Source organism: Dryas octopetala, chromosome 4, assembly GCF_963921425.1.
Source record: "Dryas octopetala chromosome 4, drDryOcto1.1, whole genome shotgun sequence".
Lineage (NCBI taxonomy): Eukaryota > Viridiplantae > Streptophyta > Magnoliopsida > Rosales > Rosaceae > Dryas > Dryas octopetala.
In genome coordinates, this window is record NC_141369.1 from 14,154,786 (window position 1) to 14,224,142 (window position 69,357).

The 69,357-nt window shown below is 37.5% G+C and overlaps 9 protein-coding genes and 1 pseudogene across 15 annotated transcripts in view; 4 read left to right on the plus strand and 6 right to left on the minus strand.

Moving 5' to 3' along the window:
* Positions 1–2,119: 2,119 nt before the first annotated feature.
* Positions 2,120–5,709, plus strand: LOC147287110 (IRK-interacting protein-like; annotated as a pseudogene). Its single transcript, XR_015121714.1, has 3 exons — positions 2,120–2,583; positions 2,944–4,544; positions 5,282–5,709. The product of XR_015121714.1 is annotated as an IRK-interacting protein-like (transcript).
* Positions 5,710–5,787: 78 nt separating this feature from the next.
* Positions 5,788–9,702, minus strand: LOC147287111 (carbamoyl phosphate synthase small chain, chloroplastic-like). The gene is made up of 10 exons (XM_086239835.1): positions 9,336–9,702; positions 8,464–8,596; positions 7,940–8,028; positions 7,795–7,855; positions 7,619–7,686; positions 7,364–7,492; positions 7,180–7,289; positions 6,682–7,029; positions 6,338–6,503; positions 5,788–6,044 (listed from the first exon to the last, which is right to left on the minus strand). Exons 1-10 carry the CDS (start codon positions 9,463–9,465, stop codon positions 5,995–5,997), a joined length of 1,284 nt encoding a protein of 427 aa, XP_086095961.1. The 5' UTR covers positions 9,466–9,702; the 3' UTR covers positions 5,788–5,994.
* Positions 9,703–15,231: 5,529 nt separating this feature from the next.
* Positions 15,232–18,434, plus strand: LOC147287112 (uncharacterized). 3 transcript variants are annotated; one of them, XM_086242713.1, is made up of 3 exons: positions 15,232–15,287; positions 16,761–18,053; positions 18,142–18,434. In XM_086242713.1, exon 2 carries the CDS (start codon positions 16,797–16,799, stop codon positions 17,991–17,993), a length of 1,197 nt encoding a protein of 398 aa, XP_086098839.1. In that variant the 5' UTR covers positions 15,232–15,287; positions 16,761–16,796; the 3' UTR covers positions 17,994–18,053; positions 18,142–18,434. The 3 variants fall into 3 exon arrangements, with proteins under 3 accessions (XP_086098839.1, XP_086098841.1, XP_086098840.1); XM_086242715.1 differs by having other exon boundaries at positions 16,761–17,989; XM_086242714.1 differs by lacking the exon at positions 15,232–15,287 and adding an exon at positions 15,300–16,410.
* A 638-nt stretch (positions 18,435–19,072) lies between these two features.
* LOC147287113 (monothiol glutaredoxin-S15, mitochondrial-like) lies at positions 19,073–21,821 on the plus strand. 2 transcript variants are annotated; one of them, XM_086241616.1, is made up of 7 exons: positions 19,073–19,271; positions 19,429–19,510; positions 19,862–19,999; positions 20,115–20,214; positions 20,949–21,015; positions 21,436–21,514; positions 21,604–21,821. In XM_086241616.1, exons 2-7 carry the CDS (start codon positions 19,430–19,432, stop codon positions 21,661–21,663), a joined length of 525 nt encoding a protein of 174 aa, XP_086097742.1. In that variant the 5' UTR covers positions 19,073–19,271; position 19,429; the 3' UTR covers positions 21,664–21,821. The 2 variants fall into 2 exon arrangements, with proteins under 2 accessions (XP_086097742.1, XP_086097743.1); XM_086241617.1 differs by having other exon boundaries at positions 19,865–19,999.
* Positions 21,822–25,054: 3,233 nt separating this feature from the next.
* On the minus strand, positions 25,055–31,326 carry PWP2 (periodic tryptophan protein 2). Its single transcript, XM_086241131.1, has 7 exons — positions 30,013–31,326; positions 29,056–29,307; positions 28,872–28,964; positions 28,092–28,463; positions 26,462–26,806; positions 25,553–25,780; positions 25,055–25,440 (listed from the first exon to the last, which is right to left on the minus strand). Exons 1-7 carry the CDS (start codon positions 31,234–31,236, stop codon positions 25,270–25,272), a joined length of 2,685 nt encoding a protein of 894 aa, XP_086097257.1. The 5' UTR covers positions 31,237–31,326; the 3' UTR covers positions 25,055–25,269.
* A 1,903-nt stretch (positions 31,327–33,229) lies between these two features.
* Positions 33,230–39,443, plus strand: LOC147287115 (uncharacterized). The gene is made up of 10 exons (XM_086242539.1): positions 33,230–33,363; positions 34,478–34,638; positions 34,812–35,292; positions 35,413–35,514; positions 36,057–36,736; positions 36,828–36,893; positions 37,250–37,433; positions 37,513–37,611; positions 37,860–37,926; positions 38,673–39,443. The coding sequence occupies exons 1-10, from the start codon at positions 33,298–33,300 to the stop codon at positions 39,332–39,334; spliced, it is 2,568 nt and encodes an 855-aa protein (XP_086098665.1). The 5' UTR covers positions 33,230–33,297; the 3' UTR covers positions 39,335–39,443.
* A 720-nt stretch (positions 39,444–40,163) lies between these two features.
* On the minus strand, positions 40,164–44,733 carry LOC147287116 (alpha/beta-Hydrolases superfamily protein). 2 transcript variants are annotated; one of them, XM_086239934.1, is made up of 10 exons: positions 44,661–44,733; positions 43,778–43,877; positions 43,405–43,519; positions 42,219–42,255; positions 42,033–42,102; positions 41,762–41,866; positions 41,212–41,362; positions 40,842–40,924; positions 40,652–40,745; positions 40,164–40,524 (listed from the first exon to the last, which is right to left on the minus strand). In XM_086239934.1, the coding sequence occupies exons 2-10, from the start codon at positions 43,806–43,808 to the stop codon at positions 40,437–40,439; spliced, it is 774 nt and encodes a 257-aa protein (XP_086096060.1). In that variant the 5' UTR covers positions 43,809–43,877; positions 44,661–44,733; the 3' UTR covers positions 40,164–40,436. The 2 variants fall into 2 exon arrangements, with proteins under 2 accessions (XP_086096060.1, XP_086096061.1); XM_086239935.1 differs by lacking the exons at positions 43,405–43,519; positions 43,778–43,877; positions 44,661–44,733 and adding an exon at positions 42,436–42,545.
* A 7,214-nt stretch (positions 44,734–51,947) lies between these two features.
* On the minus strand, positions 51,948–52,716 carry LOC147287117 (uncharacterized). Its single transcript, XM_086240884.1, has 2 exons — positions 52,219–52,716; positions 51,948–52,130 (listed from the first exon to the last, which is right to left on the minus strand). Exons 1-2 carry the CDS (start codon positions 52,714–52,716, stop codon positions 51,948–51,950), a joined length of 681 nt encoding a protein of 226 aa, XP_086097010.1.
* An 8,978-nt stretch (positions 52,717–61,694) lies between these two features.
* On the minus strand, positions 61,695–63,809 carry LOC147287118 (uncharacterized). Its single transcript, XM_086242599.1, has 2 exons — positions 63,650–63,809; positions 61,695–63,025 (listed from the first exon to the last, which is right to left on the minus strand). Exon 2 carries the CDS (start codon positions 63,018–63,020, stop codon positions 61,923–61,925), a length of 1,098 nt encoding a protein of 365 aa, XP_086098725.1. The 5' UTR covers positions 63,021–63,025; positions 63,650–63,809; the 3' UTR covers positions 61,695–61,922.
* Positions 63,810–68,611: 4,802 nt separating this feature from the next.
* LOC147287119 (uncharacterized) overlaps positions 68,612–69,357 on the minus strand; it is a 16,076-nt gene continuing 15,330 nt past the window's right edge. The window contains exon 3 of one of the 2 annotated variants that reach the window (XM_086242119.1): positions 68,612–69,357. This exon is cut by the window's right edge and continues 96 nt beyond it. The gene's annotated coding sequence lies outside the window, so the exon portion shown is untranslated. The other variant, XM_086242120.1, reaches the window with a different exon arrangement.

The following is a 69,357-nucleotide window of genomic DNA, read 5'->3' on the forward strand; positions in this document are numbered from 1 at the left end:
TCTGAAATTTATGGGCATTTTGGTATCTACCGGGGTACCAAGGGGGAGGACCTCATTTGGTCCCCACTGTGGCACTGTACAGTGCTTTACAATATTCACTAATAGTGCGTTTGGATGAAGTAATTTGAAACTACTAAGGAATTCACAAATGACGGAATTAAAAATGACGTGATTTAAAATTCTAGAATTTGTAAATTCTCTTGTTTGGATAAATGTAATCATAATAGAATTTAAATACGAAATAGTTTTATAAAAGAGTGATGGTGATGGTGGCAACAATAAAAATGATGTTTGTGGTAAGTTGATGATGGTAGTAGGGGTGATGGCCCACGGGCAAGGGGAGAAATGGTGGTGGCAAAAATTGGGGTATTGGAGGTGGTGGCAACGGCGACATTGGCGGTGATGGTGATGGTGGTGGCGACAGCAACGGCGATGGTGGTGGTGATGGCACTGGTGATGGAGGCGGCGGCGGCAGTGTCAATGTCGGTGATGGCGGTGTCAGTGGTGGTGACGGTGGCGGCGATGGTAGTTGTAATAGTGGCGGCTGTGGTGGTGTTGGTGGTGGTGGCAGCGGGTAGTGGTAGTGATGGTGGCAGTGTCGGTGGTGGTGGTGGTAACAGTGGCGGCGGTGGTAGTCGTAGTGGTGGTGGCAAAGGTGGCGGCGGTGGTGGTCGTAGTGGTGGCAAAGGTGGTGGTGGCGGTGGAGGTGGTGTCGGTGGTTGCGGTGGTGATGGTGGCGGCAGAGGTGGCCGTGGCGGCGGCAGTGGTGGTGACGATGGTGGTGGTGGTAGCGGCGTCATGGTGGTAGTGGTGGTGGTATTGTAATTAATTGGCAAGGTGATGGGTGGACACAAATTTTTTTTTTTTTTTTTTTTTATAAAAATTGGAATTTTGCAAATGACACCAATTTAGGTAGAATTTAAACTTGGAATTTACAGCCTTCAAATCCCAAGTTTTTTTCCACATAGAATTTACGAAATTCTATATTTATGGACCCAACAAGGAAATTGGAGCATGTAATTTCTTAAATGCTGAGTTTTGTTTAAATTCCAAGTTTTTTTTCTCCATCCAAACACACCATAAAATTACAGAAAAGCAAGACAATGAGTGTTTGGAAGGTTTAGGATATTTCTGTCCCCCGGTCCACTCCTTTCGGCAATTGGACCGCTCAGAAATTTTTTGTCATGGACCAAACTACCCTCATTCTCATACTCTTTAACTTCATACTTTTCCATTTTATGCATTTTAATTGATTTCTCATTCAGTTTCAATGTTTCATGCATAAAATAAGTCCTCAACCACTTATTTTCTTTGTAGTCACTGGTCAAAAGTCATATTTACTCATACGCAATAATGTCAATATGCATGGCTTGCGAGTATTAATGCTAATTCAATATTTGTATTCGATATAAAAGTGAGTTTTGAATGGTTTTCTAGTTAGAAAATTAAAAAATTGTTGGAGATAAAATAAAATAATATATTAGCAAATGATTTCCAGACTTAGCTTTCGAGGTTAGAGGGTAGTACTACTTTGCGTTAAAGCTTGAACTATGCCATATTTCGTATATATAAAATATCTTTTGCTTATGTGTCTGCACTTATTGAGAAATTTTGTAAAAACTCATAGTCTTTTAGAGCCGAGTAGAATACATATCATCATAATCCATAGACAACCTCTGTGAAAAGATCATACTCCAATATTATATTCATCATAACTTCAACATGAACACAATATTTTCTCTTTTATATGACAGGTTGAAAGGGGAAAAAAAAAAAAAAAGCATGTGCAATCAGAATGCAGCTGCAGCTTAACTTCAAGGGCCAACTCACTTAGATTATCAATTGCTATGATTACATATACTATTTCACAAATAAAGTGGGCATTGCCATCACTTGAGAGTTGAGACCATTGACATAGTAGTGGAATATAGCAAAACATCTTCTAATTAGTAGTACAAGCAATCATGTTTACAGTGGTACCACCACCTCATGTTGGTTTTATGGTTGATATAGGAAACTATGGGCATTTTGGTAAATTGGTTTATACTGAACACCATGCTGCATAGAGTAAGAATTACTCTCCCTCTCTCTCAGCTTCACATGCTCTCATTCTATCAAATCCATTAAGAACAAGGACAAAAGCTCTCTCTCTCTCCCTCTCTGAGTTTTCTGGTTTTCCAAGATTCTACAGTGGATATGATCTTCCTCCCTGCAAATCAAAGCCAAGCGTTGGATACCCACTTGTTAATCCTCGTTGTTCCTTTCTCTCTGTGAAGAATTTCCCACTTCTCCTTTGTTCTACTCTCTGGTTGTACGTGCTCTACTACTCTGTCCATTTCTTTGTTTCATGGCTGCTTTTACCACTGACAGTAAAATTTTCAAGACCCAGACAATAACAATAAGAACAATGAGGTTAACAGGCAAGAGATTCAAGCTGCCATTGCCAAAGCAGTGGAGCTGAGAGCTCTCCATGCTGCTTTGGTGCAAGGAAGCAGCCCTGCAAATCTCAGGTTTCCTTCTTCTTCCCCTGCCTCACGCTCTGCTTCTCAGTTCTCTGCTCAAGACTACCCTGTTTTCACACCTGTGAGTATAAATTTTAGCCATCTTTCATTTTTCGCTTTAGAGTTTGGAATTTGCTCTGTGTTCTTCATTGTTGTGAGACAGTTTCTTCATTGTTACTCCAATGTGCATCTTCACTTTATGATGTGGTTTCAGTTCCCAATTATATAATTTAAATTTCATTGTTTTTTATGACTATAATCTTTCTGTGGTTCAAGTATATTTTCCATTCTGTAATAACTAATGCATTTCTGCCCTTATCAAGTTGGTATGTTTGACTAGTCTATTGGATATTGGATAAACCATCTTTTCTTTGGTTGTCAAATACATAAAGATTGAATTTATGGTTGGAAAAAGTTCACTAAATTTGGAGACATTTTACAGAGTTATGAAGATGAACCAGTGCTCGGGTATCAACAAATTCCAATGAAGAATCGAACATTATCCGAAAGTTGGGATGAGTATGGGCTAGAAGGAAATGGGTATGAAACAGTTCTATCAAATTACAAGGAAAACTCGGCTTCAAGAAAAGGATTCCCTTCTGATTTAGACAACTCAGAGTCCCACATTTGTCCAGCTGAGGATCATAAATCTGTCACTGGCTCATGTGCAAACCACATCACTGTGCTTCAAACATCACCTGGTAATGAGTACTTCAGGTCAAGTAGGAGAAATAGTTTGGGGGATTTCAACTCAGTGTCATCTTGTATAGATGTAAGCCTGCTATCATAACCACTGAATCCGAAAATGCAATCAGGAACTGCAGGAATTCTAATATTGTTGTGCCATTAACAGATTCTCATTCATCTATTCAGTCACAACCAAAAAGTCGGGGAGTGATGTCATGGTTGTTCCCGCGGTTAAAGAAGAAGCACAACTGCACAAGAATGAAACTTCTCCAAACCGAACAGAATCCGAGCAAGTTTCTCAAGTTTATAATGGAAGAATTACCAAACCCCCGAAAAGCTTGGGAATTTTCCAAAGAAAGGAAAATCCAATGATGGGAATGCAGAAAACTTAATGCCCGTCAGCGAGGAAGTAATGGTGGAAGGTTTCTTGCAGATAGTATCAGAAGCAAGACTGTCAGTAAAACAATTCTGCAAAATCCTTGTAGCCCAAATTGAAATATCAGATACTACCCTGGTGGACAATTTGAATATGCTTCTCCAACCATTTAAACTGTCATTAAATTCCAAGTATTCAAAGGCAGTGCTATACCATTTGGAAGCTATCATAAACCAGTCACTGTACCAAGACTTTGAGAACTGTGTGTTTCAGAAGAATGGCTCACCAAAGCTTCTAGACCCTCAACAAGCGCGCCAAGCGCAGTTTTCATCCTTTGTCGCGCTTAGAAATTTAAGCTGGAATGAAGTATTAAGGAAGGGAACAAAATATTACTGCGAGGAATTCAGTAAGTTTTGTGATCAGAAGATGAGTTGCATCATTACAACACTAAATTGGACAAGGCCATGGCCAGAACAGGTTCTTCAAGCATTCTTGTTGCTACCAAATGCATTTGGTTGCTTCATTTGCTTGCATTTTCATTCAATCCACCACTGGGAATTTTGAGGGTGGAAGAGAATAGGAGCTTTGATCCACATTACATGGAAGACATGTTAATGGATAGGCAGAGATCACATGGTCCAAGCAGGGTTAAGATTATGGTAATGCCAGGGTTTTATGTTCAGGACAGGGTTTTAAGGTGTAAGGTTCTTTGCAGGTACAAGTCTGCAGGTTAAGTAAATTTTCACCTTTTTTTTTTCTTTTCACTTTTTTTTATCGATGGGATCCTATGGGTTATCTTCTCAACAAGAGAAGTATGTAACTGGATGTTTCTATTAATTGTTCAACGGTTTCTTTCATTGGAAGAAGTACAGGGTGGGATATGGATTCATATCTGATTACTTTGCTATCTTATTTGAGTAGCAGATAAAAAATGCATTTCAGAAATTTCCTATTTTGTTTTTCATTATGCTTCCCTAATGGTGCGTTTGGATGAAGTATTTTGAAATTATTAAGGAATTCATAAATGACGGAATTTAAAACGATGTGATTTAAAATTCTAGAATATGTAAATTCTCTTGTTTGGATAACATGTAAACATAATGGAGTTTAAACACGAAATTTATGGTAGTTTTAATTTTTGATACATTAATTCAAAAAGTGAGTGATGGTGATGGTGATGGTGGCAACAACAAAAATGATGTTTATGGTGAGTTGACCAAATTGATAGGGGTAATGGCCCACAAGCGGTAGGAGAAATGGTGGTGGCTAAAATTGGGGTGTTGGCGGTGGCGGTGGCGGTGGTGGTGTTGGAAATGGCGGTGATGGTGGTGGCGGCGGTGACGGTGATGGTGGTGGTGGTGACGGTGATGGCGGTGGTGGCGATCTTGGTGTTGGTGTTGGTGGTGGTGGAAGCAGCGGCAGCGGGGGTGGTGGCGGGGGTGGTGGTGTTAATGGTGGTGACGTTGGCAGCAGTGTCAACATGGTCGACACGATTTATTTTTCTTTTGTAAAAATTAGAATTTTGAAAATGACACCAATTTAGGTGGAATTTAAAGTTGGAATTTACGGTCTTCAAATTCCAAGTTTTTTTCCACCTAGAATTTACAAAATTCTGTATTTATTAACCCAAACAAGGAAATTAGAGCATGTAATTTCTTAAATACTGAGTTTTGTTTAAATTCTGAGTTTTTTTCCTCCATCCAAACACACCATAAAGGTATTTTATCAAGTTTTTGGGGTGAAGGAGGATGGAAAAATGAGTTAGAATCAAGACAAGTAAGGTTCAATTCCCTTAGAATAAGTAATTTATTAAAAATTGCAATTTAGAGGAGACCGGGATAAAGGAGGAAATGGGGTAGTGCACCCACAAGATTTATTACCTTTGTGCATGTCATGAGCGACATGTTACGCATTAAGTTTGATTGGTTGATTTTTTTTTTTTTTTTTCCCTTCCAATTGGTTGAATCTGAGCATCATTTTTTTCGAATTAAAAGGCCAAACACGACATATCACATATGTTATCTTTCTGCAATAGGTTTTTTCTCATGCATTTGTAACAAATAGCAATAGCTTTCCACTTTCAAACATAGAGGATAAGAGGCCTTCTTTTGTTATGTTCTCTGATTTTCTTTCTGAAATTTTTTTTTTTTTTTTGGGGTGGGGGAAGAGTGGGAACAGGTTAGTAAATTAGACAGATAATTCACTGAAAAGAATGAAAAGTCATGTAGGACAAATTAAATATGACAAGTACTCAGATAAACTATTTTACAATCAACATTACAACGGTAGAAAAAAGGCGAAGAAGAAAGGGGGGGGTGGGTGTGGAAGAACACTCCTAAATAGGATGTTAATCCCATAGACACGGCTGTATTTGAACCGTCCCCATCTTAGGCATGCCATCCATCAAATAAAGCCCAGTGCAGATATTGTTCATGCATTTACTTTGATTTTCTTCATCAGCTTTATGAATTCCCTAAAAGCTGCAGTAAAAATTTTCTTTACATCAGTATCATTAGTATGTAAAATATTTAAAAAAAAAATGGTATAGGGTGTGTGGGCTAAGAAACTAGAGAGGAAGAAGTAACAGGGTTAAAATCCTCATCCTATGAGCTCTACCTTCACCTTTCAGTTGGTGATGAAATTCCTAGATTTCCTACGAAGAGTGCATACCTCTAGGATTGTTCTGATGCAATTGGTTCAAGCACCCACCATAAATGATGGTCATAAAATTTGATATTTATTTATCAGTCTGTAGAAACATAATTCACATTACCATAATCTGAATCATGAGGTCCTGGGGATGCTTCAGGGTGGTACTGAATAGACATGATGTTTCGTGCAGGATAGGCAAGACCAGCACAGCTCCCATCGTTAAGATTGACATGAGTTACTTCTACACCCTCTGGAAGTGATTTAGAGTCAACCGCATAGTTGTGATTCTGCCACAAATATGAAAAAGAAATAAATAATAAAAAACAGCATAATGTATCTCAAGACCCAATTTACAGTTTTACCTGTCCCTTCACGATGCCAGTTCAATTCTTTCAAATTTATAATATATAATGGAATCTTAAAAAAGACCATTCTATGTAAGAGAAATTTATAAGAATTACACACCTGAGCGCTTATCTCAACATGTCCACTACGAAGATTGCGGACTGGATGATTTCCTCCGTGGTGACCAAACTTCATTTTAAAAGTTTTTCCACCTAATGCCAGGCCAAGCAACTGGTGACCCATGCAAATTCCAAAAACAGGAACCTTTCCAAGTATCTCCTTGACTGTTTCAACAGCATAAGGCACTGCAGATGGGTCTCCGGGGCCATTGCTGAAAAGGATCCCATCTGGTTTCATCTTAAGAGTCTCTGATGCTGGCCATGTTGAAGGCACAACAGTGATTTTACAACCATAGGAAGCCAAGCGCCTAAGTATGTTATGCTTGATTCCAAAATCATATGCAACAACCTTCAATTGAGAACCACAGAAAAAAGAAAAAGAAAAAAAAAAGTCAATTAAGACTGAACTACCAACAAGAGCAATACCAGTCCATTTGCTATCGCATCTGCTACCAAATAGGCCCGATAGTAATGTAAATAGAACTCAATGCTGACTTACATGAAAAGCCTCTCCATCTCTTCTATTGGAGTTAAAATCCCACTCAGAATTTGTTTTATCAACCCAATTATAAGGGGTCTTGCATGAAACACCACTTATTAAATCAACCCCTGCAAAATTAAAAACAAGAAACCATGGACTTCTAATCCTTTGCCTTCTTCAACTAACTCCATGAAATCCTTACCAACAATGTCCCACGAACGAGACATTTCCAATAGTTCTTCATCTGTTTTTGTCTCTTCTGTGCTCAAAACACCAATAAGGCTTCCATCTTGCCTTAATCTGCGGGTGATAGCACGTGTGTCAACATCATCTGTTGCATAATCAGTCAGCATCAAAAGTAAAAGTCAGAAGCTATACACATACAGCATAGCACACCAATTAGCATGATTCTGCAAAATATTAGTGCCTTAAAGATTAACAACATGGTTTAACTTACAAATTCCCATGATATTCCTTGCTTCTAAATAATCACCAAGTGGTTCTGCACATCTCCAATTTGAAGTACTGCAAAACAATAGACAGAAACGGTTTATTGGAAAACTGAGTACAGCCCATTCAGTGAAGTAGCTGATATTAATGTTCCTACAGAAGTATTAGGAGAAGGAAGCATACCTGATACTTAAACTTCTGATCACTAGACCAGCAAGGAAGCATTGCCTTGATTCTTCATCATCTGATAAGCAAGGCATCAAATGTCAGAATTCAACATATCCAAGATGATACAATTTTTAAAAATTAGAAAGAAAACTCCACCTACCAAAATTTACACCAGTATTTCCAATTTGTGGGTTTGTCATCAGGACAAATTGGCCAGCATAACTAGGGTCTGTAATAATTTCTTGATACCTGCATAAAAATGTAGAATGCCTATACATCAGACTCCAAGTACATGCTGAACTTATCAACTCTTGAACATTGATACCCAACCTGACTACTTCCACTAATGCAAGCACTAGATCTCCTTTAACCAAAGAGTGATTATCATCACTCTCAACTGGAAGAAAGGCAGGAGCTGTTTGAAACTAATTGTAATAGATGTTCCGAGAAGGGTAACTAATACTTGTTTAAGTTAATATACTGCCTCAAGTTCAAAAGAGAGGGTCCACAGTCAAAGGTTGAGAAACCCTTATACTGGAAATTGAAAGGATTATTCTTACCAAAAAAAAAAATGAAAAAGTTTATATAGCAGGCAGCTAAACCCCACGAAAACAAAGAACCCAGAATGACAGTCGGCATGTAAGATAAATTTTCGGGAGCTACAAAATTTATAAGTCATCTCACCCAGTCAAGGATGTATTGAATACAACTTCACCAACTTGGGTTCCTGAAGCACCAAATGACTTTGCCCTCCAGATTGAACCATCTTCAAGCACAAGTCTAGCATCTGAAGTCTTCCAAGGTCTTTCTGCCAAATCTAAAGCACAAGAAAGATCAAAATTTAATTGACTAATATGCAACAATTCTCTTATTGTATGTTTAGAAGAGGAAGTGAGGTGGGATTTGGGGTTAGAAAGGGATTAAAAATCTCATATTAAATGAGTTGTGAATTCTCTGAGAGACTTTAAAATGAGATTTAAGGCCCACAATCTCATCTTAATAACACCTAAATGGGTGTTATTTCTAAATTCTAAAACAGTTAATTCTAAGAACTAAGATACCACTACCCCCCCCAATATCGTCTAGGGATTGCTAAGGAAATAAAAATGGGGGAAACAGAGGAAAACATTGCCAAAATAAATCTATAATACCAAGGAATTAACAACATCTAACATTATAAATGTCTTGAACCTTCTAATAGAATGAGAAAAAAAAATTGTAATTATCGCATGCAAGATACAGGGCATAAAAACCAAAGGGTTGAGACTTGAGATATTAGCTTGCAATACATATTATTACCTCAATTTTCAGTTAGCTTACTTGATTGCTTATTCATATAAAACATGAATGCTGAGAACAGACCCTAAACCCTAAGAACAGAATGAATGACTTGTGGGTTGTTTAATCTGCAAACCCATCATTTTGTTATTTTCAAATTCTCGGACATAAAACTGCATTCCCATTGCACCCAATCAACTTGTTCTTCAATCTAATTACTGTGAAATCAAACTCAGTGAATAAAAAAAGAAGGGTGACAAAAGAAATAGCAGCAGTACCTGGGACTGCGGTTGAGGCAGCGGAGGAGCATCTGAGAGTGAAAACCCTAAGCTTTGAAGGGTTTGCAGACTTTGGAAGACTGAAAGTCGACGGGTTTGTTAGAGCCAAGTTCATTGCTGTGGTCGCCATTCTCCTCTCTCTCTCGCTTTCTGCTGCGGCAGTGGCTTTTGGTAGTGAGGGAGCTGCAGCGGCGCGCCGTCGTCGGAGGGAGAGAAGAGATCCGGGGAGGGAGAGGAGGAAGAGAAGGAGATCGGGGGAGGGAGAGGGAAGAGAGAGATTAGGAAGGGAGGAGGAAAACTGGAAGTGAAGGGAGATTGGAGAAGAAAAGAAAAACTGGAGAAAAAAAAAAAGAGGAAGACCACTTGCTTGAAGAAGACGAAGACCACCGGAAGACACGGGGGAAAAGAGGTAAAGGAAAGGAAAAAAGAGAAGAGAAAAGAAAGGAAAAGAAAAAAAAAAAAAAAGGAAAGGAAAGAAAAAAAAAAAAAAAAATTTAGGGTTAATTAAGATTTGGAGTCTTTAAGCAATTAGAAAGAAAAAAAAAAGGTTTGGAATTTTATTTGGGATTTGATTTGGTCATTTTCGTGTTTCGTTTAATTGTAAATAAAAAAAAAATTTATCCCCTCATCATGAAGTTTCATTCCCTTAATGTTTGATTATCCATTTTCGAGATCGAGAATTTGTGAAATTGAAATTTTAGGTAAACCGCTGTTGCTGTTGCTGTTACTGTCATCGGGTTGGTTCTATTTTAACCCAATTCGGCTCAATTTAACTATCGAAGACCATTTCCAAGTCCCTTTGAGTAAGATTGTTACTTTCTGTTGCCACATTGGTGATTTATTCATGTAATTTCATTATATAATTATTAATTAGTGAAGTATTTTTTTAACAGTATTGTCTACAACGCGCATTATATTTATTACATATCACATGAAACATACTATATAATTTGGTTTTTTCAATGTTTTTTATCATTATAGTAGATAATATGTTAAATAAACATATGATAAAGTTTCATTCAAAATTTCCGTATTTTAATAACAATTTCCGTCAAATCCATTTAATTTTTGTCGAAATTTAAAAATTTTTGAAATTTCCGTCGAAATTTCCATTGACATTTCCTCGAAACCCAAAATTTTATTCCTTGGTAGTGGCTTCCTTGTCTTTTTATGTTTATGAGTTTCAGAGAACACTAATACTAATACTCAGGCATGTTAAACGGGCAGACAGGCCCTAGCCTAAGCAGAAAATTTCGGTAAGACCAAGTCCAAGTCGGACCAAAGAAATGTTCGGTCCAACCTTATTGATCTTGGACTCGACTGTGGAACTTGAGCAATATGATATAACGTATCAAATGGGCGACACTTTTTTTGAATAATGTTATACTTACCATATTTTTATACCACATTTATATATAATCCCACGTGTCATTATTTTATTGGATATAGTTTTTCTTTTTCTTTTTGTATTTTTATTTTTATTTTTTAATGTCCAATGTATGAATGTCATGTAAGTTGTCACATAAGATAGTATGAAATTATGATATAAAAATATGGGATATTCAGCACTACTTATATAAAAAGTGCAGTAATGCTAATATGCCACAATTTTATACCATAATTTCATATCATCTTATAATGGGTGAGAAACGTACATGTACAAGTAGGTAGCATACAGAATGGGGCATGGAGGATATGGTATAGCTCAATTAACTTTCAAATTCCCTTATGTGTCTGTCTTCCCTAAAAATAAAGTTTTGGGTGTGTTATTTATATTCCACTTGTAAGAAGTAGAGAGTAATGGTTTAGTTTCGGATGTATTTGGTTTTGGACCTTTGGTATTCATTAATATGATATTCTATTATTAATTAGTGGAGTTACTCTCTCTCTCTCCCTCTCCCCCTCTTCCTCTTCCTCTTCCTCTCTCTCCCTCTCCCCCTCCCCCTCTTGTCTTGTTTTATTTTGGGGTTTTCTGTTTACTTATTCTGTTATATTACATTATTACATGGGTTGGTTTGTCTGCTTAGTGCTTTAATTGATCTTTTCTGATGCATAATATTGTGTTTGGCAGGGTGAAATCAGCTCGGAAGGGGGGGATAGTAGTGTAAATACAGCATACAGCATCAAAGGCACTAATCTTATGATAAGATTCTTTGTCCATTTACTAGTATTGGTTTCATCCACTTCTTTTTAACTTTCTGTTCAAAGAAAAAAAATTGTATAAACTAGATGTTGAAATGCTGAAAATAAAGAGATCAAACACTTGCAACTATAGTTCTCGATGAGTTCACTTGCAGATCATGAAATGCTTTTTCCAACTATAATTAACCACATATAGATTTCATTAGAATCAAGCGTTTGTTGTATATTCAGTGGGATTCTCTAATACTTCTCACCAAGTGTTTGGTGTATATATATTCACTTGGATTTCTGTCCTGCAGAAACGTTAGGTGTTTAACTTAGTGAACACTAATCATGTTTTACTAATCCTAGAAAGTATCTCATCAAGTAGTTTATCGAACACTAACAAAAAAAATTGAGTAGAATTTTCGTCGGCAATAGATAGGGAGAGATTCAAAACTTTATATATTTTGATGATAAGGCTTTTTTAAAAGCCTGATGTGATTTTTGTTTTCACGTGTGGCCACAAATTGGCCTGCATGATTTACTTGTAAAGATCGCAAGTTAAAGTTAAAGCATTTAATTTAAAATAATTGACAATTTATGGAGAAGTCTGCAATCTAATTATATGTTGATGTAAGCTTTTAAATGCAAATGTCATATTTCGACACTCTCAACACACATGATTTAATTTCAATCTTATAGCTTCTTGGTGGTATGTTATTTATAGTTAACGAACCTAAAATTTATCTTACCATTTCACCAAGTTTTTGAGACTAAAAAACTTCATTTAAGAACTTTGTTAAAGAATAATAATATAAAATACCTCCCACCAGAGACGGATCCAGGATTCCCAACTTGGGGGGTCATGTCAGGTGGAGCTTAGTGCTGCGAAGCGGCGGCAAAATTTTTTAGGGACCGAGCAGGTGACCGGCTTCGGTGGTGGAGGTTGGGTTAATGGGTTGGATCTGTGTGGTGTGGGTTTTGGGAAATTTAATTAAGGAAGAGAATAAAAGTGACTGAGTGAGGAGTACATTGCACACACACACAAGTTAATAAATTCTGGAGATTTTTTTGTCTGGGAAAAATTCTTAAAAATATTGAGCAGGTGAGATGTTGAAACCATTTGGCCATTTTGTTTTTTTCTTAAATTGATATTTATATGTCATATATTAAATACTCTTAACAATGTCAATCAGTGTAAAAAACAAAACAAAAATTTGCCTAGAGCCGAACTTAAGGGTTTAGTAATATTAACAATCACTTAAAAAAAAATTTTTAGTTAAAAGGGCTGCTCCACCAACTGGTATTAGCCCATTCCAATTGGTTTCCTTTTCAACTAGGCCCAGCCCACGTAGCCTTAAGTCAGCAGTATTCGCCTCTCACTCTTGATCTCTGTTCTCTCACTCTCTCAACTCTCAGCTCTCATTCTCTCTCACTACTCACCAGGCATCCAAATCATCACCACCCCCAGGTTGAGAGAAGTGAGGCCGTAAGGGTCACCGTCCAGAGAAGGGGGGTCGCTGTCCAGAGAGATGGGGTGTTGTGGGCTTCTCGGCTGGCCGCCGGGGGGTCGCCCGACCCCCCACCTTTGTACGTGGATCCGTCCCTGCCTCCCACCTCTTTTTAACTTTTTTTATTAATAAACAAGTGTCGTCCATGAGATTCAAACACATAATTTCTTTCTATAAAGGAAAAATTGGTTGTCGATCACTCGACCAAATGATTATTAGTCCTTTTAAAAACATTTATAATTGCTTTTTTATCCTTTGTTAAATAGTGTGATGCATCTCATTTATTGCATGATCTAACTACTGATAAATATGTCCATGCTTATAAAACCTTACTAGAAAATAGTTACAAATAGTTAGTACACACTCTTCTTATGACTTAAAATACTAACCATAGGTCTGTAAAAATGACCCAGGCCCAATGGGCCGGTCTTAACCTAGCCCTCTTTATTGACCGATCCAAACGACTTACTCAGCAAGCCTAGCCTAGTTTGTTTAAGCGATGAGTAGGGCTTGGACCTTACACTTTGGTCATGGCCCGACCCTAACGAAGAGCTATAATTGATAAATAATGTAACATTTTCATATTTTAGAATTTGGTTATTCTTTTTGGCAAGTAAAGCCTTGAGTTTAAGTGGCATAATGATGGAATGAGAATCAAATAACTTGTAGGTTCAAACCCCATTTTAACCAAGTTAATTTTTTTTAATTAAACTAACAGTGGTCCAATCATTTGGTAGGGTCAAATTGGCCCCGCTCAGTGATCCACCCATAGGCTTGAAGGTTTCTAGGCCCTTAGATAAGGCCTAGCCTATTTGGTATAAGGTCGGCCTGGCTTGACCCCACCCATCCAACCATTAGGGCCAAAAAAGCCCAAGGCCAAGTAGGGCTTGAGCACTTCTTTCTTAGAGTCAGGCCAGCCTAACCCATTTTACAAACCTACTCAACTATACCTTCTTTTAAACACTTTAGTTAGGAGTCATTATTGAAGTGGTTCGGCTCAGCTTGTCCTGACACTACAAGAAAAACTAGATTTTGCGACAAACATTTTTCTCGACAAAACTTAATTTGTCCCTAGAAAAGGTCTCTTGCAACAAACTTAAACTTTTGTCGCGTAATGTAACACACCAGCACCCACATACCGCGCATATTGGCGGGTAATCTGAGGTGACAAAGCGATTTTTCTTGTGACAAAACGATTTTTCTTGTGATCCATGGGCTTCTTGCGCGACAATCAAAATATTTTTCGTCACATTCTCTTGAGACAATTTATTGGTTTTTCGAGACATACGCCAATCTTAGATGACAAAATGATTTTTCTTGTGACAAGTCAGTTTGTGATGTATGGACTTCTTGCGCGACAACCTAAATATTTATCTCCACATTCTCTTGCGACAATTTAGTAGTTTGTCGAGACATACGCTAATAGGCTTGGTTTAGGTCGAGCCTAGGCCACAACATGGAATCCCATGCCTGTCCACACGATCAATCATGACTCTCTTTTTTTTGTTCAAAGTCGATCATGACTATTAGCAATCACAATTAAAATTAGGGGTAAGAAAAGTATTAGATAAACCGTATCCAACCGAAAACAAACCGAAAAAACTGAGGTGGTGGATCATCCAGCCAACGAGCGGCGGTTCTCTATCGAACCGACCCTTGTTGGCTACGGTGGCAGTTTGGATTTTTCCAAACGAAGTTGCAGGCGAGGGAGCTGGAGAAGAAGAAGATAATAGAGCTGGCACTTGGCAGTGTTGCCGGAGAAGAAGATTGAAGAGAGAGAGAAGGTGACCGACCACCACCACCTAGAAGTTGACCGACCACAACCTAGAAGTCGACCGACAACCACTGAAACCGAAGTTGTCCGTAATCGAATTTTTCGGTGGCAGTTGCGAGTTTAGCCTTACTACCAGTGTCGATACGATAGTCAGTTGAGACAGATCGGTTCAGTTACCGAACCAATTCCACCCCTAATTAAAATCAGAAGTGTTACCTAATTAATAATATTTTTCATAAAGATGAAAACAAAATAAGGGTTTTTGAATTTTGAATTCTAATTATTTAATGAGATCTAAATCATGTAACCGAAGGCCTCCATCAATTTACCAAAAGGTACAACCACCAAGAAATTTACCAAAAGGTACAGGGTTTGCAGGTAACAAGAGGACAGTTTCGTATTTTCGCGCCTTTTATCATGTGGAAGGCGCTGTCTCTCTGTGCCTATATAGTATATATACAGCTTCCACGCCCCATCCCTTTCGTTTTGCTCAGAAACGCTCCTCGTTGAAGTTTCCCAAGTCGCCAAACAAGAAAACCTCCGGTAAATTCTGAACCCTAAAGATCTTAAACTTTGCCACGGTTTTTTCTTCGACGATGATTATGAGATCGTAAGTTGATGTGGGTCTTAATCGATTTCGTTGTTTGTCTTCAAAAACAGTGAATTTATTGAATTTTTAGCTTCAGGCTTATGAATGCTTTTTTGTTATAATTTTTTTCTTAATTTTATGTTGTTGGGTATGTTGGATTTGGATTACTGGCCTTTCAGAACATGCTAGGGTTTACTTCTTCCTTCTCCGAAGTTCATGTTTTAATATCAAATGGTCAACGCTATACAAGAAATTTGGGCAAAGGGGGTTCGATAAGGTTCTGGGTTATGATATTTTCGCAGTTCTCTAGCGTGGTCGCTTTGTGGGTTTGTGTGTATTGATCATTTATGGGGGATGATGGCAATGATATTGTGTATTACATATTCATTTCGAAGATATAAAGGAAAATTAGTAATTCAATTTTAAGTCTAGGATTTGAACTAGAAGCTATGTTTAGTTTTTATTTGGTATAAAGTTTATATATATTGTTTTATAAACTATGTATATAGTTTATAATTCAGTAGTGGCAAAGTGGTTAGCGTTGGATGGTGGTTGATGGCCATCAAAAATTGAAATGTTTGTATAGATATGTATATGGTTTGTAGTTAAGTCTAGATAAATTTTACAAATTTAAGATTGATGGTTTATGTAATTTTTAGTGCTAGTTTGTATTGAATAGAATGATTTTTTGTTATGTAGAGTTGATTCCGTGTGTTTCTTATTGAGATGTAGGGCCTGTTTAAGAGTGTTTCTGTAGGAGGTTCTTTTGCTACATAATTTTTTTTGATAAAAATCAAAGTGCTTCCTCTGAATTTACTTAAAAATCGAAGTGTTTAAGAGTGTTTCTGTAAGGTTGCTCCATCACGACCTGGAAGTCATGGGCTCGAAACGGGAAACAGTCTCTCCACAAGACTGGGTAAGGCTGCTTATATTTGACCCTCCTCCACAGACCCTGCAATGGCAGTAGCTTTGTGCACAGGGCTGCCCAGTTTTGCTAGTTATGATTGGTGTTCATGACTTAAGTTGTGCTTTCTGTTGTGCTGTTTCTTCCCCTCAAAATTGTGCTGTTGAAGTTAGGTATACAATAAAGGGATGGATATATTTTGTAAGGGTTTTCTTTTTTTATGGTTCAGTTGTTTGGTTTTGTTCAAATATATTCTATCAGTACACTTGTGACGAATTGATGGTTTTGATCCCACTGTGATAAGAGAATTATATAATCACGTCCATGCACACAAGCACACACAGATGATCAAACAAAAGTACTTTGGTTTTCCTAAATCTGGAATCCCATTTTATTTTTGACTCTTTTATTTCATAATTTCATGATTCAGAAACATTTTATTTTATATATGAGAAAGCTATTTCCAACATTTTATTAAGTTATACTTATAACACTTACTGATGTTATGTGTTGAAAAACGTAGATTTTAGTATTCTGTGGTGGCATCGTAACTTCAAAAATGCCCAAGGTTAGAAGAGCTAGTTCCTTGTCTCTTGATCGATCTAGGGCATCTCCTTATCCTTGCACTTCTGATGATGCCGAGTCATACAAACTGAAAAATCCATTGGAATCCAAAGAGAATGTAAAAGAATGGGAAGAAGCTAGGTGTCCCATCTGCATAGAGCACCCCCACAATTCTGTTCTTATAAAATGTTCCTCTCATGAGAAGGGCTGCAGGCCTTACATGTGCAATACAAGCTACCGGCACTCAAATTGCCTTGACCAGTTTTGTAAGTCATCTGTGCCTTGCTCCTCAGCAGTGATGTTGCAAGAACTTCCTCTAACACACACAGGATCTGACAGTGCTAGGGAAGAACAGTCGCTGCCTGGGCAAACAAGCCCTTGTGGGAGTCTGTTGCAACCAAATCTAGTGTGCCCTCTTTGTCGGGGAGAGATCTATGGGTATGTTGTTGTAGAGGATGCACGCCACTACATGAATTCCAAAGTGAGGAGCTGCTCTTCTGAGACATGTGACTTTAGTGGGACTTATTCAGAACTGAGGAAGCATGCGAGGTCTCAGCACCCTTCTGTCCGACCATCAGAGGTGGATCCGACCCGACATCGAGATTGGATAAGGTTGGAGCGTGAAAGGGACTTGGAAGATGTCCTTAGCTTAGTCCAACCAGGGTCTGCAGATGATATTATTGGAGACACGTCAGGGGATTTTGGTTCTTGGATGTCTTCCCTTTTTTCTGCTATGTTTCGCTCACTTGAGGTTATGCTTGTAACTCGTTTGTTGGATGCTTCGAGTGACAGAGAGGAGACTCACAACAACAGAAGACCAGGTAGAATGTCCAGGGTGCATTATGACAATGATACTATTCCTGCCCCTAGACGGAGCAACACTGTATCAGATAGTCCCTCCCGTCCCAGAGGCTTGCGTTGGCGAGGACCCAATAATGATGTGCAGACTGGTCGTGCCCCTAGATGGAACCACAATTCCTTGTCGGGGGAGACTGATCATGCCCCTAGATGGAGTAATAATTTCTCATCAGATGTTAATAGCCGTGCCCCTAGATGGGGCAATAGCTCCGTATCAGAGGAGACTAGTCGTGCCCCTAGATGGAACAATACTTCTCTGCGGGATAGTGCACCCCGTCACCGGGGCCTGCGTTGGCGAAATCAAAGATGGCCAACATACAATAACCGGAGGTGATTGCTGCACATTGTTTCTATGGTTAATTTGCTTGCACAAAAGACTAGTCACAATTCTGCTGTAAGTTTTTTTTAAAATAGCTATTGTAATTTTGCGTTGTTTGCATGTTTTTCTCTCCTGCTGACGTTTTTTCTTTTGCCTTTTGTAGTTGAAACAGTAGCAGCTGAACTTTCAAATTATGTCTCCTCAGTTTGCGGGTCATGTCCAAGTGTTGAAGAAGAGTATTGCATGAAGTTTCATTTGTCATGAAGAGTTGTAGGAAATTTTATTTTTTTTTCTTTCTTGGCGAATGTTGCATAGTACAGTACTATATAAAACTTAATTGTTTTAATTTTTAGGACTTGATACAGTTTATCGTTTTGATTATGAAGGCGAATTTATTTTCCTGTATATATTACTTTTTGTTTATTACCATATGGTAAATGAGATCTGTTGAGGACTGAGAGTAGATTGCACCGGCTTGATTGGAAGAACTTGAAAGTCTAGTAGTATGGTAGTTTTGGCATCGCAGTAGTTTTCCACCTTGGTCTGCATTCTGCAGGCACTCAACATCACCACAAGTATCAGCTTCAACAGCTTCAAATCTTCCACGAACCTATGGCCTTAGGGCACCATGAAGAGTAGGACTAGCAATACCATACTGTCATAGGATACAGACACTTAAATTGTGGCCAAAAAGAGAGAAATATTATTAAACTAATAGATTGAATTAAATATATTGAACTAGGTGCTTGGTGTCGCCATGCATTATTTTACTAATCGAATAAAATTAATCATTTACCTCCATTAATACATCACTCTACATCCGACTAGACAAATTAACCCATTTGAAAAGATACCGGTAATACTCAATTACTCATACAATGAGAAATTATCTTAAAATTATCTTCTTAGTTCTTACATGACAGTATGACACTAGGCACCATGTCATTTTTTTGATAAAATTTGCAACTTTGGAAATCACAATTAATTTATTTTATATAATTTTTTATTCATTCTTCAGAAAATACAAAATTTAAAAAAACGTACATATAAATTGGAACAGTTGCCCGATGAGATCATTAAACAACCGACTTCTTTTCCAGCTGCCCTGCAGAGCCTTCCGCTTCAACCGACAGAAGCTAGTTCACGGCGGCCGTGAGGCCCGTGACATCATCTTTGCAGATCAACGGTGCAAAAATCGTCACTGTCCCTCCTAAACAACGCACCGTTTCACTGGAACTCCCTCTCCCTTCTCTCCCCAGCTTCCTCCTCGGTTCCACCTCTCCTCTTCTTCAGGTAAATCGATACAGCTCCCGATTTTCCTCCGGTTTCCTTTACTTTCTGGCCAACCAAACAAGCCCATATTGAGTTTTGTTGAAGAAAATGAATGGTATTGTAGAAAGCTTTGAACTTTACTTTATGCAACTGATGATGGCATGTTTATGATTCACAGCATGGCAATAAGGTCATTTTCAAATTTGGTCTTCAAGGGCATTTCATTTTCAGGCCTCCCAGCTGCTCGTTCTACCACAATTGTAAGTCTCAAAGTCTTTTCATTTGATATTTCTCACTATCAATTTTCAGGTTTCCCACATTTGGGTAGCGGTAATCTTACTCCTACTAGAAGTAATAAAATGCAAAACCCAAGAGAGTTTTAGCTCAAATGAAGCTAAACCCAAAATATGGGTTGGTAGGGCTTAAATGGGGGACATGTTTCAGTACAGAATTGATTGGATTATATGTGTTTCAAACATATATGTTTGCATTACTGGCTGTGTGTGTTAATATCACATTAACCCATTTCATGTCTTTGAATTTGCAGTTCATGTATATATGTACTTCATACTTACTAATGATAACAGTTAATTGTTTCTTTAAATTGGTAGCAGGTTTCTGGGTCCTCGTATCTCCATGGAATGAGACACTTGAACACCCTGCCTAATGATACCGACACGCATGATGATTTTAAACCTACTAAGAAGCTTGAGAATTCTGGCCTTACCTTGAAGGACCTTGTTGAGCAGGTTGGTATATGCCAAATGAATCTTTTTAATATGAGCTCTTTGTGTCCCCTTTGTCATCGAGACCAAAGGTTCATTGTTCTTTAAGTTAAATGATTATGGCCTGTTTCTGGTGTAGGATATCAAGGACAACCCTGTAATGCTTTATATGAAAGGAGTGCCTGATCTTCCTCAATGTGGATTCAGCTCACTTGCAGTAAGAGTGTTAAGATACTACAGTAAGTATTGTGACAATTATAATACTTTAACTGTCATTTATTGCTTTGTTAAGTTCTCTTAGCAATCAAATTTACGTGGACGAACGAAAGTAACTGAAATAAAACCAAAGTGATATTCACCATCTTCATGATTGTTCTATTTGCCATCACAGTGTGAGGCTTTTAGCTAAAGATAGACATCTAAATGGCTTGATAATTTCGAACAATAAACACAAGCTCATATGATGCTTCCTGCATAAAAAAGTGTAAGTTTTGTCTAAATCAATTAAAAATATCAATAATGGCTAAAACATAGCAAGGCATATTTCGGTTCATATAGTAATTCAGCATGAAGTAGACTGTTTGGGTACAGTGACTTGCATAATGAATTTGTTTTCTTTTCTTTTAAATTTACTTACAGGGTGAAGTATGTTTATGTCAAGCTCTTCTTATTTGTTTTACTTCTCAAGTCTTGTTGGAAATTTAATTCAATGGGTAGTTCAAGTAGAAATTCTGATGAACTTTGAAAAAACTGGTCATATGTTCTGGGAACAGTTTCTCACTTTCTTGGAAGGATCCTGGGTACAACTTAAGGATACACACAAACATTATCATCAAAATTTTAAGTTACGAAATTCTGCTCGACAGTGTCTCCTGGCCTGTTTATAAACATTATATACTGCAATTTGTTAACTTCTGATAGTGAATATAGATTGCTGCTAGCTATTTTCTTATGATAATTTTGGACATTGCAGATGTTCCTTTGAGTGCTAGAAATATCTTGGAAGACCCTGAGCTGAAAACTGCTGTAAAAGCCTTTAGGTAAGTTAACTCTTTCTGGTGTGTTTGCAAAGTTAACTGTTTCTGGTGTATTTGCAAAGGTTTCCCACGACAAAAGGTGAATAAACCTTTTATTTAGTAAAGTACAAACAGTATTTTAAGTAATCATGGTGATGATTTGGGATCTCACTATAAATACTCATCATATTCATTGGAGTTCCTTGCCTTTGGTTCAGTCATGGACTGTGCAAATTGTATTAAAAATAAGAGGTGTCCATTTTTTTCACCCTGAGATTTTATTCGAGTAACATATAAAAATTTGAGGCCGAAATTATTTCAAATTTTGTTTGTTGTCCATAGACAAGACTATTGGTTATGATAAACTTAGCAGTCATTTTGGCGTCTCAAATTTTAATTATTGACTTGGAGTCGTTTTCTTAATCTTACTTTTTTCCTATGAAGCAACTGGCCAACGTTTCCACAGATATTCATCAAGGGGGAGTTCATTGGTGGGTCAGATATTATTCTCAACATGCATCAGGTTAGTCTTTATAAAATTAAGTTATTTTTTATTATTGTTATAAATTTCAGGAAATGCATTGGTTTTGATATTGTGGTCTGTCTGTGTAGACTGGTGAGTTGAAGGAAAAGCTTCAGGATGTTGCAGGCAATCAAGATAATTCTGAATAAGTTGTTGAATTTTGAAGAGTGTAGATTAAATATCATCCTCTTGATCTTTTATTGTTGCTAAACGATGATAACATTTGTGATTATGTATCCTTTGAGTTAATAAACCTAATTTGATATTTATAGAGCAATAAATTATGTCACTTATTATTCTCCTTTCACCTGCATGCAATATATCAAGTGTAGTGCAAAATTTTATTTCTCTATACATTGGTGGGTAGGATTAAGATCTCATTCCACTATGGAGATTTCATTTGGACAAGGATAATTGAAATTAAACTATTGAGCAGAAGATGAATCAACAGTCGGAGTCAGTAAAGTGTTGAGTCGTTTTGACTCAGGTGTGTACATCACCTTCTTGGCTTCTTCCACTCAGGGGTGGGCACAAATTGGTTTGGTTCGGTTTTAGAGCAAAACTATCACTAAACTGCGATGTTTGGTATGGCGGATGGTGAACGCAGTTGAACCATGGCCTAGAGGTGTCAAACGGGCTTGCCTGGCCCGGCTTGGCCCGTTTAAGTTGAGCTCATTGTGCTTTCGTGCTGTGCTCAGGCCGGCCCATATAGTTAAGACCTAAACTCGGCACGGCCCTCAGGCCATTCGTGCTCGTGCCGTGCCTTAAACGGGTTGGCCCATGGACCTTTTTTTATTTTATTTTTTTATGGTGATAAAACTAATCTTATGATATTTTTTTCTTATTTATAATTAAATATTAACATCATTTTTCATGAAAATTGAATATTTTTGTTGAAAAATTCTCTAAAAATAGAAAAACAATGTTAAAATAGTCGTGTCTAATTCGAACCCATTTCGTGCCCATGCTTGTACTCGTGCTCGTGCCGTACTTGGCCCATGTCGTGCTCATTCCATGTCGTGCCCGATGGGCTAAAAACTTCGGCCCGGCTCGACCTATTTAATCATGACGTGCCGTGCCGTGCCTATTTTAATCGTGTCGTGCTGTGCCGTGTTCAGGCTGGCCCGACCCGTTTGACACCTCTACTATAGGCGATAGAAACCGCAGGTGCAGTATACTGATAAAGTCAGTTTGGACTGGATTGGTTTTGGTTTTATTAGGGTCCAACTAGTTTCTTCAAAGCCTTAGGCTCAAACCCAACTTCAATACTTCAAATATGTTGAAATGAAGTGTTTGGGCTTAATTTTGTATGAAGTTTGATTAAAATTATAAGCTGAGCCTATCATGAAAATGATGCTGGAAGCAGCTAAACTATTCATCCTCATAATGCCTCTAAGTCAAAAAAATGCAGAGTTCTATGCCTAGCATCTTAACTCTCTCTCTCTCTCTCTCTCTCATCCATTTCAGACTAATTATTATTATATAAACACATATGGGAATTAGGGGTGGGCACGAGACATGATGGATCGGGATTGACCTCATCCCGTTCCCAAGACCGAAATGTTTGATTGGGACGAAATGACTATTTTCAGAAATGGTATCGTGTCAAATCCATACCATATGGTTCGGTATGGGTCAGGATCGGCTTCGGTACCATTTGCAAATCGGCGGTGGGCTGAGCTTTCTGGCCTCAATTTTTTGCAGTTGGTGGTCGGCCGACAAAGGAGAGAGACGATAAGTGATGGCGGGCGGGAAGGAGTCACTCCGGTGGCCTTGGGTTGTTGGGAAAGTGGCTGAACAACGAGGTGGGTGGTTGGGCTGGGTCGTGCGCGGGCTAGAGGTGGTTGGGTGGCCTGCAAATAGTAAGTGAGAAGGAAGAAAGAATGAAAGAAAAAAAAAAAAAAAAGTGAGGGCCTGGGGGGTGTCAGAGGTTGGAGAGAGAGAAATAAAGTTTTAAAATTCAAAATAATAAATAAAATATATTCTGGGACAGTATGAGACAAGATGATTTTCAATCATCAGAATCGTTCCCATCCGATTTACAAACGGGATGGAATGTGGGAAAATGTTTTTGGGATGAGACTGACCGGAATAGAACGGCACATAATGAGACGGTTTCATTATTTTCGATCTTAATAGCCACCCTTAATGGGAATGTTATTTGCTTTCTCCATAAACTTTCTTACACTTTTGTTTTTTGGCCAAAACTTTCTTACACTTTTGAAATACAAAAACAAGCACGACTATGGCAATACATTTGCACTTATTCATTAGGAACATTTATATCGTGAGTAATGCTATTTGGATCAAATTAAATGATCAAATGAGAGGGATTAAGTGATGTGTCACTTGGAGAGATGTGGAGATGAGGAACCACATGGAGATAATGACTACCTCTCCAAGTGACACCTTATTTGTTCCCTCTCATTTTTAGGTGTGTAAAAAGAAAGCTTGACCCAGTCGGTTTGGGATATAAAAACCAGTAACGAAACCAGATTGGACAGTTTAGTTCCTTAATCCGTTTTAGGTTCTCCTCGGTTTGTTTTGTTGTGGGTCTACTTTGAAATGGGTTGGTAACCCAGGTGGGTCAGGTCCCAGTATTTGTAGTCAGATAGTATAAAACAAGAGATGGTGGATCAATAGCAGATTACAAAGAAGGCCATGTGGCAGGCCCAAATCCAAATGGTGGAAATCTATTTGGTTATATTGGTATAAAAAAGTTTGCAACGCAAAGGCAAACACTGGCCTTCTTTCAGCTTTGTGGTTAAGTGCATGCACCAAAACCTTCGGATCCTGACTTCGAAGGCTGGTATGTCCTCTGCTATCTGCACACCCTTATATCATCTACTTGATGAGGTATTCTAAAATACCTCCGTTTTACACGGATTTACTTTTTACCTATTTTCTTTTTTACTTTTTGATAAGAAACACCAACAATATAATTGCAATCTCATCAAACAATTAAACTTTTGTTATCTGCATTCTTAGTAATAAAAATAATGAAAATATGGATTAAAGATCAAATCACTACATTTTTTAACAAATAGTGCATGGTTATTTTTTTAGTTGGGATATTAATATGAAACAAAGCCTTCAAGATTATGCCACAAATGTTGTACAAAACGGAAATTTTTTTGTTGCAACTCATCGATTTGCTGGGATTTTACTAGAGTAACATCTAAAAATTTGAGGCCGGAATTTTTTCAAATTTTGTTTGTTGTCCATAGACAGGATTGTTGGTTATTATAAACCCAACAGTCATTTTGGCCTCTTGGGGTTTAATCATTCATTTGGAGTCGTTTTCTTAATCTTACTTTTTTTTTGTCCATGAAGCAACTGGCCAACGTTTAATCAAGGAGTTCATTGGAGGGTCATATATTTTTCACAACATGCATCAAGTTAGTCCTTATGAAATTGAATATGCCAACACCTGCCGCTCTTGTAGTAAAATCAAACCTCATTCCAAACTATGAAATACTTTTCCAATTTAAGTATCAAGAAAGAGTGGAAGAAAAAAGAAGCAATTCATCCTAAGAAATGCATCAAAAATAAGGAAATAGAAATTGGATTAACATAATGTTTTTACAGGGGACACATGCTCAAACACATTGCTGATCTATCAGGTAAATTGATTTTTTTTTTTTTTCCAAAAGTATGCAAGGGCCATGACCCCTCTTAATCCCTTTTATGTTCCGCCCTGACGCAAATGTTAAATCTTTCCTCTGACAGTTTTGAGAAGATGCGCCAGCAGCATTTCATTTCTTAGAGCTTCCTGAACATAAATATCGAAGCATATATTCGTTGGAAGAACATGTATCTGCCAAATCCTGATGTGTTCTGGTCATTGCCTTCTGCAAGGATTTTAAAGCAGGAAGTAGATTTCGAGAATTTTGTTGAATAGAGTTACCATGAGCTTTGCAGACCTCCTGCAAGACAAACCAATCACAAACCACTTGTGAGATCACAATGTAAAACAATGCCGCTGTAAAAGGTTTACAGCACCTAAACTGAACAAAAATGGAAGTCGAAAGGAAATACCTGACACCACCGAAGTATGAACTCCAAATGTGGGCAGCTTTCTAAAAGATCTGCAAATGCTTCAATTAATCTTTGCAGATATCTTTGAGGGATTGATGAGGCAACAGCAGGGATGTCTATTGGATTAACAGCAAAAATACATTTTTTAATCAGAGCATCTTCATTTAATCGAAGACTAAGGATTAAAGCTCTGCTTAATTGATCTTCATTGAGTGCTGCATCAACTGCCTGTGGGATAATGTAAGCAGAAAACAAAATGATAAAAACAAAATTGAGTAGTAGAGATTCTACCAGTACTAAGAATATTGACATTTAGACCCTTAAATTTACAGTAAGTTCCCCCTTTAGAGAAAATTTTAATACCCATTTTAACCTTGGGCAAAATGATATTCAAGGACAAACTAATTTAAATTTTCTCTCTCTTCCCTCCCCCTCTCTCTCTCTCGTCACCACCATTACCCTAATCCCCCTCCCCCGACTTGGAGCAGAGGCGCCATGGAAACCTCTATTCCAGGCATCCATGGCATGTCCTCTATGTTCAGAGGCAGCCAGCTCTGGCCAGTTTTGTTCCATTTTTTATCAGAAAAAAATTGAAGCTTACAAAAATTGGAATTTAATAGGAGCAGGCATGCCATTAGGGTGGATATACTGAGAGGAGAGAATTTAGAGATGTTTTAAATTGAGTAGAAGGGACTTACTGAGCAAATTTGGGTGTCTAAATTCAATACCCTTTTACTAAACCAAGACAAAATCTGATTGATTAGTTGTCTTAATGTCATTTCAGTCACCCAAAATGCTGCATTTGTAAAAGTAAATATGCAAAGACCTAATTTCTTTCACGACTGTATTTTTATTAGAAGCAATGGTATTTGTAAGAAGTTTGAAATATTTCAAAGTTTCAACAAGTACCTCCGGTGTGACATCTATGTCAAGATCAGTTGGGTCAAAGATAAAGGAATCATCAATTGAATAAACTAGAACCCCCTCCGTTGTAGCTGCTGAGAAGCTTCGACCAGTGGGTGCAATTCTCAGGCATTTTGTTCTAACAATGGGCCTTCCACGATTAGGCATGGATCCTGGTAAGTCATAACCTAACTTTCCCCGGGTTTGTTTGTCAACACCTTCTTCTGTATCACTGTTATCATCATCAATTAAATCCAGTGGGCCAGCATCTGTCATATTCTTTGAGTTTAAGAAGTCAAGAACTCCATCCAAAGATAGATTGTGAGTTATTTGAAACCTTCGCAGCAATACCTGTGAAAATAAATCCAATGCATCAATACACCTAAATAGTTTAAAAGTTTGAACATAACGAAGCGCAGGAGAACCATTTACAAGCTAGATACAGATTAAAGACCATAAAACCCAGTGAGGAACTGAGGCAGACAAGAGATGCAAACAATCATCCAAACATAAACAATGAAGACAATAAAGTATAGATAATTGTTGTAGAAACAAGCTTACTTATAACAACTTTGGGGGGAGAAAAATTCTACCCAAGGAACATATTCTTACAAGATTTAGCATTCAAAAGTAAAAGACAAGCAAGCTATTATTTCAAAACTGATATATACAGAGCTGCCTAAAAGTCATTCAAAACTCAAAAGCAGTGGAGTATTCTGGTAACCATTTCCTGTCCATTGGGACACTGGACAAGGGGAGGAAGTTGTACAGCTCTTATCAAAGCTCTTGTCAAATGTTTGACCCTATCTTCTGAACATGTGACTTGTACTTACGAGAAATCTATACAAATCTGTGAGAAGTTTGGAACATGCTTCATACCCACCTGTGTATTTTTCCCCCTTTTTCACACCTTCTCTCTATATCAAGTATGAAGTTCAAAGCCTTAAAAATCCGCATAGAAACACTATGAAGAACTGTTCCTTCTAAATTTTCTGAAGTTCAAAACATCAGTGTTTGTGACAGACATAATAAACTCTACAGTGTATTTTTTATTGGGCCACTTTCAATGTCCATTTTTGTGATAGGAAACACTTTAGATACCTATTAAAGTCAATCTACTTTGTTTTTAAATCTGTTCACCAATAGCCAACAGAACAAGAAGATGTGATGAACGAAGATAAAGAAGGAAGTGTAGATCAAAAGTAAGTTCATAAGAAATGGATACATTTGAAACCCTGCTAGAAATCATGGCAAGCCTTACATCTAAGTGGCTGAAAAAGTACAAGTTCCATATAGAGAGGGCAGAAAGACTAGATAATAAAGAATAGCATAAAAGCTACTAAATATTATTTCTGTTGGCTAAAGTTTATTGTGCTTTGATGTAAATAACAATTGTTTATGTAAATATGGGCGAAAGCTAGTAAATTCAACTATCAACAAAAATATTTTCATGCAGTTTCTTCAAAGCTTTGAAAAGAACTGAAAGATATATGTGCGTATGACATAATGTTAAGGTCTTGATGTTCCAGCAACAATTTGCAAACAAACAATGATAAAAAATGTGAAAAATAAAAGTTCGGTACACTATAGAGTGCGGAGCATTTTCTTCAAAGCTGTACCATTTAAGCAAACTAACCTGATCAGCAACATCATACATACAGATGTATTTGCTACTTCCCCCAGCTAAAATGTAACTACCATCGGCAGAATAGCACAAGGTTGTGAAGCATTTTCCTGAACTTGAGTTGGCAGCTGATCTACGATCTGTCATAAGACGACCTCCAGAAATATCCCTACGACCCTCAATGGTATACATTAATATGCCATCAATTGGGTCCCAGAAATGAATTTGACCATCTAATGTGCTACAAGCCAACTGCTTTCCATCTGGACGGTAAACCACTGAAAGAACATCATGTGTGTGAGAAAATGTTTCAACAGCCCCTTTTCCTTCAAAAACATCCCACAACCGAACTGTTCTGTCCCATGATGATGAAGCTAAAATTGCCTACATGTGGAAGAACATCTCATTAAGTTCCCACAACTATCAAATCCTCAAACACTGTAAATAAACTTTTTGTTGAAGCATGAAAAGATAAAAACAAAGTCGCTCAGCTCATCTGAGCGACTTAGTGAGAGCGCCTGAGCGCTTAAAATATCAGTGGTTAGATTGCCTAGGTGCTCACTGCCGCTCAAAAAGAGATTCACATGAGCATCTCTAATAAAAATATTATAAGACCAAGGGAATGGGGATGAATTACACCAACATATACATAAGGAAAACACTTTAACTCATAAATAGAAATCAACTTAAGCATTAATTATAGAAGCATAGGCATCTACAATAACCAGACAGAGCATTACATAATCTATAATTAACCGGCACAGAAATCAAAGGTATTATGAGTAAACTCACATTTGTAGGAGAAAACACCAATCCATGAACGGGACCTTCATGACCACTAAGAATGTCCAACAAACGGCCTGTCTTCATTGACCACACAAAAATCTAGAATACATAACATTAAAAAAATGTCAGGATAGACAAATTAAAATGTTGAAAGTAAAGTTCACAAAACAATAAGCTCGGGGTTAAATACCTCAAAAGAATCCAGAGTTCCAGCACAAATCACTTCACCACTCTGATCTGCTGCCAAAGAAACAAATTGCCTAGATGAAGGGGTGGTAAATGTTCTAAAATTTCGATAACGGAACAAATCCCATGCACGAACAGTCCCATCCAGAGATGCACTCAGGAGACTATGGTTGTTAGCCATAAAGTGGAGTGCAGTGATTGCATTAGTGTGCTCAGAGAATGTTATAAAACAGAAGCCTGATGAGACAGTCCACACCTGCATAAACCAAACAGTAAACTCTCTGGATATGATAGAAACTGACATCACTCATCAGTAACTTATAAGATTATGTCTGTAATATTATCTAATGATCTGCACATTGCCAAGATGAAAATGATTCTAAACCCACAACATGCATGAAGAATGCCAATAATCAATTATTTTTTGCAAACTGTGTATACTAATGGGCATGATACGTAATGGGTGAGGTAATGCAGCAACAATACATCAGATACCCTGCCAAATGGTCATGCATAATTGAACTCACTAGGCAATTCTAAAATTCATAAATGGCTATCAAATCACTCAATACAGGGATTATAGACGAAAATGATATGGACCTACTGTACAGAAGTAACAATTAGAACAAACAGAAAAAGTGAGTTGCATCTTCCGTGGTCAGTTTGAAATTCAATTATCATTTTATTAAAGACAGCACATGCTACAACAGAAAGAAATGGATTAAATAAAAAATCTAGTCATTATATTGAAGAAAACCCCACAAACCAATGCATGCATCGACAAACCTTTCTATTGTAGAGACTCTATATGACTCTGCAGAAGCAGCTAACAAATTATTCCCACCGTTCTTAAATCATAAAAACTTAAAATATACAGCAGATATACTTGAACTAAAAGTTGCATTCAACTAGACAAGCATTATCTCCTAACAAAAAGCTTTACGCTTGAAAACCCATATACCTTGACTTTATTATCATCTGCTCCAGTGGCTAAGAGTTGTGAATCCGGTGAATAAGCCACACAATTGACGTCAAAGTAATGCCCCTGCTGCTTCAATATATAACTCTCTGACCGCCACTCCCACACAAGCAACTGTCCAAGTTTTGCACACCCAAATGTCAGCCAATTACCAAGCTCATTAAAAACTGCTGTTGTAATTTTCTCTCTGGATATTGTCAATAAGTGAATGCACACAAAATCAGGCATTTGATACAATCCAAACACACCATTTGAGAACCCCACAACCAGCATATCAAGCCCCCTATGATAATCACATGCTGTCACCTTCGCCGGGGCCTGCATAAAATTGTCCTTCCTCAACAACTCCCATTTCCTATTAAGCAAATACCCACCTTCTTCATCCAAATCACAATCATTGCTCTCATATTTCTTCCTTTTCTTCACATCACCATTACCATCACCTTCCACATTCCCTTCACCATCCCTATTGGGTGTACCTGGAGAGGGCGGGTCCTCCGAAACATCCATTCCATCAACTTCACCTTCATTGCCACTCAAACCCCAGCTAAACATATAACAATCTCGTGCAACCGTATAAATATTGCATACCCTATTGGTTTTCTTATCAATACCAAAAAACACACCCACAACTGTATCTCTGTGACCCAAAAACATAAATGGCTTATTCCTAACCCCACCCAATTTCAATTTTTTCATACAAAACAATCTGGCTGTCAAATCTTTGGACCCGGCGAGCAAATAACTCGAGTCGGGACTCCACTCCAATGCCGAAACTTTATCATCACAATCAGAAAAAGTCCTAACCAATTCAAACGGAAAAAAATCTTTCCTGAAACCAGGAGACCTCCAAATTTGGACCAACTTACCGGTGGCGACTGCAATATGCTTACCGTCGGGACTGAATTTGACCGCGCCGACGGGTTTCTTGAAAGAAATGCGGTGGAGCACCACGCGCTGGCGGAGGTTGATGAAGAGGCAGCGGAGGTTTTCGTCGACGGTGAAGAGGAACAGGCCGTCCGGCGAGGCGGCGATTCGGGATATGTTGGAGGACGATTGGACGGGTAAGGTTAGGGTTTGGGACTTGATGAGGTCGGTGACGGAGACTCTGTTACCCACCGGTGAGATTAGCTCGGTGTTGTTGGTGATTATGGCATTGCCTCCTCTGTATGGAGCGCCGAGGAGGTTCTGGAACCTGAAGTTCATTGCTTTTTCTCAGTTTGATTGCGGAGACAAACAAAAGTAAAGGGATCTAGTTGAAGAAATTTCCTCAGCAACCAAACAAGGTATGGAAGAACGTTGAGAGTTTTGTAGGGTTTTAGTTTCAAAGGTTAGGGTTTATCAAATTTCCAAAAAAAAAAAAGAAATGTTAGGGTTTAACTGATAGAGACATTCTTAATGAACCCCTCAATTGTAAGTTGATCCCACAACTTTTTTTTCCAAATTCCCCACGTGATAACAAAAATAAACGAAATTATGAGCAATCTCAAATTCCCGACCCGATTCCACTCTAACTATCAATTTCACTTTTTAAATCAAAATTGCGCGACCTTCGATGTGAAAGTCTCATCACCCTTTTTATTTAACTAAGAAAGGCCTCGAGAGAGAGGCGTAGAGTGAGACCGTGAGACTATCAGTGACAAGAAGTTGGTGACAAGGGGTGGGGGTCGGATTGAGGACTTCGGGTAAAATCAAAGAATAAAATTTCGGGTTTCGAGGAAATTTCGATGGAAATTTCGACGGAAATTTCGAAGATTTTTAAATTTCGACAAAAATTAGATGGAAACGATGGAAATTACTATCAAAATACGGAAATTTTGAATGAAACTTTACCATATGTTTATTTAACATATTATCTACTAAATTGATAAAAAACATTGAAGAAACTAATTATATATATAGTAGGCTTCATGTGATATAAGATGAATATAATGTGCGCTGGAGACAAATACTGTTAAATAAAATTAGTATAATGAATAAATGAAATTAGTATATTATTTATACTCTATAATCTATACATTAAACCCTATATATTTTATAATCTATATTCTATATTGTTTAGGATATGGTATATGATATTATGATTTAGACCCTTTATGGTATTTTTAATTATTTTTTATATAAAAATATATTAAAGTTTATTGATTTAGGGTTTAAAAATAACTAAACGAAACTTCAAAATGGTCAAAAAAAATTCAAAACCATTTTTTTTCTTTACAATTGCCCAAATGCCTCAAACCCCAATCAACCCTAAACCTTTTAATTTTTTTCTCTTTTTTATTATTTCTTTCCCTTTTTTTTCTTTTTTTTTTTTCTCCTTTTTTCTTTTCCTTTTTTTTTTCCTTCTCTTTTTTCCCCTTTTTTCTTTTCCTTTTTTTTTCCTTCTCTTTTTTCCTTCCTTTTCCTTTCCCCCGTGACATCTCCAGTTTTTTTTCTCATCTCTTCCAGACTCTTCGTCATCCTCTCTCTCTCTCTCTCTCTCTCTCTCTCCCCAATCCATCACCAAGCCACCTCACCCTCACCACTTTCTCCCCCCTGCCGCGCGCCCTGCCGCGTTCCCCCCTGCCGCGCGCCCTCGATCTCCCTCGATCTCTCTCCTGCCGCGCCCCCCAGCCACCCCCTGCCGCCGCCCCTCCACTTTCTCCCCTGATCTCCCCCTGCCGCGCCCCCCTGCCGCTGCCCAGCGAAAACTTCGGCGAAATTTCGAAAATTTCGAAAATTTCGCCGAAATTATCCCGAAAATTTAACAAAACTCCGTTTCGATTTCGATCCCTCCTTAAATCGAAAATTTCGGTGAAATTTCGCCGAAATTTTCAAAATTTAAACCCTTGGGTAAAATTGAAAAAAAAGAAAAAAAACAAAAAGAAGAAGAGTTGTGAGGGTCAACTTAGCAATTGAGAGGGTTGATTTAGATTTCTCTAACTAATAACATAACTTGGGCTCCAAGGCCCAAGAACTTTATGACCCAAATTCCTGACTAGCCCAATGGCCCAATAATAACTCAGAGTCCTTGAATGGAAAACACGTGTGCGAGACACAGCGAGTGAAGGGGTCGGAACAGCGTACGGCGCTTGTTCCCAGTTCCCGCTTTGGTTTATAGTTCAAAAAGCGTGGTTCCAAGTACGATGATGACTGCTTGACTGCTGTGGTCGTGTCGTCACTTTGACGAGAAAATCCCAACCAAAAATTTTCTCTCACTTTCTCGGTGATGCAGAGAGAGCGAGAGAGAGAGAGAGACCCATCAAGTTCAATTAACTTCTTCTCAACATGGATCGTTCTCCTGAAACCAATCGGATCGCCGCCACGTCATCTTCCTCGTCGCCACCTGTGCAAGTAACTATTTTGTTCTAACTCTAATTTGGCTCTCTACGGCTTCATTTTCTTTTTGATTTTAATATGTTTTCAAAACTTCTTGGTAATCGCTTTGATCGAGTGTGGTTCAGATCAAGATATTTCTTTTTGTAAGTGATTGAGTTTGGCTGCCAACAAAATTGAGCGATCAACAAACAAAATACTTTTCACCTAATTAATGGCGTAATTTGTATGTTTATTTTTTTTATCTCAGTTTACCATTCTCTTGCAGCAATTAAAATGAGCATTAGTATTTTTTTTTTTTTATGGGAACTTTTGGTGGTAGCCTTAGATTGTGGGATTTCAATGGTTCTAAGCAACTGGGTTTGGTTAGCTCTGGTGGCAAGTGGGATTTAAAGCCTGATTTTTGGAGAATTTTCGGGTAGGGCTCAATGTTTTGCTTCTTTAGGGTCGTTTGGTAACATAGCATTCTTTATTTATTATTATTATTATTTTTTTTCAGTTTTCAGTTAAAGAGATAGTGGGAAAAGGTTATAGGAGGAAGGGGGAGGGAGATGAGAGTTGAGGTAGGTAAGGAAGAAATGAGAGTTAAGATGGTTTTTCTATTATAAATTCTCCTCCCTTCCCCAATGTATCATCTTTGTTACTCACTTTTTATTTCTCCTTTTATTTTTTCTTCTTTGTCTTCAATTAAAAAAAAAACCGAAAAATAAGAACTTTAATCTTTTGGGACTTAAAAATTGTGTGATTCAGCATTGCCATTTTTTTGTACTTTTCAGAGACTTCCTTTTAAAGTTGCTGTAGATGTAGAATTTAATGTTTGGCTTTCGAAGAAATGGATATTTTTGTGATTGGAGCTTGTTGTCAATACTTCACTCATGCAAGTTTATAGGATTTCAAAAGCTTTGAGGATGGCCTTCTTTCTTTTATTTTATTTAAAAGAAAATAAATTGATTCCCGAAATAAGCAGGCTTTGTGAACATCATTAATACCATATCATATCACTCCTCATATAATGGTATCATATGGCCTAGGCAAGTTCTGGTGCTCACCGTTCATGTTTTAAAGTGCTGCTTTTCTTTGACTTATTGAATGATGGGGCTAAGTTTCTTATCTGTGCTTATTTAAATTGTAGGAGTCCCCTCTCTCGAATTTCCTGAGCAACCTCTCTCCTATATATACAGTGAAGGCAGCAAGTTATACAGGAAGATTATTGGAAACTAATTTGCCAACCCCACCAATTGTGTTTGCATCTCCCCATATTGCTCCGCAGCGAGAAACCAGTTTCTTGGGAAGGTGTGAGATTTCTTAATTTTATCACAAATCTATTGCATTCTGATTGGGCCATTATGGTTTATGATACTGCATTAGATTATATATTCCTCCTATTAGTATAATCTCTTTTTTCTAACTTGATCAACCTGATAACGTTTCCCTTTCAATTGCAAATTTTTCTTACATGTTTACAGGGATGATATAGTTGAAGCAGGTTCGGATGTTTACAAACAAGGTAATACAAGTGCAGTCCAGAATCCTTGTTTTGAGAAGGAGGTACAGTTGTGCAGTCCTCCAGCCTGTGTTGATGAATATCTGGTGGCTGACCCTGCTGACGTGTACTGTACAATTTATGCTGATTTACGCTTGCAGCATTTTAATGAAGTGCCTCGGTTGTCGCACAGAGGTTTTACTGCCTGCAAAGAATCCAATACGGAAGTGAATGATTTTATTGATGGCAGGACAGAGAGTGAATCCCTTGCATCATCGGATCAAGCTGAAGGGAATCTGCCTTTAAGTTCACTTCAACTGATTGAATCTGAAGTCAATCAGAGAGATGATAAAAAGACTGAAGAGTTCCTTAGGTTTATATCTGAAAAAGTTAAGGAGTCTAGTACAAATGTAGATCTTGTTTCCGGAGCACAAAATTGTGGACAGAATCCAGCTAAGGTTAATGTAGGTACCTGGTTATATTTTTATAATTTAATATGAAAATGAGTAAATTCAGTGCAATGTTAAATGTGGGGCTTGTTTGTTTATTTATTCACTTATATGTTTGTTTCTCTCAATGTTAAGTTGCAGAGTGCAGGATGTCAACATGATGAACAAAATGCTGTTTGCCAGTCATATGAAGATTCAAATGAGAGCAAGAGAAAAGTAATAAAAGGATATTTCAAGGTATAGATTATATATGATATGTCTTTCTTCTTAGTTTTTTAGTTATTATGTCTTCCAGTAATATCGTATTGGGTTAATCTTAGTTTGGAAGTTTCTCATGTCAAAAGTAGTGTTCCTCGTCTGTAGCCGTAGAAGAATATATATACATATATAAATATATAAATATATACACAATCATTCTCTTATCCGGATGTTTATGTCTAGACATCGCTACGAATGTCAGCGCTAATCGGTCGGCCAATATAAACAATATCGATTGATCCACCATCACGATCAGCGCGCTGAATCCGGAAGTTAGAAACTTCTGGACATCTGGACCCGAGAAATATTGAACACATATATATTTATATATACTTCTCTTTCGACATTAATAGTTAGAGATTGACATCTTTTTTCTTTAACTTCCTCTTTTACATGGGATCATATCTTGTATTGTTCATTTATGTGTGCGTATGCATTTGCATGTGTGTACATGTTTCTATGTATGTATGCAAACAATTCACTCATACATGCAATAGAATAATTTCTGTACTCAAATGTAGGAGGCTGGTCAACACCAACGTGGTATACGTAGGCATCTTCAATTTGAGGCTGCAATAGCTCACAAGAGTACTACCGTTGGTGACAGTGAGAGCCTTTGTAGTCTGACACATGATACTGCCGATTTAAGGTCACATTCTGTCCTAAAAAACTTCAACAGTCTAGTTTCTTCTCATTTTGATGAGAGAGCCTCCAGCAGTTTGCGGGCTGTTAGCTGTGGCACTTCACAATTCCCTTCCTGCCTCTATGAGTCAGTTACATCCGCCCAAATTGGTGGAAACTCTGCCACCTCCGTTCCCATTCATTCTGGTATTGGTTTGCATCTGAATAGCATTGCTAGATCTACGTCCATGAACTCGGATATCTTTTCAAGCAAGAAACCAACTGGGTATCTGAGTGCACCAGAGCTGATGCTACAGCATGACAATAGCAACAACATAGCAGTGGACTCAAGTAGTAGCTTGATATCATCTTTTGTGGGCGATGGTCAGCAGGGAAGTCAAGCAGTTGCGGAGGCGAATTCTTTCATTTTTCATCCTACTGATAGTATGAGATCTCCATGTGATTCTCTGCATATGATGCTCGTTGACCAGAAGGCAGCGCCTTGTGATGAGGGTATGTCTGCTTCACAGGATGCTGACAAGGTTGAGGAATTAAACCAATTGAGCCTCAAAAAGAGAAGGCAAGTACAATATTATCAATGTATTGATAGTTTAATACTTCATTTTTCTTTTCACATGACTCACCTAATTTCATGTTTTAAATGCATTTAGGAGAACTGCAGACATGAGTGAGGGATGCAAGCGTTGCAACTGTAAGAGGTCTAAATGCTTGAAACTGTAAGTGAATAGGAAGCATGTGAATGCACACATTTAAAAAAATCCTGTACTATTACTTACTTTCAGAAGCATATTGGAATGCATGTGATACATTAAACAAGATGGTATATTAATTGTTCTTTTAGGCTTCACTTTAGTCAACCTTTTTTCCTATAGAAAACTCGGTGAAATAGCATCTCATTTTACCTTATAAACAACTTCATTCTTACAGGAACTTGTTGAGACATAGGCACATACAGTTCTTGTTGAGAATATAGGCACCTATAGTTCTTGTTGAGAATATAGGCACCTATAGTTCTTGTTGAGTATATATGGGCACATACAGTTTATCTCAGCTTGTTCTTCATAATTGGCAGTTATTGTGAGTGCTTTGCAGCTGGAGTTTATTGCCTGGATACTTGTGCATGTGAAAACTGCTACAACAAGCCTGAGTTTGAGGACACAGTTCTTGATACACGCCAGCAAATTGAATCTCGTAATCCACTTGCATTTGCTCCAAAAGTTGTTACGCCTGGCGGTGACTCTTTGGCTAAGCTTAGGGTAATCCTTGTCATAGTATATATCTTGTTTTTTATTGTCACTCAGTTAGAAGCATTTTGAGCATGAGTACTCTCCGCAGGTAGAAGGGAACTGGATGACCCCATCCTCAGCCAGACACAAGAGGGGTTGCAACTGCAAGAAGTCAAAGTGTCTGAAAAAATACTGTGAATGCTACCAGGTTTCTATGTATATGTTATTTATAGCTTTAACTTCAGTATAAAATAAGTCTTCTGGTTCCCCCCTCCTGCAATGTTGCATCATAGAATTTCTTGAATTAATGTGATAATTATTTTTCTATTTTCATCTAAATGATTTGTAAAAGCAATGAGTTCCATTGAACAAGATTTGGAGTAGGAGTTTGGTTTGTGTTGATATGCTCAACTTATCCTGATATGATACATGTTTTTCTCCCTCCTGTTTCTGTAGGCTAAAGTTGGATGTTCCAGCGGATGCCGATGCGATGGCTGCCAAAATACGTTTGGCACTAAGGCAGGTTGGATTACACCCTTCTCTTTTCTTGTTATGAATGTGGAACTTCTTGTCTGTGTTGTAAATGCATATTTCAATATCTGATCTTCCATCACTATTTGGTTTACCACTAGAGAAAATGAAACAAGAGAAACGTTATACACAAAAACATTAGAGATATAGTCTGATATGTTTTGTTTCCAAATTGCCAATCATGACCACACATTCAAACATGATTCCACCTTATCAACGGTCTCAATTGACAGTCGGACAATATTAATTCAAATGACTGTATGCATGTATCTTTGTGTGTGTGTGTGAGAGAGAGAGAGAGAGAGAGAGAGAGAGAGAGAGAGAGAGAGAGAGAGAGAGAGAGAGAGAGAGAGAGAGAGAGAGAGAGAGAGAGAGAGAGAGAGAGAGAGGTCTTAGATATCTTTCATTTCCAAATTTGTTCTTCTTGACATCTATTGGATAACACTTCTCATATGTTTTCCCACCGAATAAGAGCATTAAGGCAGCAGCAGACAATCTTGCAGTTCTGTCTTACATCTTTTACACACTTTTGCTTTGCTAAATAAAATGTAATCAAACTTTACACACTTTATGTTTACTAAGAAATCCTGTTGCTCTTAGTGTCTTCAATCAGTAAGCTTTCAATAAGTTGACACGCATAGAAACATTTACATTAGAATGATTTCCTTCTTCTTTTTTTTTACTTTTAATCCTTCATTGATAGGGACATCTTACTCTTCCATAATGCTACATTTACAGAACCAATATATAACAGAGCTGAAAAGTGGGAAACCAACCCTTCTGAGAAGCTGGATACTGTGAAGGCTGGAATTGATTGTATCAAGGGTGCAAGTATCAATCAGTACTCACCAACATGGGAAGGACTTTCTGATATAAGAAATCTCACCCCATTGTCACATCCTTGTTCACATACAGTGATTTCTTCAGCTTTGCCAAGTATAGGAAAGTGTTCAAATTTTTCACAAGCCCAATTGCCATCAAGTCGTCTTCATTCATCAGGTACCAGTCGCTCTCATATGGGGTGTTCACCTGACATCCTTAACCCACAATTATCTGAAAGCAAGGGCCTCCATGAGCTCAACTCTGGCGGTGCACGTTATGACATATCGGATGATGATACACCTGAGATACTCGAGGAAACTTCTAACCTGGCCATGGTTGTAAAAGCTAGCTCACCAAACCAGAAACGTGTCTCACCTCCACAATCCCGATCCGAGTTAAGGTCAAGTTCTCCAACAGGCTTGCGAGGTGCCCGCAAATTCATTTTGCAAGGAATGCCTTCTTTCCCTCCTCTTACCCCGTACAGTAAAAATTCTAAAGATGGTACCAATAAAATTGGGGATGACCATAAGGCTACCAACAACAATTTGACGACACAAAAGGAGTTGGGTGATTCATGACTCTGTTGGCTTTTGCAACTATTGATAGCCTACAGCTTACTGCCTTCTGCAGGACACAAGCTACTGATCTGCTTCCAACTTCAAAAGCTCAGCCAAAGATTGCCAGTAGTTTGGTAAGCCTCGATGTGAAAGGCTGTGCTAATTTTTGGTCGTTGTGATACCATTGTAAAAGTTTTGGTAATATCACAGGCTGTCCATGGTGAGAGGGGCAAATGTAATTATCATTTCTAATTAGATTTATGCCATGGTCAACTCTGCAAGTTTCTTTTTGCCTTTTGTTTTTGGCGGCTCTGTATTGTAATCCTGTTGATATATCGTTTATTACTGGGGTTTCTTTCATGTTAATCAGAATTGCTTGCTTGGATTCTTCCACTGCCAAGCTTTATGGATTCTCATTTTGCGAACTAGAAAGGTGGCCTTTCTAATGGAGATGTGCTTAGTAGATGAATATGGTTGGTTGTACTTTAAGTCAATTAACTTGACCAACAGTCATGTTAGTTGCTACCTTCTGTTTACATATAATTCCAAGTAGACATTTACCTGAGTTTTAAAAATGGGGTCTGAATTGTGTGGGAAAATGGTTCAACTCCATCTCAAGCAACTGAAAGGATGGCTCACCACCATTTCAAGCAACAATGCTTTTAGGCCTGAAATGGATCCTGTTGAAGGGTAATCTTATTTGTACCTATTTTGTTTTTGTTCATGACACAAATCAAGTATAAAATGAGAGAGAGAGAGAGAGAGAGAGAGAGAGAGAGAGAGAGAGAGAGAGAGAGAGAGAGAGAGAGAGAGAGAGAGAGAGAGAGAGAGTAACTCCACTAATTAATAATAGAATATCATATTAATGAATACCAAAGGTCCAAAAGCAAATACATCCGAAAGTAAACCATTACTCTCTACTTCTTACAAGTGGAATATAAATAACACACCCAAAACTTTATTTTTAGGGAAGACAGAACATATAAGGGAATTTGAAAGTTAATTGAGCTATACTATATCCTCCATGCCCCATTCTGTATACTACCTACTTGTACATGTGCGTTTCTCACCCATTATTGTTAGCTACTACTCCCTCACTAACTCCAACTAGAAATTGTCAGATTTATGAGCGGTAACCCTCAATCCCCAGCCTTGCAGTAAGCCAACCGCAGACCTCATTCATCTCTCTAGGGATAGTATAATGACCAAGCCTGCACAGTCAAACCCAATACTCAGAAAAACTGCTTAAATCTCATCTATTAAGAATGGCCCAAAAAAGCCAAAAAGAAAAGAAAAGTTTTAATTTTGCTAATAAAAAATGAATCTTTAGTTCTTTACCCATCAAAGGGCTTGAATGTAAGGTATCGAAATCCTGCTGAAGTCAAGCAGTGGTATGATTTCTCTCCATATTTGTAGGGGACTACATCATCACCTACAATAGTACAATAAGAAGGGTCAAGTCAGTTTCACACATTTGACTGTTAAATGCAAATTGCAATATTGTCATAAAAATTATACAGAGACATACAGTTTCCATGACATTGCAAAATGGGTAATGATGCGGCACGCCTTGCAGCCTCATGTGATCCTTCTATTTTGTTCCTTAAGTTCCTGCATGAACCTTTTAACTATGAAACACGGGACTCTTTGAAATGCTTCTATGTTATGATGTTTTACAATTATTAGATAAAAAAGACCCATCCAATTTTACTTGTATTTCAGGTGGAAAATCATATGAAAGCAGTTTGAGCATGCCATCAAATGTAATGTTCTTTAATCCTTGTAACTTCATGTTCATTTACATAGAGAATCTCTCAATTTGCACAGGTTTGATGACATAACAACTAACATAACATTCCAGAGTGGGTTGGTTTAAGAAGGCTCATACAAAATCATACCTTGCTCCTGGAAGCCAGCCACTTAGTCCAACAACTGCCCTCAGATTCAGAGGGTATGGGTTGCCATTTCCATACCTACCCATAGCATAACAAGTTGCAGAATAAAGGGCCATTGCAGCACCCATGCTAAAGCCTCCAATACCGACTTTAACTGTCACAAGAAAAGGTGATATGCTATTCAAACTTTCAGCAATAAAAAAAATCAACATGACACATCATTTAATTTATTGCCTCAGAAATAGCTATTCTATAATAATAACATGCTAAACTTAAATTTTGGAAATATGTAACACTGTTACACTTAACCCTGAAATATGCAAATAAGAAGTATAAACTTTGACTTCAGGTATAAGGAAAAGTGGTAAGGCTTAAAAAAAATTGTAGTGTGTGTGTAAAACAATTTAATGATTGACAATAAGGTGGTTTTCTTGCTGTTTGGGAACAATTTCTTGAAAATTTCTGCAGGCTTTAACCATGATGAATTGTAAGAAATGGAAGAAAAAAATCTCAGGAAGTTCATCATTTTCAAATAATTTAGCCTTGAGAGTACCATCAGCTGGCTCAGTTGACAACAAGGTCGCAACATGTGCTGCTGAAGCATCTAAACTCTCCCAATCATCTGGACCATCTTCTGAAAGCTCTCCCATTTCAAACCCTGATAAGGAATCACATAACAATTCAGAAGATTTTATCAACATCAGAGCATCACAAAAAGCTTGGACTTCTTCTGAAAAGATAAAGGCTTTTTTTTGGTTATGATAAGATTTGTAGAGATACGAATACACCTAAAATTTATTCATCTAACCAAAATATGATCTTACATGCAGTGCAAGGAAAACCACCGAGTATAGCCACAGGACGGGTAGGAGCAGTTGGGCAGATCCATTTAATCTGTTTCATAGTTAAATATTGAAAAGTTAATGCACAGGTTAAAGGAAGTAGTGACATATACATATTTTAAAGGAAATATAAAGCTTACAAATAGTTGGAGACACAGATATGCTTACATTTGGAAGAGAGAGAGATTCCAAGAGCTGAGATGCGCTGCAACCAGAAGAAGCAGAAAATAGACATGTAAGTTTTAGAGATTCCACCATAGAGAAAATAGACATGTAAGTCTTTGACATTTCAATAGCTAAAATAAAATTGGAATTGCAGATAGAGCCTTTGCAGCTCTTTTAAAGTTGCATGACAGCCGCTATGGCAACTGCTTAATATTTTTACCTAGGTAAAACTGGGAGCACACTATTTGACAAAGCAGCACCACAAGCAAAGAAACCACAAATTTGGAAATAATTTTTCCAAAGTTATTTGAGGATAAATGGAACAGAACCAGTTCATTTTTTGATCATGCAACAATTGGAATTTGAAGAAAATCCATACTTACTACATCCAATATGTATATTTGTGGCCAAAGTGCATTTCTAGTTCCCCACTTGGAGAACAAAGTAAACTAGTGGTCCCCCAGTCATGAATTTGGCATATACTATTTCCAAATGAAGGCTTCCCAAATTAAGCATAGCATCAATAAGACAGAGTGAAATGGACAAACAATCATATCGTATAATCTCACGGTGCTGCTTCTCTCTTAATCGAATTGATTCAAATGAGAATCTCACTGAAAAAGATGCTCAATATTGAAAATTTTATTGTATGGACCCCCACCCCCTCAAATTATAGAGCATGCAGAGATGTTGACATTCTTGACACGTTTGTTTTTCTTGTATATGAAACCAAAAAGTCCATCCTTCCAGTACAGGGCATGTACTTGATACAAAAGAAAAGGAATGGAATTCCATCAACTGTCAATGACAAGTCAGGGAATAAACACCAAATATAGACAAATTATATAATTTTTGAGTTCATGCCAAACTGTGTCATGATAAAGTAAAAAGAAGGTTTATAGTTTGGTTGTATTATGGAAAACCATGCTTGAATTCTCAAATTCTATTATGAACCAAATTTTGAAGACTGTTATCTCCCACAGCTGAGTATGAAACTTACATGCTAGTCATATTTCAAGCTTCTCTCTTGGGCTAAAATATAAGTGTGAAAGATTTTTTTTATTTATTTTTCCCCCAAAGGCTAGAGTAGGACTTCAAGAGAAGGGTTTTCACAGACAGAATCACAACAATGTATAATATATCACTCACAAAAATGCAAAGGAATACAAAGGGGAAATAGCAACAATACCTTGAGCCATTATCCCCAAGTCCATGTAGCCAGACTATTGTGGCTTTATGTGTCCCTTGGGGCCTCACCACATGTGTCCTGCCAAACTCAAGTGTTCTTTTAGCAGTTCTGCTACCTGAAATTTTTGTCAATGAAAAGTCACTACTAAGCAGCCATACAAGTTTAAGGTGGAACAATTAACCCAGAAAATCAGCATTCATTTGGACTAGTATCAATTGACCATAAGAATAAAAAACTTGCAAAAATAAATATAAAACTAAGTTTCCTAATTGAATGAAATACAGTAAACAACTAATCACACTCTCACATGATAACTATCTAGACTTGAGCAAATTGAGACAATGAAAGGTGCTGTGCTAAGTGAGAAACAAACCAGAACACATATTAGAATGGGAATAGCTCATCTTTTCCTTTTGGGTAACTGTGCTAAACAATCCACCTATTGCAATAAGTTAGAAGAAGGTACTCTGGTACTGCAATGAGAAAACCCAGAATGACAAGGTGTATTTATAGCCAAATGGACAGTGAGAAAAATGGAATAAAACATGTGTGAATATGCATCACTATGTATGAGAAGTGTGCACCAGCTACACACTGCGCCAAAAACCGCCTAGAAACTCAAAAAGAGAGAAAGCATCAATGAAAAGGAGAGGTAAATAAAAGGACAAAAGCAGGATAGCAGAGAGAATCCAAGCCAAGGTAGAGCACATTCATCCATTACTGAGAGCTCTGGCAACATAGAGAGAGAGAGAGAGAGAGAGAGAGAGAGAGAGAGAGAGAGAGAGAGAGAGAGAGAGAGAGAGGGAGAATCTATGCTTGTGGGCAGTGGCCAGAAAATAAAGCAAGCCCAACAGCAACAGCAAAAACTGAAAAGAATATTACTGAAAACAAGAAAGAATAATCCCAAGTTTGTAAAAGAAAATATCTTTTCTCAATCATTAGTTAATGAATTTTTCATGATTGATGGATACCCATTAACCAGAAGTAAAGTTTCCAGTGTCCAATTTAATGCATTTAATCTTTATGATAAACAAGGGAAAAATCTCAACTATGGAAAAGAACCAAGAAACTGAAGCAGGGTCTGAGAACTGAGAACTGGGTTCCAGGTTTCTCTCTCTTCTATTTTTCCTATCTTTCTTTAAAGCTTAATCCTCTTCTAATTGTATATACATAAATTGACACCCAGACATATATATATATATATTATATTCTTAATAACTTATATCTCCAAAAAGATATGTGCAAAGATCACCAACCTGGATTTCTTATATGGAAGAGACAGAGGGAAAAGTATGTGAACTTTCCTTCTCTCCTTGCATCTCCTTTCTTACTTTCTTGCTTGCCACTACAAACCCCACCTTTTGAAAGTTTTGTCTGTTTTTATTCATTTCAGACGCCAAAACCATAATAAAAGTATTAAAAAGAGTATTAATCCTGGACCCCAAAACTGGACCTCCTCTTCCATGATATTTCTGTTGAGTTCAAACCAACTTGCAGCTTCATTTTGTAGATTGTTTGCCTGACTTTTTTGATATAAAAAATAAAAAATTGGCTATATATCAATTATCAAGAGCTTTTTTGTATTGAAATGACTTTTATCCAGTTGAGTATTTGTTGTTTATATATTTTTTTTGTTGCATATTTTAGTATTTATTGTAAATGTAGGCTTTTATTTGTATAATTCTAATGGTGGGGTAATTTCAAAAACTATTCTTTTTATCATATTAACTTTTTTATGTTTTAATGTTTTTTTTTTTTTTTTTGTCAAATTTAAGTTTTAATGTTAGAGATTTGTTTAAAAGGCTTTAGCAACCCCTTTTACTGAAGCAACCTGCAAGTTTCTTATAGCCAAAAATTTTAATTGGAACTAAAATATTTCCAATGCTACTTTGACCTCAATGCTGTTACCCATATACAATTTTATATTATTTTCTGATTTTTTTGTTAAACAATTTTTATATAAATTATTTTGTGGTTGTTCACTCAAAAGGTGCCACAGAGGAATAAATGCTGGTCTCCACAGGATTTTTTTTTTTTGGCCATGCTCCACAGGATAAATTTTGACAAAAAGAACCACCAATTACTCAAAAAGAGGGGCTCCATAGAGAATAGATTAGGGTCCAAGGTCCATTATGCATCACTATGTTTGGTCACAACCCTATAAGATGCAGAGTTCATGCAACATGGTGATGTGCAAATGCAAAAAGGTTTCTTTCCAATATCTCCCAAGCCTTAGCTTTGAATTTGTTTAACCTTTTCTTTTCTTTTCTTTCTTCCCTTTACCATTGTGAAAACTTTTCTTCTAATTATGTCCCCAATCCCACATTCAATAATTCTCTTTTTGTAGGGTGATGAGGGTTGTACCTATATTTTTTTTTTCTTAATAAAGAGAAATCATGCATTCTATTACTAAGAATTGAACCTTTAAATACATCCTTCCCTTTCATATACCATGCTTGATGCTCTCACTACACTCCTACATCACCTAGCTAGATTAATACTATGACACATATATGACACAACTCATGCAAATGTAACAAAAGTAAATTTGAGATCGAAAAACTAGTGTTAATCGTTCATCAACACGCAAGTGATTGATACTATATATTGATGGTTGTGGGGTCTAGTGACTTACAACGAACTTTGCATCTATCAACTATTCAGTCACCCATGCGTACATGTTTACCAATACACATCTATGATGACTCACGTTAACACTTTTAAATAGAATTACCGATCCACTAGTCTTTTTTGTACTAATCTCATGCTTATGTCTAAAGCAATATTGTTAAATTTGAGATTTAATAGTTAAGCATTTTGGATTCAAGTGTATTTAAATTTTATATTAGAAAGATAATCATGTAGAAACCTAAAACAACCTAATCTTAGACAAAAGCATAATATCAACACCAAAACAATTAGTAAAAGATGGTGACTCAAACTCGATCTTTTATCCTATATTAAAATAGTTGACTAATTAAAATCTCTAAAAATACTGCTGGCATGGCAAACGGTAGTAAATGGCAGCATCTCATGCCTTTACTAGGTCAACATGCATAGGGGCAAGTTTTCCCTACTTTATGGAAAATTATATATATGAGGAGAACTTTTTCCTTGTCAACTCCTTCCTTTTCCCACACTCAACAGAAGAATCATTTTCAATTAGAAAAATGGGTTGATACTAATTGTGATGATCATTTGTATAAAACAGACCATAATATGCTGTTTGGCACTACTCTTTTATTGGAGATTAATTAATTCACTTCTTTAGTTGTATATTTATTAAAGGATGCAATGGTTTAAGTTGGAACTTTTTGAATTTTGTACAAAAATATCCGAGCAATATTATATATGTAGACAATTTGGAGGCTGGAGCTTTCCAACTTTTAAAGCTAAACTAGCTTATAGCTAATGCAGCTCAAACATTACTATGTTTGTTCGTGTCATTTGCAAAGCTGTAATGCACATACAAAAGTCTAATCTACAGGAGATCACATCAAGGGGTTTTAAATATTTAATTAACTTCAACTTATATGTATCTTATGGATAAAGTACAAGCATTAATCATATAGCATAGGCAAGAAGCAGGTTCTCATCTATTGACTAGACATTTGGGAATTGTGAACCATACTAATATTTCTTTCAAGTAGAGAGGTTAGTTTTTCAAATGTAATTAGATTAGTTGATGCATGGATTGGAGAAGTAATGAATATATTCAACAAGCAATAAGGGTAGGATATGATATAGAATGTGTAAGGTTAGTATTTATCATGGAAGAGAATAAGAGTAACGTACTTAAGAATGTAACAATGTTATTTTTGTTGTAAAAGTATGTATAAATTAGGGTTTGTAGAAAAAAGGAGGCAGAGAGAATATATCAGTCGTCATCTTATTCATCTTATAAATATCCTTATATAGAGATAGGGTTTACTAGGTTTAGAATATTTACTAGTATGCCCCTACAACTAATTACAAGAATAGCCACATATAATAATATATTTACAACACTCCCCCTTGGATATTCCATGTCATTAGTGTTGTCTCTGCTATGCGCTTCTAAGTTGCCTCGTTAAAACCTTGCCAAGTAATAAAAACCCTGTGGGAACAAAAACAACCCTGGTCGAAGGAAAAAGAGTGCAACGCGCGTGAGTGTGGAGTAGTCGCATCAGGACCTCGAAAGTAGGTGAAGTCATATCTTCTGGATCATGAGCAGATAGTATGTCTATGGGAGCGGGGTGCATTAGAGTTGCTACACCAAAACCTTGCCCGGTAAACCCAATGGGAAAAACCCGTGGTCGAAGGGAAAAGATGAGCAAATGCATATATATCAGATCAACACATCTTCAGGATGTAGTATGAGTAGGGTGACCATGCCAAGATGTGCCTCATTAAAACCTTGCCAGGTAACAAAACCCAGTGGGACAAAATAACCCTGGACGAAGGACAAAAGAGTACACGATGGTCAAGCGAGTATGCTTCAGGATACTCCCCCTAATGTCGACTCCCCCTGAAGACTACATACTAGGTAAATCAGCCAATCTACGCAACCCAATACCTCGAACATGCATCAAGAACGTGGACTTTGGCAGTGACTTGGTAAAGAGGTCTGCATAGTTGTCTTGAGATCGGATCTGCTTGACTTCAATCATCTGATGCTCTTGTTGCTGTTGATTGAAGAAGAACTTCGGTACAATATGCTTGGTGTTGTCTCCTTTGATGAAATCTGTCTTCATCTGCTGGATGCAAGCGGCATTATCCTCATAGATAATCGTTGGTTCATCAGTGGTGGAATTCAGCCCACACGTAGTTCGAACATGCTTGGAAACTGCTCTTAGCCATATACATTCACGAACTGCTTCGTGAAGGGCTAGAATCTCAGCATGATTCGAAGAGGTAGCAACAAAGGTCTGTTTCGTAGACCTCCAAGATATTGTTGTATTCTCAATGGTAAAGACATAACCAGTTTGAGAACGCGCCTTATGCGGGTCTGATAGATACTCTGCGTCAGCATATCCAAAAGGCGGGCATCATTCCGAGGATCGAGGGGGTTCGATTCATTCCTTGATGCGTAGCTAGGGATAGAAAAAGCCTATATCCGTCGTACCTCTAAGGTGGCGGAAAATGTCTTTTATGCCATTTCAGTGGCGGCGTGTTGGCGCAGAGCTACATCTAGCTAACAAGTTCACAGCAAATGAGATGTATGGTATAGTACATTGAGACAAGTACAATAATGCGCCTATTGCACTTAGATATGAGACTTCTGGTGCCAATATCTCTTCGTTATCATCTGCAGAACGAAACGGATCCTTCTTAGGATTTAAACTACGGACGATCATGGGCGTGCTAGAAGGCTTCGCTTTATCCTCATTAAAGCGCCTTAACATCTTCTGGATGTAATTCGATTGATGGACTAGAATTCCATCTGCACGGTGCTCGAGCTCCAGGCCGAGACAGAAATTCGTTCTCCCAAGATCTTTCATCTCGAATTTCAACTTCAGGTGTTTAGTTGTTTCCTTGATCTCTTCAGGAGTACCAATTAGATTCATGTCATCGACATAAACAGCTACAATAGCGAAACCAGAACTTGTTTTCTTAATAAACACGCAAGGGCATATATCATTATTCACATATCCCATCCCGATCAAATACTCACTTAGACGGTTATACCACCTCCGTCCGGATTGTTTCAATCCATAAAGTGAACGCCTCAAACTAATGGAGAGCGTGTTCCGTGGTCTGGAACTATTTGCATCGGGTGTCTTAAGTCCTTCGGGAACTTTCATATATATCTCTGTATCAAGATCCCCATAGAGATAAGCAGTGACCACATCCATAAGCTGCATACTCAGTTTTTCGGAAACTACCAAACTGATAAGGTAGTGGAACGTTATGACGTCCATTACGGGAGAATACTCTTCCTCGTAATCAATCCCAGGGCGTTGAGAAAATCTTTGCGCCACTAGACGAGCCTTGTATCTCACAATCTCGTTTTTCTCATTACGCTTCCTTACAAATACCCATTTAAATTCTACAGGTTTAACATGGGGAAGGTGTAGGAACGACAGGCCCAAACACCTTTCTCTTTGTCAAGGAATCTAATTCGACCTGGATTGCTTCTTTCCATTTTGGCCAGTCGTCTCGACGTTGACATTCATCAACGGAGTGAGGTTCGATGTCATCGCTAGTTATGATTTCGGTAGCTACCGCGAATACAAATAAATCATCGATGATAATCTCGTTTCGATTCCAGAGCTCACTTAAGCATGCATAATTTATAGAGATCTCTATGTTCTCGGGAGTGGGTTCAAACGTTGGAGCGTCCCCCAACGCCGTCTCTTCTGGGACGGACCCATAATCCGGAAATATTTCGTGAGATAGATCGATTGAGATCGCGATGTCAAGGGGACTCGTTTGTGCCAAATGTATCCTCTTCCAGGGATAAGAGTCCATCAAACCTAGTGGTCAACCTCACTTCTGGGCAGGGACATATGACTGGTTAGCCACTATTGTTGTACCTCGTCCATCTGGGACGACACGTCCTCCTAGGACGACACGTCCTTCGGGGACGGATATCCTTGCAGGCACATTTGCAGCAGGTATATGTGATCTCGTCACTTTAGCTAGATCAGAGAATGCGTCTGGCATATTATGAGTTATACTCTGTAGATCTAGAATTCTCCGCACTTCACTATCACATTGTGCGGTTCGGGGATCGAGATGAGACATAGTGGGGACATTCCACGTCAATTCACGTCGTTCTTCAGGAACGGTGACGTTCATATCTCCCCCTAACAGCGGAAGACTGTCTCATCAAAGTGACAATCCGCAAATCTAGCGGTAAAGAGATCGCCTGTCAAGGGCTCTAAAAAGCGTATAGTGGATGGGGATTCATAATCGACATATATGCCCATCGTTCGTTGAGGACCCATTTTGGTACGTTGTAGCGGCGCAACTGGCACGTAAACTGCATACCCAAATACGCGTAAGTACGAAACGTCAAGTTCGTACCCAGTCACCAGCTGTAACGCGGAGTAAGGTTAGGTAGCAGTGGACCTCAACCGGACCAACATGGCTGCATGCAAGATTGCATAGCCCCACGCAGAAATTGGAAGCTTGGTGCGCATAACCAAGGTTCGTGCGATCATTTGTAATCTTTTAATGAACGCTTCTGCGAGACCATTCTGGGTGTGAACATGGGGAACTCGATGTTCAACATTAATCCCAAGGGGCATGCAATAATCATCGAAAGTTTTCGATGTAAACTCTCCGGCATTATCAAATCTTCTGGACTTTATAGGATAATCCGTGTGGTGAGCCTTCTGGGCGAGAAGTTTAGCAAAAGCAGCGTTTCTTGTGGACAATAGTGTAACATGTGATCACTTTGTCGATGCATCAACCAAAACCATAAAATATTTAAATGGTCCGCATGGTGGTTGGATAAGTCCACAAATATTCCCTTGTATCATTTGCAGGAAAAGGATGGAGTCTTTACTAGTCTTTGCATATGATGGTCTAGTATTCAACTTTCTGAGCGAGCAAGTTTGGCATAATGTGTCACTAAACACAAGATCCTTATTAGTAAGGGGATGCCCGTGTGATGAATTGAGGATACGGCGCATCATACTTTGACCTGGGTATCCCAACCGGTCATGCCATAGAAAGAAACTGCTCGAATTAGTTAACTTCTGGTTAACTATGTGATTGGCCTCAATCGATCAAATAGTGGTCATGTAAGACCGCTCGAGAGACATTTCGATTTCTCCAATGTACGCTTCTGGCCATACAAATTGGAGGTTATGCAAAGATATTCCACTCCATTTTCCTCAGTGGTTTCAACGTGATAACCGTTGGCTCGAATATCCTTATAACTCAACAACGTTCTTCTGGAACTTGGAGAATATAAGGCCTCATTAATGGTAATTCAGTACCATTGGACAACATAAAAATGAGCTTTGCCATGACCCTCTATCAGGTTGGATTGGCCTGATATGGTTGTCACAGAGGTATGAGTAAGCAATAAGCTTGAAAAATACTTCTGATCTTGAAGTATGGTATGCGTAGTAGCACTGTCTGCCAGACAACAAACTTCCACACTAAACATGCTTATTCATAAATTTAATTCAATAGATCACATGTATGAAAATAACTTGATTGAATTAAATAATATTCGAGCATAACCAAATTTCCAAAACAAATAATCCAAATCATAAATCACCAAAATAATCTGAATAAGAAAAACATTATTCAGAAAATAAATACGACACAAGTGCTGATCATATCCATGTCATCGAGTTTTTAGTTCTCGAAGTGTCCAGATTCAGCCTGAAAATCAGTGATCTCTAAGGTGGTATCCATAGGAAATGATTCCTCAACGAGGTTGGTCTCTCGAGTTCCGCGACTGGCGTGATACTCATTTACAGCTTGCGCTGATGCACGGCAGGTGCGGGACCAGTGATCAGTTCCTCCACATCGGTAACAGAGATCATTCTGATTCTGATTCTGGTGGCGACGGGCCGGACCAGTGTTCCTCTCATTTCGAGTTCTTAGGGCCGAGGGACCGTGGTTCCTACCACGTGGGCCTTGGCCTCGGTCATACGGGCCATTCCTCTGAGAACCTTTCCTTCCATATCTCGGGCGGTCAGACTTTGTGCCCTTTCTATGACCTCGGTATCCTCTTTCGCGGTTTGAATCGCGATAAGCAACAGCGTTTGCTTCAGGCAATGGTGCTGCTTTAGTACCGACAGGTCAGGCTTGATCATTTCTCATTAATAAGTTGTTGTTCTTTTCAGCGAGCAACAGAGTGGTGATCAATGCCGAGAACTTGGTAAAATTCATCTCCCTGTATTGTTGCTGCAGGACCAAACAAGAGGCAGGGAAGGTGGAGAAAGTCTTCTCCAATAGGTCAGCTTCGGTGAGCTCCTCCCTACAAAATTTGAGGAGCGACCGGATCCGGCAGATCTCCGAATTATACTCATTCATGGATTTGAAATCCTGGAGACGGATGTTCTGCCAATCATGTCTTGCTTCAGGCAAGAAAATGGTCTTTTGATGGTCAAACCGCTCTTCCAGAGCAACCCAAAGAGCTCGTGGATCCTCTTCAGCGAGGTACTCAACTTGAAGTGCTTCCTCCATATGCTTCCTAATGAAGATCATGGCACTTGCCTTAAGAGATTCTGCGACAACATTGTCTGCATTGATTGTCGATCTCATCTTCTTGGCAGTCAAATGAAGCTTAACATCTTGAGTCCACTTTAGATAGTTTCTTCCGGAAACTTCCAAAGCGACAAAATCAAGCTTGTTGAGATTTGACATTCTTTGGTTGAAAGGAACAAATAATTATAATTAGTGCTTCGGGCAATAACATCGATAAGCAATAAATAAGAACTTCAAGTTCTATAACATGGTATAGACATGTAAAATCTACTGGTTTTATCATGTATGGTGAATTTATGAAGGAAACTTCAGGTTCCTTATACGGCATTATTGAAGCTACAGGTTCAATATTTATGTATGAACTACTGGTTCATTAATTACCTGCAATTTCTACACATATATTCTAGTGCAAAAATTTAAACAAGTAAAATATTCATATACCCAAGTAGAACAGAAAAATATCACAAAATTATTTGAATAAAAGTTTCTGACATTTAAGGTATATATATTAAACGGTTTGCATACTAACAATAAACTATCAGCAGCACAGTGGTTAAGGTGCACTCTTGGTACCCAAGAGGTCCTGAGTTCAAACCCCAGGCATGACAAGAATTAACATCTCCTTTTTACAAAGTTTCAGGAGGCTTGCCATGTGTCAGCGTGAGAGTGGCGCATGCGTGGCGCTGACGTGGCAGCTTGGTGGCGCATGCGTGGAGCTGACGTGGCAGTTTGGTGGCTGCCTGCGGGGCGTCCATGTGGCAGCTGACGTGGCAGCGGCATGGTGGGCCTGCTGGGCTGCCTGCTGGGCTGGCAGCGTGGGAGTGGGCCTACTGGGCCGCTGCAAGGCTGCTGGCCTGGGCTGCACAGGCCCGCTGGGCTGGGCCGTGCTACATTGCTGGGCTGGGCCGCGCTTCTGCACTGCTGGGCTGGGCTGCGCTGCTGGGCTACAGCAAGGCTTCTGGTGCAAGAGGGCTGGCAGCGCGAGGCTGCTGCGATGCAGCAAGGCTGCTATGCGCGCGAGGAGGCGCTGCTGTTGCGATGCAGCAAAGCTGCTGGGCTGCTGTGCGCGCGAGGCTCTGCTGCTGCTGGCAGCGAAGCGCGAGGCAGCGAGGCGCGCGGGTGGTTTCCGATCACCCAAATAAATTTCTTCTTTTTATTTTAATCATTCAACTCAAATACATGAATAAAATATATAATCCCAAATAAATCAATCACATAGATTTAGGGTTCATGCTTCATGGGGATTTTTCAATCAATCAAGGTTAAATAACCATGAACATAAAATTATTTTATAAAACCTACTTGATTGAAGAACAGATTGAATGATGATCCTCTTTTGTTTGGCGATCCACAATCCAAAGAGCTTCTCGTGCTGATAACGTGTTGTAAAAGTATGTATAAATTAGGGTTTGTAGAAAAGAGGAGGCAGAGAGAATATATCAGTCGTCATCTTATTCATCTTATAAATATCCTTATATAGAGGTAGGGTTTACTAGGTTTAGAATATTTACTAGTATGCCCCTACAACTAATTACAAGAATAGCCACATATAACAATATATTTACAACAATTTTGTGTTTTTTAATTATTTATTTATAGTAATTAAAGATTGATAGCGAAGAAATTGGAAAGAGAGAGGGCTTGGGGTACGCCAATTGGCCAAGCAGTTGTGCTGCCCCCACCTCACTGGGTTTCGATCCCCCCTCCCTCCTCTAGGCCTCTTTCTTTGGCCTCCCTTTGTAACAAAAAAATAAAAAATAAAAAAAGAAGAAGAAGAAATTGGAAAGAGAAGTGACAAGAGAGATGTCAAAGGTGAGAGAGGAAGGGGGAAAAGAATGAGGCACACTAATCGTTCTTAACTTAACCATTTACATCCAACACATACAAAATTTAGTCAAATTTAAAAATTATCAAGTGCTGAGGTTTATTTCATAAGACATTAATGTAGTAGTAGGTAGTAGATCACCCAACTTATGTGACTACTAAATTAACCACCTTTTTGACATGAAATTAATTTCATGCATTCACACTTCATGACTTGTATCGAGTCACATATCCCAACAATTACACCATTCATAATCAAAATCCATCTCTATAGTTGGGTTTTATGATATGGGAAATGGCGTTCTCCATTATGTGGCCGGTCATCTTCCATCCATATATATTTACAGTCTCAAAGTTGTCAAATGAATCAATCCATTGCAAAATGGCAACTAGTTAATTATCTTCAGGATGCTTTCTGTGCTCTTTCTAGAGCAGTACTGTTTTTAAGTCGTGTTCTCAAATAAAGACCAATTTGATGATCAATAAATTCTAAAAAATTCGGATCCCCTTTCGAGCTAAGAAAGCTTTCAAATTCCTCATGAGTTGATTCATAGAATCAAGATCAGTAATAATTAACATTCGTCTCATAATTATAGCAACAACTAATGATGACTGTATTAGTATGCCCCAAGAGTTCGATCAAAAATCAAAATGAATCTTTTATTTGAGTACGCAATTATGGATGTGATTTGATAATTGATTATAATTCCAAAATCCGTTATATTTTCCACATTAATATATAAGAATATATGTCAATGTTTCTGTTCTTAGGATATGAATATTTTTTTTCTAGGCATTTGTAATAAAATTGAGAATAAATTCTCAGATCGAGAGTTTGTAATCGTGCATAACAATATTAATATCTTGTTTCTATTCACTCATTTCCAACTGGTTATGAAGTTAGATATTGGGTCTAACTTTTACACATTATCAGGAGCAAACAATTCACGTTTCAGGCCAACAAATGCTCCCTTTTACTCGGTATAATTTGTCAACGTGTTTAGCTCAGCCATACCATGTGTGAGAGGGCGTGTTGAAAATAGAATCTCACATTGAGAGTTTATAAGCTTGCATAATAAATTAATAATATATATCATCATGAGCTAGTCTCTTCATTTATTACCGATTAGTTTTGGACTAGATATTCTAATTCTAGCATAATATCAAAGCAAAAAATTTATTCCTAAGTTGGGCCTAACCGATTCAGCCGCATGCATGTGCTACATATCATCCAATATAATTGATTAACATATTTAATTCAAGGGATAATTACGCTTAGGTCCTTTAGAAAAACAGTTTTTAGATGGAGACCGGAGGTGTTTTAAAATTTATAAGAAAATCCTTTTAATTCATAATAATTTATAAGAAAATAATTTTAATTCATAATAAAGTCCTTTTAATTTATAAAAAAATCTTTTTAATTAATAATAAAGTCTTTCCCCGATTTGAAGAGTATTTCCCCCTATTTGAAGGATATTTCCCCCTATTAGGGTGTAGAATGAGCTTTGTAGAGGCTGCATGTTAAGTTTTAACTCCGAGATTTTGGTCTGCCCAAAATCTTGGAGTTAAAACATAACATAAAGCCGTCAAAAAAGAAAAATAAAAAGACTTAATTAAAAATCCTAAATCACTACCGGTCTTAGTCCAAGAAAGATGCATAAAATGGACTAAACTCTAAGTCTCCCTTAATTTAATTCAACTGCGTGTGAGAGTGGCATGTTGGAGGATATAGAATTCTAAATCGAAAAGTCTGAGTCTTGCATAACAATATATAAGATATAAGTCTCTCCATCTATAATCAAACTGTTTTGAGATGAATACTCTAACTTTTCCATTTAACAATATCCGTTTTTGTGCCCCTTATAATGGACCTCTCCTATGTGCATGGTCTTTATCTCACAATATGTATATAAGGTACATTATATAGTAGTGAGATCCATATACGTGTTGTGCAAGATAAGTCGTATATATCAAACTTTATTGTCCTGATGACATGTGTAATATCCTTGATGTATGATCCTCTCACATTCACATACATCGTTATCAAAATAAAAGAATGTCTGTTTGTTGCACTTGTGTTGGTGGCATGTCTATTATCAATATTTTTTAGGATCCTCTTGGCTCTTATTAGTTATTACATATGTTGTTGTCAAAATAAAACCATATCATGATCGATTGTCCTCTAAACTTTATTGTCCTGAAGACATGTGTAATATCAAACTTTATTGTCCTGATGACATGTGTAATATCACTGATATATGATCCTCTCACATTCACATACATCGTTATCAAAATAAAAGAATGTATTTTTGTCGCACTTGTGTTGGTGGCATGTCTATTATCAATAATTTTTAGGATCCTCTTGGCTCTTATTAGTTATTACATATATTGTTGTCAAAATAAAAGAATGTTGGTTTGCGTACGTCCAGATTTTTTGTCATGCATTTGTTACTCATTTTCTCAGTACTGCATGGAATATGTGCTGATTGTGTTAATTCTTTTATATATCATTATTGGTAAGATTGTGATGTGAGCCTTTGAATCAATACTCCTTTTATTCCCATCACATCTCGCCACATTTAATTGGTTTTGGAGCAAAAGTAGCAAATTTTCCATCGATCTTCCATGCATTTCCAAATTCTTTCCTGTTTTTGATTTAAGTTGGCATTGGCAAGTAATTATGATCTTGTAAAGAATTTTAGGCCACACATTATGAGAGAGAGAGAATGCTGTATTTGGCCTAAATGAGATCTCACATTGAATTGTTACAGTGGTACATGGTACTCTTATAAGGGAATTTCACATTGTGTTATTTTACAAAAGAAGACTCTCTACTCTCTAATGTCAATGACTCTCTCCAAACCACTCGTTTTGACACTAAAATCACTTTTTATATTCCTATGAGTTGGACAATATTATGCAATTTCTAATGTTTGTATTAGCTTTATTTATGTTTTTCATTAGAGCTGTACGAATTCCTTTCTTCAATCCGAAGGGAAATGCGTTGTATATACTATTCAAATTATTAACTTCGTCTATAAATCTTTTACATCAAAATAGAAAACATTGCGATGATGGGTGTGAATTTATCACAAGTACAATCATACAAAATAACATGTGGCTAATAGTAAAAAACCTTCCTTTCAAAGGGTGCTTAAAGGGAACATGACTCAGATCATATATTGCAAGATTTTCAGTAAACCGGCCACCATTTCAATCTGAAAATACTGTGATGGCCTGCAGCTGGCCGGTGCAGTCCTTTGTTTAATTACCTACAGTCCTTCCAAGTTGCAAGGCCCTCTATTTGAAGACATTCCAATAAATAGTACCAACAATGTGAATATGCTAAGAACACACACACTTCACAGAAATAAAAGATAATATATATGGTCATAACTCAGTTACTCATAACACTTCCAGGAAAATATTGCATCTCTCAGAATTAATTCTGTCCGATGAAACCACTAATACCAAATCATGGAAATCATTGGACCACTCATGGATCCAAGAAATCATAAACATCATTGAATCACTGTAGTGTCAGACTGTCAGTATATGTACCTCCGCTGACATGAATCAGTGAGCTCATTTAGATGACGTTAGTAATTCTATAATTAATCCGTAATGACGATCCCATGCATATATTATATATGTATTAAGAGTATCATAATCATCAACATAACATATCATAACTTATCAACAGAATGTGATCGCAGAACATTACACACTTATTTGAACCAAACATGAGACTTTCCACTAAGCATAGGCATGCAACAAGATCTTTATATATGTATGAGATAATGCAGAGAGTCTACCAAGATATGATGCTTGAAAAAAAATATTCAAATCAAAATTCACAGGTAACAATTGCTTTATCTCATACATAAATCACTGCCATATAATTGCTATCAAGCAGCAAATATCGGCATCCAATACAACAATATATGCAAATCTTGCTCCCTTACCTTAAAATATATCCATACCATATGCTGCTTCCTTCTGCCTGAAAAAATTTCAGGTTAATGCATATAGACCTCTTAAAGCAAGAAAGAGATTTTATATGTCTATTGGAAGTAACTCAAAATCATAATGAGCATTCAAGATAATAATTACGTACCCTTGCAAACCAACAACTTTGACTCCTTGGGACTATGACATATATATACAAAATCCTAAATCAAAACAGTCTGTGTATGAATTTGGAAGGCTCTTTGTCAGGGAATCCTTGAATTTGTTAAACTGCAGACCACGTACACCTCATAGCTGCAGGCGCTGTGAAATCAAGGCAACCCTTGATCTGCATGGCCTGAGTATTGAAACGCAGAATGAAGTCCTTCAAAGATTCATTTTCCCCTTGCTTGATTAAGAACAAGTCCATTGAAGGTTTCTTGCAGTAGGATTCTTTCATAAACTGACTGATAAATGAATCACTGAGCTGAGTAAAAGAACTAAAAGATTTAGGTTTCAACCTCCAGAACCACTCCCGAGCAGCACCCGTCAATGTCAATGAGAAAGCCCGGCACATAATTGCATTTGACACAACATACAGCTCCATCCAAGAACAAAAGGTCTTGAGATGCTCTCTAGGGTCCCCCTCACCAGAGTAAACCTTTATTTGCGGCATCTTAAAATTAGGTGGTAGAGTTGCCCTTAGGACTTTTATAGTGAAGGGAGACTCAACTTCATCTACTTTGATAAACTGTTTGATGAATGATTTGCTGAGCTGAGTAAAGGAACCTATAGACCTTGGTTTGAGCTTCATGAACCAGTTCTAAGCTACACCTGTCAAGGTCAGTGAAAAAGCTCGATACATAACTGCTCCTGATGCACCTTGCATCTCCATCCAAGAACAAAAGAATTCAAGATGCTCAGTAGGGTCCCCCACACCAGAGTAAGGCTCGATTTATGGCATCTCAAGCTCAGATAGAAAAGGTGCTGTAAGGACTCCTCTAGTGAAGGGAGACTCAACTTCCCCCATTATGGACTGGCAGAGTCGAAAGATTAACTTAAAAACCATGCGAAACGAAAGAGTGGTTGTCTTGCATTTCTTAAAACTTAGCACACAAGTAATTATTAATAGTTGTAGGACTTTTTGCACAAGATCAATTCCATTCCATTTCACGAATACAAGCAACACAATAGCTTCAATCTAACTCAACTAATTAGTTAAATACTACATTACCATTAACAGAATTGCTTATAATCTTTCTTTTGGGCAGAATTTCACATAACATGTCTATCGGTTAGAGCTAATTACAACTTTATTTTGGGTTTCATTTGAGGGAATCGAATCCTAAACCTATCATAATCTTAACCCATTACTCAACCCACCCTTACCACTTGGGCTATCGATCCCCAAGGCTGAACTAATTACAATTAGACACAACCTAGATAAAATGATTAAAATAAACCGTTGGGCAGATGACTACATCTTTTATGATTCATCTGTTCTCACTCAACCATGTATAGTGGTGACCCTCTTGAAAATAGAACATGCATAATAAATTAGAAAAAGTTTCATCAACTTTCATAAAAAGATTTAAGTAATGCATTATTAAAATGAAGTTTAATCACGAACTTGTTCACAAATGCCAAAGAGGAAACATCATCCTAAAACTACGTGGATAACTTAGATATCTCAGTCACTGTTCACTACTTCCTCTTAAGAAACAAAAATGGCGGGGTTCGAGATTTGGCTCGAAGCTTTTGGCGGACTGAGGAGATGGATTTGCAGTTTCGCCCTGACTCTTGAGGTTAGGGTTGGGGGATGGGATTCCTTGTCCCAGCCAATCTTATTTTTGGGGCTATCCATATTCCCATTAAAAATAAATAGATGTCAAAAAGCTTTATTCGATCGGACTATTAAAAAACTCATCTAAAGGCAAAAGCATGTGCATTGCTATGCTAAATGCTATGCTATGCTAAATGTGCATTGCTATGCTAAATGCTTGTCTAAAGGCAAGATTTAGTCCAAAAGTCTACATAGCAATGCCCATGCTTTTGCCTTTAGATGAGGCTTTTAATAGTCTAAATAAAGTGAATTGTGTTTTTTAAGAGAGACTTCCATTTAGGTTCTTTAATTTTATAATTTACTGATTAAAGTCTTATGACTTTTAAAATTTTAACTAAAATTCAATAATATTGTAACTATTTCATGTTACATAATATTGGTCAATTAATTTTTATTTTTTTCACACATACAGGTGCCTAGTCTATCTTATTTTTATAATTAAAGAAGTGGATTACTTTGTGCATTATTCCTCTCATTTAGATTTATCCGTCATTGAGTCAAAAAAAATTATTTGAGGTTAGAATTTTAAAGGAAATTTTTCTATCATGTTTAAAGTTTGGAAGTCATCTCAGTTGTATTGAGCATTTTGGCCCATAAGTATGAGATTCAGATTCTCTACTTGTGTTCTCGAAATCACGTTGTTTTGGATACATGCATAGTATTAATACCAAAAACATTAGTCATTAGATGAGAGACTTCTATTTCAAAGGAATAAAATTTTTTTAGGCACTTTCATTTGAAGCATTATTGCATTCGGAGCTTTTACAAAGCATGAAATTCTAGAACCCTCCCACTTACAGTAATTTTAGTGTAAAATTGCAGTTTCTACAATTAGAACAAACAATAAGACAAATTAGAGCATCGGTTCCTCCTTCCTGAATATGAACACCTTACTTTTCTAATCTTGAATCTTAGCTTTCGTTCTACTTAATTTTAAAAATCAAAAAAAGTTTTCTTGTAAACAAAAAGAAAAATTTCACATGGTGCATGTCAATAAATAGATACTTTCACTCTCATGAATCATACAGACTCCATGAAAAATCTTGCCATCTCCATACTTCCATTTCCTTCCAGTTGAAAGTTGAAACACAAAGTTTAGAGAGGGAGGCCTGAGAACATGTAATTAAAAGTCAAGAAAACCTTCCTAAATTTCAAACAGAGCTTAAAGGGCACATGATTCAGATCATATATTGCAAGATTTTCGGTACACTGGGTACCATTTCAATCTAGAAATACTCTGATGGTCTGCAGGTGCAACATATTTCCTCTGTTTATCTATAGCCCTTGCAAGGCCCTCTATTTGAAATATTTCCAATAAATAACACCAATAATGTGAGTATGCTAATTGCAATCTCTCACTTGACCTGCAAGGTTACATACTTATATGTGTATACTGCATACATTATGAACATAGTATGGTAATAACAAACTTACAAGAAAACAATGCCTTGTCCTATGAAACCACTAACACCAAATCATTGAAATCACTGGAGCACTGATTGATCCAAGAGATCACAAAAATCATTGAATTATAGTAGTGTTAGTATCCATGAGGTTAATTCAGATGACATCAATTAGACAAAGTGATAATGCTAATTTTTCAATCAAACAAAATGAGATCACAGAACATAACACTCTTACTTAAACCTGACATGATAGACTTTAGTTCCATAATGCATATGCATGCAACATGAACTTCGAAAAACAAACTTGGGTGGAATTCCGTTAGTCCACGAATCTTCTTCCAACATCAATATTCATTTGCTGACATGCTTCGTTTCCTCTTATTCCTTGACCTGTTCCTCCTATTCCTTGACCTGCTGGATTCTCCTTGTTCAGCATGCCTTCTCCTTATAATATCATCAACCATTCGCTCAAAACCATTGGAATATTTACAAGATGTCTCTAGTAGATCAGTGTATGACTTGGGAGGCTCCTTTGCAACAACAAGCAATAGTTCTCGAATTAATATACCAGATACAGTCTCCTGGTTAGTATGCAGACCTGAAATCATAGCCCTAATAACTGCCGCCTCCTCATCACCGTAAGCCATGGCCTCATTATTGAAGCGCACCATGAAGTCCTTTAAAGGTTCATCCCTCCCCTGCTTGACTGAAAGTAAGTGCAACACAGGTTTCTTGTCATTCAATGGACTCGTAAACTGAGAGGTAAATGATTTGCTAAGCTGAGTGAAAGAACCAATAGAACCCGGTCTCAGCCTCCAGAACCACTTCTGAGCTGCCCCTGACAAGGTCATTGAGAAAGTCCGGCACGCAATTGCTCCGGGCACAGCATATAATGACATCCAATAGCGAATGGTATAGAGATGCTCTGTATGGTCCCCCTCCCCCAGCTCACCAGAGTAAGCCTTGATTTGTGGCATCTTAAAATTGGGGGGTAAAGGTGCCTCAAGGACTTGTCTAGTGAAGGGAGACTCAACAGCTTGGTAATTAAAATCACAAGCAGCTACTCCCATAATGAAATGGCTGATGAATGATTTGTAAAGCTGGGTGAAAGAACCAATGGAGCCAGGACTCAGCCAGGACATGAACCACTTCCGTGCTGCACCGGTCAAGGTCAGGGGAAAAGCTCGGCACATAAATGCTTCGGACACGCCTTGCAGGTCCATCCAAGAACGAAAGACTTGAAGGTGCTCAATAGGGTCTCCCACACCAGAGTATGCCTCCATTTTTGGCATCTTGAAATTGAGTGGTAAAGGGGCCTCAACAACTTCTCTAGTGAAGGGTAAAGGTACTGGTGTCTCATCTTCTTGCTCAACACAGTCTCCCTCACCCGAGTAAGCCTCGATTTTTGGCGTCTTAAACTTAGGTGGTAAAGGTGCCTCCATCAGGGCTAAACAAAGAAATTGTTATCATAATATCTTGCATTTCATACAATTCATCACACCACACCTTAATCTAACTAATTGAAGTATTAATAGTTCAACATTGCACTAACATGAACTAATTTGCTTACAATTAGAAAAGTTATCAAAAGACACTAAAACATTTTCATCACGAGGTACATACATTTCAAAAAACTTAAGTAATATACCAAATTTTGAGGAAATTGCAAAAAGAAAACAGCCAAAATTTACCCCTATCTTCATAAAAATAAAAAATACCCCTATTTTTTATTTTGTTTAGAATTAAAATGCAACTTTAGCCAAAAATTGATACTTGAATGGCCTTCCAGTGAAGTTCAATCATCAACTTGTTCAGAAACAGCAAAGAGGAAACATTATCCTAAAACTACATGCATTAGTATCTTACTCTTCACTACTTCCACCAAAGAGAAAAAAGAAAGGTAAATAAGTTGAATAATTAAAAAACATTAGTTATAATTAATAAAATTCAGAAAATCTTAGCAGTTGATGAAAAGCAATTGTAAAGTAGGACTGTAGGAGGGAGTTGACTGATCAAAAGGGGGATAACAATGGAGGAGGATATAAGAAAAAGAAAAGCCTCAAAAGAGTACCTGAAGTGGGTTCGAGATTTGGCTTCAAGCTTTGAGCGGATTTGCAGTATGTGCTTGAGTTGGGGTTAGGATTTGGCGATGGGTGTTAACGTGCGTAGGACGAGGAACGTGTGAGAGGGGACGGTTCTCTGAACAAAAGGACGACCTCTCCCTCCTGGGAAGCACCTTCTCTGCTCCACTATCAACACACGCCACCCACAACATGCACACGTAACTACAACCGTAGATGTTTGTATTTATACTCTATATATCCTTTATAAAATATACTAACTTCAAATCGTAAACTAATAAATTCTCTAAAATATACTTAAAACACACTAAAAAAATTCTAATCAACCCTACAAATATTAAAATTCAAGGTGTCTTATAAATGATTGGCAACTGTAGCTGCAACTATAACTACAGACCCAACCATGAATTGTCCGCAATTTAGTTGTATATGTCTTTGAAGGTAACAAATCAAACTTGTATTCTTTGAGTAATTCATGAGCTCTTAAGCCCTTAAAAGTAACAAATTATAAGAAATTATGAGATGGCTTAGAGTGTGCCATAGCCCATAGGTCATCTTTTCCTAAGGGTGATTCATTGCCGGTTGTTAATACAATTCTTGAAAAATTGATGTTCTCAAATTAACAAAAGTTGTAAATAAGGGTATTTTAATTATTTTGGGGATGTGTTTTGAGAAATTAGAAAAAAAAAAAAATGTGTGAGGTGAGAAAGAGGCATATAGTGAGATGAAAATAGGTATACAAATGAGTGCAAATTTGCTCACCATATCTAAAAGTGGTGAGTATCGCCATTTTATTCTTAAGGTGACATGTGCCCTCTAAACTAACTCTAATTAATAATTTTGAATTAATAAATTCTTATATAAATTATATAATAATGAAGCGAGAGGAAATCTCTTTCTTCCGAAACTTACCTGTCTTTCTCAATTCTCATGCTCTATCTCCCCTTTATTTTTTATTTTAAACATGTAATCAAATTGCCTCAAGTAGACCACTTTCCTTAGGGCTGGAAAAGACTAAAGCGTTGGCAATAAAATTAAAAGCGAACTAATTAATACCTCTTTAGAATTTAGATAGCTACTAAGGCCCGTTTGGGATTGTTGTGGAGAACCCAAAAACTGCTGTGGATGACAATTCTCAATCACCCACAGCAGTTTTGGTGTTTGGTAAAAAAATGAAAAAGTGTTTTGTTGCACAATTCTCAACTCTTCACAGCAAAAATAGAAAGCAAGTTTGTAAGTGTTTTTGAAAGCTGCAATGAATCACAGTAACAATGAAAATTTTATTTTACCCATAATATCCTTATTTTAGTAATTATAAATAGCCCCAGCAGTTTTACATTACAATTTACCAAATACTTTCATACTGTTTTTTGTACTCACAGCACTTTTGAAAATATAGTTTACTAATTACTCAACTATTTTACTTCACAACTGTTTTACTTCACAGCTTTTTTTTCTCACAGCAATCTCAAGCTAAACCTAAGACACTTTTTATTTTTCGAAAGTACATACGGTACTATAAAAGCAAGCATTTAACTTCATCCTGTAGATTCAATAACATTTAAGAAAACCAATCATCAGAAGTGAATGAGATTTTGACATCTACAGACGCCCGGGGGAATCCCTCGATTAATTCAATCTTATCCGTCAAAAGAGATTGATTTTTGGCATTCAAATTACTAAAAATTATTTCTTGCAAGTCTCTCCCATGTGCAAGCAAAAACCTTGTGAAATTAATCACACTCTCATTGATCTTATGCATGTCTGTTCCAATCAACGATGTTAACTACCTTTAGATGGCTTAGGAAGCCACTCGATCAAAGTCGGAGCTTGACTTTCCCAATATTGCTCTTCAGTGCAATGGGAATCATCCAACAAAACGTTGTTCCATTTCTGTAAGTAAATTTTAAATACATTGTTAGGCAGATGTTCATTCAAACTGTAAATGTGTGTGTAGTGTCAAAACCTTTATAAAAGAATGACATTTTTTGGAAATCTCAAGGTGCACAATTTAGATATATATACTACAAGACCTAATTAAGTAAAATTAAAAAAAAAAAGTAGAAATAAGCCAAAACTCACATCATGCATTATCTTCTCGATGGTGTATAGAAATTCTGAGACTGTGGACTATGGGAGAGCTCTTGAATAAGCATGCTATGCCTGGGATTACACATTTTTCCAAACCAGTATTAATTTTCAAGTTCTTAAGTTTCACGAATGAATATGGTAGGCCAGCATCGAAATATATTTTTGAAAGAATCTGCATAAATAAAATAAGTCCACATCCACATAAAATCAATCATCCTTCATGGCCCAATAGAATCAATCATTCGCCATGCCCCATCCAGACACAAAGGTTCAATAACAAAGTCCAAGCTAGAGGCCCATAAGGTCGTGATCGAGAAAAGAGAAGAAGATGTCGAGGAAATGGTAATATTTCAACTCAGTGACAGCGATGATAGAAAGAAGGAGACGATATATAGACCAAACCCAAAATAGTAGCATCAAACAAATCCAAAGACCCTTTCCAAGCATTAGCAAACTATTCCACAGCCTTCCCATTTATAATTAAAGTACGTCCTGTTACAAGAAAATAATTATTCCATATGAGACAGAAACATAAGCTTACATAAAAAAAAGACCGATAGACTTTCATTTGAAAATACTGCTCGATCTTCTGCACCATCTGCACAAAATACCAGTTACCAAATAAATTCTGAATTAAGGCTGCCCCAAAGACACCAACTATCAAGCATCAGTGCCAGCCAGACTAGTCTATATATAATACAGCACATTTGGCACCAGCCAGTAGAATATGTATCAAATTGCCAGAAGTAGACCTGGCAAAGTGTTTACTAGCTAGTCCCTAATTCAATAAGGAATTTGTAAAGTATTTATCCCAAATGAATAGGCTGGCGGGTTGGTAATAAAATCAAACTAATTAATACCTCTTTACATAGCTCCTAGCTAGGACACTTTTTTTTTTTTTTTTTTTTTCTTTCTTAAGTACATACATGGTACCAAAAATGACAGATGTCCACTTTCCTAGCTATGACAGATGTTCTCAGGGTTGGAAAATTCTGGATCGAACATTTCTCAGTAATGGCATTATATGCCCAATGAAAAGTTTGAAGATTCGGGGCAAAAATGTTGACCGAGCTTCCATTGTTGCACTTGAAGAAAGAATCTCCTACTTCCAAATTTTCCAGTCTCATTCCAGAGATGTCAAGGCTGTTTATGTCCATTGCGAAAACTTTCACATCTTTGAGGATGGAACAGCTGAGTTTGAGATGGGTGATTCCATTACAGATTCCTATAGTCAATTTCACCAGAGAAGGGAATGCAGAACCAGAAAATAAATCTACAACCAAATCACTATCCAAGAATTCTACACAAATTAGAGACAAGGTGTGAAGTGAACGGAGACCACTCATAGCGCCAACATTAGAACATGGAAAGCCAAACCCAGACCTGCCAAAGTGAGAGGCTTCCAAAGTGAGACTCCTTAATGAATCACACGTAAATACACAGAGTGGCAAATCAAACCTGCCAAAAGAGCCGACTTGGAGTACAAGTTCTTCAACCCTACACTTCAGCATCTGACAAATGCAATCAACCAAACAAGAAGACGTCATAACACCCCTGAACCGAATAACCTTTATATTAGAGTTTGCATGGCGGCGTCTCAATACTGTGGTTATGATTTTCTTTGCTCTAGTTGTTTGATCAATAACTTTCCCAACAGAAATCTTGTTAATGCGAAAACAATCCTCGGTGAAGTTGAGGATAGGAATGGATGTCCATAGATAAAACACTGGTTTGTGCAACGGATTTGACAGGTAAGAAGGAGAGTATGTGGTGCAATATACCATCTGGAAGATCGTTGATTCTGTCAATGCTTTGCTCATTGTGTTCGTCTTCTTGTTTTTCCTCCGTCCACTTTGAAGTTCCTTTTCGTCTTTTGTATACCAGGAGGCTTGAAGCGCTGTTTGCCATGGAATAGAGGATGAGAATAGGGTTTGAGATTGAGGGTATAAGGTTGTGCTCTGTTTGTTAGTAAACAGAACCATAAAAATAAAAAATAAAAGGTTTTCTTTTTTTTTTTTTAATTTTTAAAGTCCATAATGGAAAATAGATTTTTTATAAAGTAATAAAACTCACTATCAAAAAACTGGTCAACTTTAATGAAAACACGAGAACAAACACGATGGGCACGGGCCATTTTTATTTTTTTCCGCGTACGGAGAACAGTGGCAACCGGCACAACACCAGATATGCCTTAGCGTGTTTTATTTCTTATTACTCGGAAGCATTAGGTTGGTTTATTTATCATTAAGGCCGTAATCTGAACTTTAAAATTATTTACTCGCAAAAAAAAAAAAAATTCCTATTTCTCTCCCATTTTTGGATAAAATCGAAAATTTGGTTTTTTTTTTTTTCTTTTAAAATTGATTTGGTAGAAGTTCTTTCTTGTTGGTAGAGGGTTTATTAGATGAAGACTGTAGAGGTCTTTGTAGAGAAGTTTCAGAAAATTAAAAACACAACGGTTTGTTAATTAAGAAGAATCACGGTTTTGATTAATATGATAACGTAGCTTAGCCATATCATATGCTGCCACATGAGTTGGGAAAAAAACATTGCATTAGCATAATATGGTCACAACAAACATTCAAGAAAACATTGCATCTCTCACGATTAAATTCTATCCTATGAAACCACCAAATAAAAAAAATAGTATATGATAGAACCATACAATTTAATGTGTATTATACTAACAAACTAGGAAAAATGTTAAGGTTTAATCATAGAACCATAAGTAGGCCACCCATTAATAGAAGGATGCTAGCAAACAATCTCCCACTTGCCTGCATCAGTACATATCATAATTATGAGGATTAGCAGAGAAAAAGAAGGGAGGATCAAAAACAGGTACACAGGTATCTTATACAAACTGTCCTTAAAATGGTTATCTGTTGTGTGGTTGCTTGCAAATGAAAAGGAAAATGACAACTTGGTACTTCTATATGAGACTTAAAAATAACAGGACACTTTAAAACAAATTAATAGACGTTCATTTGGAAGTACTACTCTTCTGCAAATATCACCAGTCTACAAAGCATGAATACATCCTCTGCACAAAAACCAGTTACCACATAAAGGGTGAATGAAGCCCCCAAGACATCATTATCATACATCAGTGCCTCTCATTACAGACTAGTCTATATATAATACTCCACATTTGCCACCAGCAAGTAGACATGTATCAAATTGCCGCAAGTAGACCTCTTTCCTTAGAGTTAGTCCGAAAGGAATTTGTAAAGTATTTATGCATGAAGAATAGGCTGGCGGGTTGGCTACAAAAGCAAACTTATTAATGCCTCTTTACATAGCTACCTAAGACACGTTTTTTTTCTTAAGTACATACATGGTACCAGAACCGTAAGTAGCTAGTACTTTCATCCTCTAGATCTACAACATCCAACATACCAATCAAAAGTCAAGAAACTGAGATTCTGACCTCTGCAGATGCCCGGGGGAATCCCTCTATTAAATCAATCTTATCCTTCCAAATGGCATCATTAGAACGAAGAATCATTTCTTGCAAGCCTCTTCCATGTTCAAGCAAAAACCTTGTGACATTGGTCACACTCTCATTGATCATTTTTATGTTCAAATTACTGATGATCACCACCTT

Bases quoted from the DNA above. Each gene is read 5' to 3' on its own strand.
- LOC147287115 (XM_086242539.1), top strand. From the start codon at position 33,298: ATGGATCGTTCTCCTGAAACCAATCGGATCGCCGCCACGTCATCTTCC. The intron at 34,639-34,811 runs GTGTGAGATTTC...ACATGTTTACAG, and splicing joins GAAACCAGTTTCTTGGGAAG to GGATGATATAGTTGAAGCAG. The intron at 37,927-38,672 runs GTTGGATTACAC...CTACATTTACAG, and splicing joins TACGTTTGGCACTAAGGCAG to AACCAATATATAACAGAGCT.
- LOC147287118 (XM_086242599.1), bottom strand. From the start codon at position 63,020: ATGGAGGCACCTTTACCACCTAAGTTTAAGACGCCAAAAATCGAGGCT.
- LOC147287113 (XM_086241616.1), top strand. From the start codon at position 19,430: ATGGCAATAAGGTCATTTTCAAATTTGGTCTTCAAGGGCATTTCATTT. The intron at 19,511-19,861 runs GTAAGTCTCAAA...TTAAATTGGTAG, and splicing joins CTGCTCGTTCTACCACAATT to CAGGTTTCTGGGTCCTCGTA. The intron at 20,215-20,948 runs GTAAGTATTGTG...TGGACATTGCAG, and splicing joins AAGAGTGTTAAGATACTACA to ATGTTCCTTTGAGTGCTAGA.
- LOC147287117 (XM_086240884.1), bottom strand. From the start codon at position 52,716: ATGTCAAATCTCAACAAGCTTGATTTTGTCGCTTTGGAAGTTTCCGGA. The intron at 52,131-52,218 runs GCATTGATCACC...GTACTAAAGCAG, and splicing joins TGAATTTTACCAAGTTCTCG to CACCATTGCCTGAAGCAAAC.
- PWP2 (XM_086241131.1), bottom strand. From the start codon at position 31,236: ATGAACTTCAGGTTCCAGAACCTCCTCGGCGCTCCATACAGAGGAGGC. The intron at 28,464-28,871 runs GTGAGTTTACTC...TTCCACATGTAG, and splicing joins TGGTGTTTTCTCCTACAAAT to GCAATTTTAGCTTCATCATC. The intron at 25,781-26,461 runs GTACTTGTTGAA...ATTATCCCACAG, and splicing joins ACATAGATGTCACACCGGAG to GCAGTTGATGCAGCACTCAA.
- LOC147287112 (XM_086242713.1), top strand. From the start codon at position 16,797: ATGCCCAAGGTTAGAAGAGCTAGTTCCTTGTCTCTTGATCGATCTAGG.
- LOC147287116 (XM_086239934.1), bottom strand. From the start codon at position 43,808: ATGAGCTATTCCCATTCTAATATGTGTTCTG. The intron at 42,256-43,404 runs GTATTGTTGCTA...TTCTGGTTGCAG, and splicing joins CTTGGGGATAATGGCTCAAG to CGCATCTCAGCTCTTGGAAT. The intron at 40,525-40,651 runs GTAAAGAACTAA...TTGACTGTGCAG, and splicing joins ACATTCAAGCCCTTTGATGG to GCTTGGTCATTATACTATCC.
- LOC147287111 (XM_086239835.1), bottom strand. From the start codon at position 9,465: ATGGCGACCACAGCAATGAACTTGGCTCTAACAAACCCGTCGACTTTC. The intron at 7,030-7,179 runs GTAAGTCAGCAT...TCTCAATTGAAG, and splicing joins GAGATGGAGAGGCTTTTCAT to GTTGTTGCATATGATTTTGG. The intron at 6,045-6,337 runs GTAATGTGAATT...TTTTTACTGCAG, and splicing joins ACCTCATGATTCAGATTATG to CTTTTAGGGAATTCATAAAG.